At 38.6% G+C, this 72,089-nt stretch overlaps 1 protein-coding gene across 1 annotated transcript; it reads left to right on the top strand.

The window, feature by feature from the left end:
* The first annotated feature begins 41,064 nt into the window (after nucleotides 1-41,064).
* On the top strand, nucleotides 41,065-46,524 carry Gm14743 (predicted gene 14743). Its single transcript, NM_001126321.2, has 7 exons — nucleotides 41,065-41,146; nucleotides 41,596-41,735; nucleotides 42,763-42,836; nucleotides 44,453-44,563; nucleotides 45,250-45,351; nucleotides 45,676-45,706; nucleotides 46,306-46,524. The coding sequence occupies exons 1-6, from the start codon at nucleotides 41,075-41,077 to the stop codon at nucleotides 45,690-45,692; spliced, it is 516 nt and encodes a 171-aa protein (NP_001119793.1). The 5' UTR covers nucleotides 41,065-41,074; the 3' UTR covers nucleotides 45,693-45,706; nucleotides 46,306-46,524.
* The last annotated feature ends 25,565 nt before the right edge of the window (nucleotides 46,525-72,089 follow it).

Here is a 72,089-nt window from a genome sequence, read left to right as displayed (position 1 = left end):
CTGCTGCTGATGCTCATATATCTGTTTCCTGATTTCTTTCCTAGGGTTTCTATCTCCAGACTTGTCTCCCTTTGTGTTTTCTTTATTGTTTCTATTTCCCTTTTTAGATCATGCATGGTTTTGTTCAATTCCATCTCCTATTTGGTATTGTTTTCCTGTAATTCTCTAAGGCATTTTCATGTTTTCTCTTTAAAGGCTTCTAGCTGTTTACCTGTGTTATCCTGTATTTCCTTCTTAAGATCCTCCATCATCATCATAAGAAGTGACTTTAGATACATGTCTTGCTTTTCTGGTGTAATGGTGTATCCAGGACTTGTTATCGTGGGAGAGTTTGGTTCTGATGATGCCAAGTAACCTTGTTTTCTGTTGCTTCTGTTTTTATGCTTGCCTCCTGCCATCTTATTATCTCAAGTATTTGCTGTCCTCAATATATCTTATTGGAGCCTGTCCTTCCTATAATCCCAGTTGATTCCGAACTCCTCAGAGTCCAGCTTTCTCTGTGATCCTTTGCTTCTGCGCTTCTGTAAACCTGAGATTCTGGGTGTGTCAGAGTTCGTGGGAGTCAATTTCCTCTGAGACACTGAAATACTGGTGTGACCAAGCTCCTTTTATCCTGGGATCCTGTTGTCAAAGATCCTGGGCGTGTTACAGTGCCTGGGAGTGGTGTCTCCTTTGAGGAGCGTGGAGCTGTCTAGTCAGTGGTCCTAAGATCCCATGAAGAGTCCTCTAGGTACCGTGGGGGTGTCTGTCAACTCTGCGCACAAGGTGACCAGACACTGGCACCAACCAGAAGGGACTTGTGACCCTGGTCAGGCTTGGTTTTCTGCTTCCCCACTGCTGTCTCAGGTACTGCATGATTGGATTGGAATAGAAGTTGTGTTCCACTCATGAGAGGTCCTAAGATCGCATGGAGAGTCCTCTTGTGACCTTGGGGGTGTCCACTTACTCCACGCCCACGGTGACCTGGTGCTTGTGTAAACCAAAAGAGAGTTGTGACCCTGGTCAGGCTGGGTTTTCTGATTCCCTAATGCTTTCTCAGTTCCCGCACGATTAGAATGGAAGAGAAGTTGTGTTCCACTCACCAGTGGTCCTAAGATCACGTGGAGAGTCCTCTAGGGACCTTGGGGGTGTCCACCTACTCAGCGCCCAAGGTGACCCAGTGCTGATGCTGACAGGAAGGGTGAGAAGCAATCTTAAATACAGAAACAGTTGATGATTTGCCTCATTCTAGCTTGGTCTTGGTAAAGTCAACTTGCTCCAATTTGTTTAGTTTGGGGTAAACTAGTCCTTACAAAGGCCATCATCAGCTCACTGACCTGATCCTAAAGGTTTTAAATGCAAATCTTGCTCTCCCTGAAAATGAAACTGAATCAGATGAGCCACCTGATTTTCAGCAACATATTTGATTCAGAAGAAACAGCCATTAAGTATCATAAAGAGAAATGGTCTCCTCTCTTGACAAGCACTATTTAAAGAATCAAGGTTAGAAAAAGAGGAAAACCTGAAAATCAGTTTCATACAAGTCTGGGAGATGCAACCCAGGAGGCCACCTCTTCTGGGTCACAGCTGGGTGGTTGAGAAATCAAATTCAAAATATTAAGATTAGACTCTCAGTGCAATGATGTTCACTGTTCCATTGGATTTGTGTACCCCCTTGCAATAAAATATCTCTGAACATGACTGGTCTAAATTTAGTCTCATTTAAAGGAGTTTTGGAATAATTTTAGTTTTGCTTTTGATACAGTTTGCCTAAATCATAAGATTATGGATATTAGTAACTATAGAATGGGATCCATTTCTACTGAAGAAGTATCTGCAGCTTTTGCCTCTGGAGTGCTTGAGTTTACTTCATCATCTTCCTGGATAACCTTACTGATAAATGGAGGAATTATAGTTCATTTGTTCTTATTGGTTTTGTTTCTCCTTCCAGTCTACATCAAGCCAGTCTAGCCCTAAATAAATGTACTCAGGATCAACATTAACACTCTAGAATTAAAACAAAAAGCAGGAGATGCTGAATCCTGCATGATTATGGAAGGGATGGTGTGACATGGTTTTCACCCTTGGAACATTTCCAGCAGGGCCTCCACGAGTGTTGATGGTTGCTAAGTTTGTTTGTATATTGTACTTTATGTACCCCCCTTCAGGGTAATGTCTGCTCTGCCAAGGTTAATCACTCCATAATAATCAGAGGCAGCACAAGTCTGGTAAGTGAGGGTGTGTTTATGTCCTTAGCAAAAATGATAAGTGCTGTGACCTTCAGGACAGGCCTTTAGGCTGTGGGAAAGAACTCTGAAAACTTGGATTCAAAAATATATAATTTCTCAACTACACAAGATATAAGGATGCAGCATGAATTATATGAGGGGCTTCACAGCTGTGCTATGAACCATCCTGTCAGAAAGATATTAAGGAAAGAGATAGTGAGATTTTGGGTCGTGAACACAGGGTAAGATCCCACATAGTTAAGTCTATTGTTTGTGCTTACAAAGGCAGCCAGATTCCTGAGTTGAAGGTCAGCCTGGGACAGAGCTAGTTTAGGCCCAAGTGACATAGAAATAGTGATCTCAGAGCCAGATTCCACCCATCTAGTTTGTTGTCTATACTTATTGTCTATAAAAAGGCAGACAAATCTCTGAATTCATTTTCAGTGAACCAAGTACAATCAAGGCATAAAGTTCTAAGCCAATTCTGTTTAAATTTCCAAAGGGCTTAGTCATTCATGATATGGATGATACCTTACTGGCTAATTCAGATACAGACACCTTAAAAATGTTTAATAAAATAACGAGAATTTTGCCGAGTTGGGACTACAAATTGCTACAAAAAAGGAAGAGATTTTATTAATTCTCTTGGATATACTAGATATATGATAAGTGTACAAAATTTAATTGCTGAACTAAGTCATACTATATACTTTAAAGATATGGTGACCTTAGAATGTAAGTCAGGAGAGATGTTGCATTGGGAAACAGGATATGCTCCTGTTTCAGCAGGAAGCAAAAAGCTAAGAATTACTTCTAAGTTAACTCAGATTAGATTTGACCAGGTAAGATCTTCTAAAATTTTTGGCTACTGACATAAAAAGGAAACTCTGTCTCACTTTTTTGAAGGGAGGGTGCTGTGTGTGAGAGGTAATGGGGAGGGGAATAGGGAAGTAAAGGATTGTCGTGGCTGGCCAGCAGCTCACATGTCTGGGTTCTAACCTGGAAAGCATCCTGGAATCTGGAAGAGAAGAGGGGGCTAGGCGAAACGAGAAAGATGAAACCAAGACAACGGTCTGATCAAGGTTCAATTTTACTCTTCCAGACATTGGGTTATGAAGCAGGGGCAAGGGGCCCATTCTCACCAAATCATCCTGGAGTCCAGTTTCAAGTGACCACGTGTTTGGTTCCAGAACAGCCAGGCTGCAGGCAGCAGCAGTGGGAGTGGCAGAACGATAGAGCAGCAGACTCTACCCCGATGCTCTCTTCTTGCTAACAGTGAAACCTGAGCAACCAGGTTTCAGGCTGAGGGGAGGGGGAGTTTATATCTCCTCCCTGTTGTTAATATAAAAAAGAAAAGGCTGGGCTGAGGCATAAAATTTATTTATGCTCTATAGTTCTGCCTGAATTCTTAGGGCCTAATGAAGAAACCTGTCTCAGTGGGATTTCCTAACTTTTCTTTTGCTAAACCGTATCTGGATAAGACTGTCCTTTCTGTCCTAGTAAACATTTTGCAGACTAGCCCTGAGCTGCTGGCTCTGTCTTTTATAATGCTAATTACTACTGAATAGGTAACTTCCTAGTTGAATACCAAGTAGTCAGCTACATGGTCTTTCTAGGGCATTGTAATACTGGTGAGGACTAACTGTACGTTTTTGAAAGCCACCTTATTAACTTATGATAACACTGAAGGAGCATACGTGGATTCTCCTCAACAGCCTTGGATGACAGGTGGGGAACAGAGAGGAGGGGGTGATGACTGGCTCCGTAGCACAAGGCCATTTGGCTTGTTAGGGTGGGAAGCTGTGAAGGGCTTTCTCTTCTCATGATATGGTCTCCAACCTCTCTCCCCCGTAGAATTAAGCTTAATAAGGCCATGCTTAACTGAGGTGATCAAATGATTTCCTCATTTTAATCATGGCTGAGGGAGTATTGACCTGATTCCTCCCACAATCATGGTTCTTGGTATCTTTTGGGGAGGGTAGGCAGAGCCTTAGAAATATATTCTTGGTTGTAACTGGAACTAGATACCAACCTCCATCCAAACTGGGTGTATCTCTCAGGGAACCCAGAAATGGTCAAGTTGGACCTTCCCCTGCAGTGAAATTCCTGCACCCACACTGGTGTCCATACTGTATTCGTAATATAACGAATCAGCATGCACAGTTCTGAGTACTGTGCAGCTCCCAAGGGAGAATTGTCAACCTCAGATTTAGCAAGGCCCCTACAAGAATTCTTTCACTAATAACACCACAGTTTGTGTGGCTCTAGGCTATATTAAGAGCTGGAGGTCACCCTCCTCATCTCTGTTATTTCCACAGCCTGAGGAACTAAGGGGACCTTACAATAACAGCAAGGGTGGAAAACCAGAGACCAGCTAAGGGACTAAACCCATCTATCAGAATAAAAACCAATTTCTTTTAATAATTGAAATTTCTGCCTTTTTAGCCCTCATAGCAAACCTAAATCTCAAATCAGACCGAAAGCCACAATACATGCTGGAATGTCTTTAGAATGAAAAATAGTAGCTGCCACTTGCATGCTCTTGGGGGCGGGGATGCATGCCCACAGCAATCAGGCTGAAGGTGTGGATTGACCTGCTTGAAAGAAAAGATCTAGACAATGAGAAAGTAACAATGCAAAGCTTCTTTTGGGGAAGTCCAGGTACTTTATTCAGTTGCAAATTAGCAAGGCTCAAGCTCAGTCTCAGGCCTCCTTGTAAGGGAGCTGGTTTTTAGAATTAGTAAACTGGCCAGAGATTCTCTGGAAGTGGAGGCTGTGCTTTGAATTAACTTTGCTAGGTAATTAAGAATTTCAGTTATCTACAATAGGAATCTCTAATATTGGACTAAATATTAGACCAGTCTAAGATTGAGTTAGAATAACTGGTCACACTGAAGAAAAGAGAAAAATCATTATGACTCTATTAAATGACTAATATTACTAAGTCAGAATATACAGTCTCTGATGTTCTTTTTGCCATAAAGTTAAAAGGCTTGAAGCTAGTCCAAACTGGAAAGATTGGCAAGCAAGGATGGTTCTAAAACATGTACCCAATTTAGTTTCTTAGTCACTTCAATCAGGTCACTGAGCCAACTCACCTGCCAGCTCGTTGCAGGAATTAACCATCATGCTTTTGCAGCATTCTGTGAAGAGAACCTATGTTTTCCCTTCCCTAATAAGGTATCTGTTTAGGATCAAATTATAAGCCAATAAGTAGATCCTTTTAAGATACTATAAGGCATTTGTTAAATTCTTTGAGATCTAAATTTCAAAATTTGAAAATAAAAGTATGAATTAAATAGTGTGGACAGGAATGCACTAAATAGTATGCACAGGGATATAATTTCTCCCTTCTTTTTCTTTTAAGAAGTTAAAATTTTAAAGTTTCACAATATCTAGTCCTTAGAATCAATAATTTGTTGACAAAACATTTTAAATACTTGACTGTAAAGTGGCAGTGACTAATTACACTTTCAATTGTTTTTCTTAAGGAGTGGTTGTAACTAGAAAGCTTGAAAAGTTAGTAAGAGTCACATGTGCATATTTTTTATTTATTAACTAGAAATAAGAGCATTATTTGTAGCAATTTATTAAGTAAAAGTCCTCAAGAATTAACACTATTATGTGGAAACAAGTAGTAACTGAGGACACTAAACGGAAAGAATTATACATGTACAATTTTTAAGAATACTAAAATATCATCTTAAAACATATCTGTTTTGAATACACAAAGAACAAAGTTATATATCCAATCTATCTCATATGTACAACCTATAGACTGCCTGAGATATAAATCTAGCCTGGCATTGTTTTAAGATGTCCAGGCAATCTAGAACAATTTAATAAATGTCTAAAGACCACCTTTTTAAAAGGACAGCATTTTTTATGAGTTGTATATGCATAAGCAATTGCAATTTGAGAATTAATAGCATCTGAGGAACGAACAATCTTAAGCAATTGTGAGCTCTGAGATAGAGCATTGACTATTAATATACAAATTAAGGTTTGATTGTTCAGCATTTTAAAACACCATCTACAGCACACAACTAGATTATCTGTGCTGAAACAGGGGGAAACTTAAAAGAAGAAGCATGTGATCTAATTTACATGTACTTACTTCTCATGCAGGGGTTGTTCTCAAACACAATAATTGGGATGTGTGCATGCACGAATTTATAGAAGATATAAAAGCATGCATAAAAAGAATTTTTAACTTACCTTTGGGATATTGATTGTTAATCTATTTAAAATGATGGTATGTAATAGGTCAATTATTAATATTTTGCAATAACCAAATAAATTGCTGTATTGAACAAGGGACATACACTTATTCAGGTTTTTAAGACACAATTTTTGTTATAGGTTTTCAAAAAATATAATAATATACTTTAAAATTCTTTATTAGTAACACAGTGGTTCTAATAGGACGTTGAAACTGTGTTTTGAGGTGAAAGCCACCTCAGCCCAGTTTACCCTCGGCCTTGTAGTGGCTCCGAAGCCTTGGGCCTGTCACCCACAGGGTACCTTGGAGGGGTCTATATGTCTTAAGTCCTCCTCGGCCCTGGTTGCCTGCCACCCTGGCATGCGGAGTCACTCTGAAAAGGACTGTAGATTTTAACCCACTGCTGAGCCCCGCATCTCAGAAACGGAGGCGGTGTGCGTGATGTTAAGCAGCAGCTCTGCGGTCTTGTGTGCCCTAAGGCCCCACCCCACAGTAGCCAGCAGCTAGCTGGCTCTGTGTTGGCGAACGATCAGCTGGGAAGATGAGAAAAATGACTTTACAATAATGTTTTTTCTTGCCAAAGAATTGTTTTGGGCACAGCTAATATTTAATTACCATTGATTATAATTAATAACAATTGTAAAAGCTTTCTTTATTTTCTGCAAAGCCTCCTGTAGTAAACTAAACCCCTAAGTAATAAAAGGATGTTGCCTCTGAAACTTTTGGGTGAGAGCAAGGATTTAAAGTAAACTTCCCTTGAGAAGTATTAGCTAATAAAATATTTTTCACTTAGGAAAAAATATACATTGAAAGATTAAAACTCTTGGCTTCTTGTATAGAAGCAGAAATGATAAAAATTTCTCACATAATGTAGATCAATATTTAGCCATACTGGAGGCAAAATATTCTAGTTATTACAAACTCACTAGAAGCAAAGCCTTTACAATCATTAAGATGCAAAGGAGAGAGAAAAAAAGGAAACAAACTTTTGGATCTATAATAACTATATAAAAGGTAGGCAAGCCAGATTATAATGCCTTGATAAATTTTACGGTCTAATTGACTCTTTATAAACTATGAATTTGAACTTTATTAAAACAGCATCTGGCCAGATCTGTAAAGAATTACTAAGTTTCTTTTGTAACATTAACTTTGGGAAAGTAAAACCCAATTTTAAAACAATTTATCACTTATATAATTAATATTAGAAGCATTACTATCATATTACGAAGTTTGGCTGCCAATTAATACCTATGAATACATGCAAGCTTTAATGCTTCATTAAAGAGACATTGCTTTAAATCTTATCTTTAATTCTACTTCCTAGGATAAGAATCAAATTAATTATTATCTCAACTAGAAATATCCTTAGAGACCCAGCCTCTTGGCCTTCCTTATGCCACAGGTTGAAAGGACTTTAAACCTGAGTTATCAATTTTAAGGCTAACCATCTGTTAGCAATGTAACAATTATTTTAAACTTAACCAATAACTTATGAGCTGATTGTGAAAACACGCAGAGCACATTACCAATAAAAAAATGAAGCAGCTACATTTAGACCAATCAGAGAATATTAATTTTTCTAGCTATAATCATAGAATAAAAATCACTTTACCATTTGCCAAACACATTAATCACGATTGCAGAGAACCCTCCAGGAAAAAACCACTTATCAGCTTTTTTACCCCAAAATAAGAGGCTGCTGTCTCTCTTTTTTTCTATAAGGAACAGTTTCTCCAGCAGGGGCCCTCCTGCTGTGTGCCAGTTTCCTGGTTGAAGCATGTGGCCACTCTGGGCTTTGATGAACCACTAGATAAAGTGTGTTTGTTTGTTTGTTTGTTTGTTTGTTTGTTTGTTTGTTTGTTTGTTTGTTTTTTTGCCATCTTTACTATCTAACATAAAACATAGAACATTCATTCATTCAGAAGTGAACAGATTGGTGCACCAGACATTAGACAAAGACACAAAAAGGGCAGAGCACTTCTGCTGTAAAGCCCAGAGAGAACAAAGCAGGGCACCCCTGAAATTTCTTTCTGTTTCTGGGACATTTCCTCCAGCATGATGCAGTTTCTAACTGCGGCCATCCGCCTAATTATTAATTTCCTTTTATTAAACCCTTTCATTTCTCACGCCTAAGAATGTAGCTTCTGGGAGAGATGGCTAACTGCCTGTTATGTTCCTAGCCCCTGATAAACTTCACTGCTGAAACTAAGTCAATTAGTTCGCAGGTTTAACGCTGTTTCAACTTAGCTGTACCAACCTTTTCCTGTACAAATTTCCTTTAATTATTTTCTTCTTCCGTGGAGCTCCAAACCAGCAGTGCTTTTCCAAATGTCCTCTGCCGTTTCACAGTCCCGCATTGGTTCCCCAGATCTGTTGCGGCCGGCCAGCGGCTCATATGTCTGGGTTCTAACCTGGAAGGCATCCTGGAATCTGGAAGAGAAGAGGGGGCTAGGCAACACAAGAAAGATGAAACCAAGACAACAGTCTGATCAAGGTTCAATTTTACTCTTCCAGACACTGAGTTATGAAGCAGGGGCAAGGGGCCCATTCCCACCAAATCATCCTGGAGTCCAGTTTCAGGTGACCATGTGTTTGGCTCTGGAACAGCCAGGCAGCAGGCAGCAGCAGTGGCAGTGGCAGAAATGATAGAGCTGCAGGCTCCACCCCATGCTCTCTTCTTGCTAACAGTGAAACCTGAGCAACCAGGTTTCAGGCTGAGGGGAGGGGGAGGTTACAAAGGATCAAGTGTGGCAGGTGACAGGAAGAATATCCAGATGGCCACGAGACTAAATTGATATCTGCAACTAATGGGGTGGAGAGGTAAGAGGTATCTCCAGGAAGAGAGAAGAGACCTGAGATAAGGGAGGTGCCCAAGAGCGAGCATAACTTGAGACCCATCCCATGGGTAAGCACCAATGCATAACACTATTAATGATACTCTGTTATGCTTGAAGACAGTAGTCTAACATTGCTACCCTCTGAGAGTCTCCACATAGCAGCTGATTCAGGTAGATACAGGCACCCACAGCAAAACACTGGATGGAGGTTGGGGACTCTTATGGAAGAAAGGAACAAAGAATTAAGGCTTCTGAGGGGATAAAAACTCCACAGGAAGACAGAGTCAACTAACCTGGAACCATGGAGCTTCCAGAGACTGAATCATCAACCAAAGAACATGCACAGGCTGGCCCTAGGCCTACCTGCACATATGTAGAAGATGTGCAGCTTGATCTTCATGTGGGTCCTAAACAACTGGAGCTGGGGTGTGATGATTTGTATATGCTCCAGGGAGTAACTGTTAGAAAGAAGGTGTAGCCTTGTTGGGGTAGGTGTGTGACTGTGGGTGTAGACATTAACCTCCTCATTCTAGCTGCCTGGAAGCTAGTACTCTGCCTGTAGTCTTCAGATGAAAATGTAGTGCTCTCAGTTCCTCCTGCACCATGCCTGCCTAGATGCTGCCATGTTCCTGCCTTGATGATAATGGACTGAACTCATGAATCTGTAAGCCAGCCCCAACTAAATGTTGTCCTTATAAGAGGCTGCCTTGGTCATGGTATTTGTTCACAGCAGTAAAACCCTAACTAAGACAGTGGGCTATTCCAAAAGCTGTTACTTGTAAACATTCTTCTAGCGAGACTGCACTGTCTGACCTCAAGGGTAGAAGAAACACCTATCCTCAGAGATTTGATATACAAGGCTAGAAGGATAGCCAGGGGTGTTCCTCCTGCTTAGAGGAGAGAGAAAGGCAGAAGGGAAAAGGATTGCGGGATGCATGACCAGGAGGGGGTCATTGATCAGGATGTAAGGTGAATAAGTAATAAAAAAATTAAAAAGAAATAAAATGAGCTCTAAAAGTATTCCTGATTCTACAACCAGAGACTTCTGTGATGGTTTGGCCCAGGTTGTGGCACTATTAGGAAGTCGAAGTGTGATATTATTGGAGTAGGTATGGCTTTTTTTGAAGAAGTGTGTCACTTTGGGGATGGATTTTGAGAGCCTTGCCCTAGCTGCCTGGAAGCCCAGTCTTCTCATAATTGCCTTCTGAACAAGATGTAGAACTCTCAGCTCCTCCAGTGTCATACCTGCCTTGATGCAGCCATGCTTCTCAGCATGATGATAATGGCTCAATTTCTGAAACTGTAAGCCAGCCTCAATTAAATATTTTCCTTTATAAGATTTGCCTTGTTCATGGTATGTCTTCACAGCAATGGAAACCCTAAGACAACAACCTCCTTAAAAACATCATTTGGGAAGGTAGGACTTCTGAGTGCAGGGTTACCTGTCAAAGCCTGAAAGATAAACACTATGATAGATGGATTGTGGACACTCAGGATTTGGGGACAGCATCCTATAAAGCTGCTTCCATTGCCCAGGCCTTCACAGCAGCAGAAAAAAGAGAAGGGACTTGCTTTAAATGTGCTATAAAGGGGAAACTGAAATAGTGAGTGAAATAAGGGGACTGCCTCCACTAGAAATGCCACCACCTTAAGAGAGTGTGTCTCTGATATCACAGGGCTTCCACTGGAGGAGAGATTGTTGTTCCCATTATGACATGGATGGCAAACCACTGGAGGCTTTAAACTTGAAATATGTCAACCCTCGGCTCACACAGTAAATGTGCAATTGCTCTAATAGAGGCTTTATAGGCTTCCAGCATCTCAGAAGGCTCCCACCAAAAGATCACCTTGAAAATAGATATAAACCTATTCAAATGCTTCATTGATTCCGCAACAGATAAAGCAATTTTAAGACAACAAGACATCACAAAAATCTAGGAATTAATTTGCAGGCCTCAGCTTCTATGCATAATAGGTTGCTTTCATGCCTTTACCACCAAATAAGCCTATACCTTGGGGGACCCTGAGGGGTTTATGGATAAACATTGCCACTAATATTCTTGAAAGATATTCTGAAGGTTTTGGATGTTACTCTCACTAGTCATGCACCCCCAAAATATCATAGAGTAAATTATTATACTTGTAGTAATATTTATACTTTATAACCTTCCTCCAGGCTATCTCCAATTCTAAGGGTTGATGACAAATATAACACTTACTTTCTTGACTACCTCTCCCATGAGCCTATATGGGCTCAACCATGGCCTGTATCAAGGGAGAAACTTAAACTATTCATACAGTTGATTAAAAAAAAAAAAAAACTTCACCATATTTTCCCTCCCAGCAGTCCATGGAATACCCATGTGTTCACTTTATAAAACAACTCAGAGGGATGGAGACTGCTACAAAATTTATGAGCAATTAATAAAGCCAAGTTTGTTTGAAGGTCCCCTTAAAGAAGGCTACACTTTGTTGCCAAGAACCAGCCAAGGCAGTGTTATGTTCATCATTAGCCTTTAGAATTAGCGATAGACTCTGGGACAGTTATAAAAGTATGAGTGTTACTACCAGTATAATCATTTACCCTATGGTATTTGAGGGAGAGGGCAGTTACTGAGAGAAAGGTTATTTGTGAGTGATGAAACAAATAATTCAGTGAAATTATGGGTCCAAGCTAATGGCCTGTGTTCTATTCAAGTCAGCTCTCTCTCTCTCTCTCTCTCTCTCTCTCTCTCTCTCTCTCTCTCTCTCTGTGTGTGTGTGTGTGTGTGTGTGTGTTCTTTTCAGTCTACTTGATACAGCTTTTCAGATTGATCTCTGTGTTCTACTCTGCTTGAGACAGCTTTCTCTTGATATTCTAAAAACTCTCTGGATAGCTTATTGCTTGAATATCAAAAGCCAGTTTTTATTTACATTTAAATTCTGCCATTACCCCAAGTTCCCTCTTAATGATCCCAGGAATCAGCATCCCTTGACCCCAGCCCCTTAATTCTTATAAAGAGATAACAGGCGCAAGCACAGACAATAAGATAGCAAGAAGGGAGCCCGCCCAGAAATTACCATTCCGACCATGTCTAGACCTAAATTAGCTCTGTCCTAGCCTACCTTAAACTGCCTTTGTAAGCACAAACAACAACAACAAAATTAGCTGGGTGGAATTTTGCCTTTGTGATCATCATGCCTTAAATCTATTTATCTCCTTTCTTAGTATCTTTGTGACAAGCAGCCTTATAGTGCAGCCGCATGTGTTCCTTTAGATCTGTGAAGGTCCTTATAGAATTCATATTGCATCCTTATATTTTGCATAGTTGAAAAGTTATACATTTTCAGTAGTCTTCTTATAGCCTTAAGAGCTGTCCTGATGGTCACAGAATTCTACATTTTGCTGAGACATAGATACACCTTCACCTTCTAGACTTATGCTGTCTCTGATTATCATGGAGTAATTAATCTTTTTTTCTCTTTTTTTTAAATTAGGTATTTTCCTCATTTACATTTCCAATGCTACCCCAAAAGTCCCCCATACCCACCCTCCAATCCCCTACCCACCCACTCCCCCTTTTTGGCCCTGGCGTTCCCTGTACTGGGGCATATAAAGTTTGCAAGTCCAAAGGGCCTCTCTTTCCAGTGATGGCTGACTAGGCCATCTTTTGATACATATGTAGCTAGAGTCAAGAGCTCCAGGGTACTAGTTAGTTCATATTGTTGTTCCACCTATAGGGTTGCAGTTCCCTTTAGCTCCTTGAGTACTTTCTCTAGCTCCTCCATTGGGGACATGTGACCCATCCAATAGCTGACTGTGAGCATCCACTTCTGTGTTTGCTAGGCCCCAGCATAGTCTCACAAGAGACAGCTATATCTGGGTCCTTTCAGCAAAATCTTGCTAGTGTATGCAATGGTGTCAGCTTTTGGAAGCTGATTATGGGATGGATCCCTGGATATGGCAATCACTAGATGGTCCATCCTTTCGTCACAGCTCCAAATTTTGTCTCTGTAACTCCATCCATGGGTGTTTTGTTCCCATTTCTAAGAAGGGGCAAAGTGTCCACACTTTGGTCTTCTTTCTTCTTGAGTTTCATGTGTTTAGCTAATTGTATCTTATATCTTGGGTATCCTAAGTTTCTGGGCTAATATCCACTTATCAGTGAGTACATATTGTGTGAGTTCCTTTGTGATTGGGTTACCTCACTCAGGATGATGCCCTCCAGGTCCATCCATTTGCTTAGGAATTTCATAAACTCATTCTTTTTAATAGGTGAGTAGTACTCCATTATGTAAATGTACCACATTTTCTGTATCCATTACTCTGTTGAAGGGCATCTGGGTTCTTTGCAGCTTCTAGTTATTATAAATAAGGCTGCTATGAACATAGTGGAGCATGTGTCCTTCTTAACGGTTGGGACATCTTTTGGATATATGCCCAGGAGAGGTATTGCAGGATCCTCCTGTAGTACTATGTCCAATTTTCTGAGGAACCGCCAGACTGATTTCCAGAGTGGTTGTACAAGGTTGCAATCCCGCCAACAATGGAGGAGTGTTCCTCTTTCTCCACATCCACGCCAGCATCTGCTGTCACCTGAATTTTTTATCTTAGCCATTCTGACTGGTGTGAGATGGAATCTCAGGGTTGTTTTGATTTGCATATCCCTGATGATTAAGGATGTTGAACATTTTTTCAGGTGCTTCTCAGCCATTCGGTATTCCTCAGGTGAGAATTCTTTGTTCAGTACTGAGCCCCATTTTTTAATGGGGTTATTTGATTTTTTGGAGCCCACCTTCTTGAGTTCTTTATATATATTGGATATTAGTCCCCTATCTGATTTAGGATAGGTAAAGATCCTTTCCTAATCTGTTGGTCTTATTGTCTTATTGACAGTGTCTTTTGCCTTGCAGAAGCTTTGCTACTTTATACGGTCCCATTTATTGATTCTCGACCTTACTGAACAAGCCATTGCTGTTCTCTTCAGGAACTTTTCCCCTGTACCTATATCTTCGAGGCTTTTCCCTACTTTCTCTTCTATAAGTTTCAGTATCTCTGGTTTTATGTGGAGTTCCTTAATCCACTTAGATTTGACCTTAGTAGAAGGAGACAGGAATGGATCAATTCGCATTCTTCTACATGATAACTGCCAGTTGTGCCAACACCATTTGTTGAAAATGCTGTCTTTTTTCCACTGGATGGTTTTAGCTCCCTTGTCAAAAATCAAGAGGCCAAAGGTGTGTGGGTTCATTTCTGGGTCTTCAATTCTTTTCCATTGGTCTACTTGTCTGTCGATATACCAGTACCATCCAGGTTTTATCTCAATTTCTCTATAGTACAGCTTTAGGTCAGGCATGGTGATTCCAACAGAGGTTCTTTTATCCTTGAGAAGAGTTTTTGCTATCCTAGGTTTTTTTGTTATTCCAGGTGAATTTGCAGATTGCTCTTTCTAACTCATTGAAGAATTGAGTTGGAATTTTGATGAGGATTGCATTGAATCTGTAGGTTGCTTTTGGCAATATGGACATTTTTACAATGTTGATCCTGCCAATCCATGAGCATGGGAGATTTTTCCATCTTCTGAGATCTTCTTTAATTTCTTTCTTCAGAGACTTGAAGTTCTTGTCATACAGATCTTTCACTTCCTTAGTTAGAGTCACACCAAGGTATTTTATATTATTTGTGACTCTTGAGAAGGGTGTTGTTTCCCTAATTTCTTTCTCAGCCTGTTTATCCTTTGTGTACAGAAAGACCATTGACTTGTTTGAGTTAATTTTATATCCAGCTATTTGATTGAAGCTGTTTATCAGGCTTAGGAGTTCTCTGGTGGAATTTTTAAGGTCACTTATATATACTATCATATCATCTTCAAAAAGTGATATTTTGACTTCTTCCATTCCAATTTGTATCCTCTTGATCTCCTTTTGTTGTCTAATTGCTCTGGCTAGTACTTCAAGTACAATGTTGAATAGGTAGGGCAAGAGTGGACAGACTTGTCTAGTCCTTGATTTTAGTGGGATTGCTTCCAGCTTCTCACCATTTACTTTGATATTGGCTACTGGTTGGCTCTAGTTTGCTTTTATCATGGTTAGGTATGGGCCTTGAATTCCTGATCTTTCCAAGACTTTTATCATGAATGGGTGTTGCATTTTGTCAAATGATTTCTCAGCATCTAAGGAGATGATCATGTGGTTTTTGTCTTTGAGTTTGTTTATGTACTGGATTACGTTGATGGATTTCCGTATATTGAACCATCCCTGCATCCGTGGGATGAAACCTACTTGGTCAGGATGGATGATTGTTTTGATGTGTTCTTGGATTTGGTTAGCGAGAACTTTATTGAGGATTTTTGCATCGATATTCATACGGGAAATTGGTCTGAAGTTCTCTATCTTTGTTGGGTCTTTTTGTGGTTTAGGTATCAGAGTAATTGTGGCTTCAGAGAATGAGTTGGGTAGAGTACCTTTTCTTTCTATTTTGCAGAATAGTTTCTGAAGAACTGGGATTAGATCTTCTTTGAAGGTCTGATAGAACTCTGCACTAAACCCATCTGGTCCTGGGCTTTTTTTTTTTTTTTTTTTTTTTTTTTTTGGTTTAGAGACTATTAATGACTGCTTCTATTTCTTTAGGGGATATAGGACTGTTTAGATCATAAACCTGATCTTGATTTAACGTTAGTACCTGGTATCTGTCTAGAAACATGTCCATTTCATCCGGGTTCTCCAGTTTTGTTGAGTATAGCCTTTTGTAGAAGGATCTGATGGTGTTTTGGATTTCTTCAGGATTTGTTCTTATGTCTCCCTTTTCATTTCTGATTTTGTTAATTAGGATGCTTTCCCTGTGCCCTTTAGTGAGTCTGGCTAAGGGTTTATCTATCTTGTTGATTTTCTAAAGAACCAGCTCCTTGATTGGTTGATTTTTTGAATAGTTCTTCTTGTTTCCACTTGGTTGATTTCGCCCCTGAGTTTGATTATTTCCTGCTGTCTACTCTTCTTGGGTGAATTTGCTTTCTTTTGTTCTAGAGCTTTTAGGTGTGTTGTCAAGCTGCTAATGTGTGTTCTCTCTAGTTTCTTTTTGGAGGCACTCAGGGCTATGAGTTTTCCTCTTAGAAATGCTTTCATTGTGTTCCATAAGTTTAGGTATGTTGAGGCTTCATTTTCATTAAACTCCAAAAAGTCCTTAATTTCTTTCTTTATTCCTTCCTTGACCAAGGTATCATTGAGAAGTGTGTTGTTCAGTTTCCACGTGAATGTTGGCTTTCTATTATTTATTTTGTTATTGAAGATCAGCCTTTGTCCATTGTGATCTGATAGGATGCACAGAACAATTTAAATATTTTTTCGTAAATGTTGAGGCTTGTTATGTGACCAATTATGTGGTCAATTTTGTAGAAGGTACCATGAGGTGCTGAGAAGAAGGTATATTCTTTTGTTTTAGGATAAAATGTTCTGTAGATATCTGTCAGATCCATTTGTTTCATAACTTCTGTTAGTTTCACTGTGTCCCTGTTTAGTTTCTGTTTCCATGATCTGTCCATTGGTGAAAGTGGTGTGTTGAAGTCTCCCACTATTATTGTGTGAGGTGCAATGTGTGCTTTGAGCTTTACTAAAGTTTCTTTAATGAATGTGGCTGCCCTTGTATTTGGAGCATAGATATTCAGAATTGATAGTTCATCTTGGAGGATTTTACCTTTGATGTGTACAAAGTGCCCCTCCTTGTCTTTTTTGATGACTTTGGGTTAGAAGTCGATATTATTAGATATTAGAATGGCTACTCCAGCTTGTTTCTTCATACCATTTGCTTGGAAAATTGTTTTCCAGCCTTTCATTCTGAGGTAGTGTCTGTCTTTTTCTCTGAGATGAGTTTTCTGTAAGCAGCAAAATGTTGGGTCCTGTTTGTGTAGCCAGTCTGTTAGTCTATGTCTTTTTATTGGGGAGTTGAGACCATTGATATTAAGAGATATTTTTTTTCTTTCCATTTTTTATTAGGTATTTAGCTCATTTACATTTCCAATGCTATACCAAAAGTCCCCCATACCCACCCACCCCCACTCCCCTACCCGCCCACTCCCCCTTTTTGGCCCTGGCGTTCCCCTGTTCTGGGGCATATAAAGTTTGTGTGTCCAATGGGCCTCTCTTTCCAGTGATGGCCGACTAGGCCATCTTTTGATACATATGCAGCTAGAGTCAAGAGCTCTGGGGTACTGGTTAGTTCATAATGTTGATCCACCTATAGGGTTGCAGATCCCTTTAGCTCCTTGGGTACTTTCTCTAGCTCCTCCATTGGGAGCCCTGTGATTCATCCATTAGCTGACTGTGGGCATCCACTTCTGTGTTTGCTAGGCCCCAGCATAGTCTCACAAGAGACACCTACATCTGGGTCCTTTCGATAAAATCTTGCTAGTGAATGCAATGGTGTCAGCGTTTGGATGCTGATTATGGGGTGGATCCCTGGATAAGGCAGTCTCTACATGGTCCATCCTTTCATCTCAGCTCCAAACTTTGTCTCTGTAACTCCTTCCAAGGGTGTTTTGTTCCCACTTCTAAGGAGGGGCATAGTGTCCACACTTCAGTCTTCATTTTTCTTGAGTTTCATGTGTTTAGGAAATTGTATCTTATATCTTGGGTATCCTAGGTTTTGGGCTAATATCCACTTATCAGTGAGTACATATTGTGTGAGTTCCTTTGTGAATGTGTTACCTCACTCAGGATGATGTCCTCCAGGTCCATCCATTTGGCTAGGAATTTCATAAATTCATTCTTTTTAATAGCTGAGTAGTACTCCATTGTGTAGATGTACCACATTTTCTGTATCCATTCCTCTGTTGAGGGGCATCTGGGTTCTTTCCAGCTTCTGGCTATTATAAATAAGGCTGCTATGAACATAGTGGAGCATGTGTCCTTCTTACCAGTTGGGGCATCTTCTGGATATATGCCCAGGAGAGGTATTGCTGGATCCTCCGGTAGTACTATGTCCAATTTTCTGAGGAACCGCCAGACTGATTTCCAGAGTGGTTGTACAAGCCTGCAATCCCACCAACAATGGAGGAGTGTTCCTCTTTCTCCACATCCTCGCCAGCATCTGCTGTCACCTGAATTTTTGATCTTAGACATTCTGACTGGTGTGAGGTGGAATCTCAGGGTTGTTTTGATTTGCATTTCCCTGATGATTAATGATGTTGAACATTTTTTCAGGTGCTTCTCTGCCATTTGGTATTCCTCAGGTGAGAATTCTTTGTTCAGTTCTGAGCCCCATTTTTTAATGGGGTTATTTGATTTTCTGAAGTCCACCTTCTTTAGTTCTTTATATATGTTGGATATTAGTCCCCTATATGATTTAGGATACGTAAAGATCCTTTCCCAATCTGTTGGTGGTCTCTTTGTCTTATTGACGGTGTCTTTTGCCTTGCAGAAACTTTGGAGTTTCATTAGGTCCCATTTGTCAATTCTCGATCTTACAGCACATGCCATTGCTGTTCTGTTCAGGAATTTTTCCCCTGTGCCCATATCTTCAAGGCTTTTCCCCACTTTCTCCTCTATAAGTTTCAGTGTCTCTGGTTTTATGTGAAGTTCTTTGATCCATTTAGATTTGACCTTAGTACAAGGAGATAAGTATGGATCGATTCGCATTCTTCTACATGATAACAACCAGTTGTGCCAGCACCAATTGTTGAAAATGCTGTCTTTCTTCCACTGGATGGTTTTAGCTCCCTTGTCGAAGATCAAGTGACCATAGGTGTGTGGGTTCATTTCTGGGTCTTCAATTCTATTCCATTGGTCTACTTGTCTGTCTCTATACCAGTACCATGCAGTTAAGAGATATTAAGGAAAGGTAATTGTTTCTTCCCGTTATTTTTGTTGTTAAAGTTAGCGTTTTGTTCTTGTGGCTGTCTTCTTTTAGGTTTGTTGAGGGATTACCTTCTTGCTTTTTCTAGTATGTGGTTTTCGTCCTTCTATTGTTTTTTTTTTTTCTGTTATTATCCTTTGAAGGGCTGGATTCTTGGAAAGATATGTGTAAATTTTGTTTTGTCATGGAATACTTTGGTTTCTCCATCTATGGTAATTGAGAGTTTGGCCGGCTATAGTAGCCTGGGCTGGCATTTGTGTTCTCTTAGTTTCTGTATAACATCTGTCCAGGCTCTTCTGGCTTTCTTTGTCTCTGGTGAAAAGTCTGGTGTAATTCTGATAGGCTTGCCTTTATATGTTACTTGACCTTTCTCCCTTACTGCTTTTAGTATTCTATCTTTATTTAGTGCATTTGTTGTTCTGATTATTATGTTTCGGGAGGAATTTCTTTTCTGGTCCAGTCTATTTGGAGTTCTGTAGGCTTCTTGTATGTTCATGGGCATCTCTTTCTTTAGATTTGGGAAGTTTTCTTCTATAATTTTGTTGAATATATTTGCAGGTTCTTTGAGTTGAAAATCTTCATTCTCATCAACTCCTATTATCTGTAGGTTTGGTCTTCTCATTTTGTCCTGAGTTTTCTGGATGTTTTGAGTTAGGATCTTTTTGCGTTTTGTATTCTCTTTGATTCTTGTGCCAATATTCTCTATGGAATCTTCTGAACCTGAGATTCTCTCTTTCATCTCTTGTATTCTTTTGCTGATGCTCACATCTATGGTTCCAGATTTCTTTCCTAGGTTTTCTATCTCCAGCATTGCCTCACTTTGGGTTTTCTTTATTGTGTCTACTTCCCTTTTTAGGTCTTGGATGGTTTTATTCAATTCCATCACCTGTTTGTTTGTGTTTTCCTGCAATTCTTTAAGGGATTTTTGTGCTTCCTCTTTAATGTCTTCTACCTGTTTAGCAGTGTTCTCCTGTATTTCTTTAAGTGAGTTATTAAATTTCTTCTTGATGTTCTCTACCATCATCATGAGATATGCTTTTAAATCTGGGTCTAGATTTTCGGGTGTGTTGGGGTGCCCTGGACTGGGCAAAGTGGGAGTGCTGGGTTCTGATGATGGTGAGTGGTCTTGGTTTCTGTTAGTAAGATTCTTACGTTTACCTTTTTCCATCTATTAATCTCTGGATTTGCTATTATAGTTGTCTCTGTTTAGAGATTTTTCCTCTGGTGATTCTGTTACCCTCTATCAGCAGACCTGGGAGACTAGCTCTCTCCTCTGAGTTTCAGTGGTCAGAGCACCCTCTGCAGCCAAGGGAAGGTGCACAGATATCTGGCGTTCGGACCTCCCTTCTGGCCGAAGATGAAGGCTCAAAACAGGATCTTTCCCAGAAGCTGTGTTGCTTTGTCCTGTTACAGAAGCCCTTAGCTTCTGTGTGTACACTCTCACCTGTGCAGACTACTTTTCAGCGGAGTCCCAGAACCAAGATGGCTCCTGCCGTTCCTGAGGCAAAAGCCTTCCGGGCTGGGTGGACATATGTCCTCTGGCCAGGAAGGTGGTTGGATGTCTGGAGCCCGAAAAGGGTATTGCCTCAGAAGCTCTGTGGCTCCTGCCTGTCCCAGAAGCTGCCAGCTTCTGTGTGCACACTCTCACCTGTGCAGACTACTTTTTCTCATTTTTAAAAAAATTTTCTCATGTGAGTCAATAATTTTAACCTATTATTAGAATATAGACAGTTTTAGAAACAACAATGGAACCTTATATGCTTCATCAAATGCTACAAAAATGAAAACAATGTGTCTACCTACAGAAAACAATCACTTAAATGCCAGAATGGAAGGGTAAATTCACATGAGAAAGTTCTTCATGCAGAATTTCCAACATATGGACAAAATCTATTAAGGACTAAAGGCATACAAACATCTAATGTGTTAATTAAGTCCAAAAGTGTATATTCTGGCCTTCACATAGAGAAAATCAATAAAGAGAGAAAATGGCTCAGAATATCACATAAAATGTGCATCTGTACTTTTGAGATGTAAAACCATGCCAGGATGTTTGGTAAGGTAGAGTAGGTCCAGACCCAGAGACTTGGTGGGCACATACCTGAGGCTTATGTGACTCTTAGATCCCTGCTAGACTGTTGACTTGAAACATGTGCAATGCATCTCACATAAAAGAAATGTGTCCTATGGTCACGTAGGCCCGAAACAGAGTTCATCATGCTAATGTGATACCTAGACATTCTTCCCTGAATAAGGTATTTAATCTCAGGCCCACCCTGAGAAAGGGGTAGAGTTTTATGCATCTGTTTTCTGGCTTGGCAATAAACAGCTCAGAACAATGGACTGCCTCTTTTCATCAAGATCCACTGTGGGGAGCCATGAAGAAGGTGTTCTCCCACAGAACCACCATGAAGGCCTTCACTCACAGAGTCACAGCTGAATCTCCTATAGAAGGCCTCTTTGCACTCCCAGCCACAACTGCCACCAAGCCTGCATCCACCAAGCTTAGGACAATCATCTCCACTTGGACAAGCCAGAGCTCCCTTTTCCCCTCTTCCACAACTGTTGGTGTCACCTGGATTTCCAAGAGATTGAGAACCCTACAGCCCCAGCCATGCTGCAAGCACAGGACCCACCAAACCAGATCAGGCTTTCCCACATCTCAGACTGCGTTCCATCCTCTGGAACAGAACCTCAGAGCTTCCCTATAGCCCAGCACTGGTCCTAGTGAGGGAGCCCACACAGATGCAGGCACAGGCTAATAACCCTACATGTACGAATCATTTGGGTAAAGCAAATCTAAGCACTGCTAAGATTGCTTTTTGTGTGTTGTTGTTATTCTTTTTTCATTTTCTCTTTTTATTAAATTATTTTATTTAATTACATTCCAAATGTTGGCACCCTTATTGGCTCCCTCTCCTTGAATTCTTCACACCATTCCCCCATCCCTCATCCCCTATTCTTCTAAGAAGGTGCTCCCCCTCCCACCCACTCATCCCCACCTTACCACCTCCAGCATTCCTTTTCCCAGGGCCATCAAGTTTTTAGAGGATTAACTACATTCTCTCTCACTGAGACTAGAAAGGGCAATCCTCTGCTATATATGTGCCAGATGTCATGAGCCATGCAATGTATGTTTTTGGTTGGTGGCTTAGTCTCTGGGTGCTCTGAGATGTCTGGGTTAGATGATATTGTTGTTCTTCCTATGGGGTTGCAATCCCCTTCAGTTCCTGCAGTCCTTCCCCTAAGTCTTCTAACTTCAGTCCAATAGATAGCTGTAAGTATCTGCATCTGTCTCAGCTGCTGGTAGAGTCTCAGAGAACAGACATTCTAGGCTCCTGTCTACAAACACAACATGGCATCAGTAATAGTGTCAGGGTTTGGTGCCTGTGCATATGATGAATCCCAGATTGGGTTGGTCACTTGATGGTCTTTCATTTAATCTCTGATCCATTTTTGTCCCTGCATTTTCCTGTAGACCAGAACAATTCTGTGTCAAAACTTTGAAGATGATTGGGTGGCACCGTGTCTCAACCATGTCTGTCTATTAGAGGTGTTCTGACCAGGTTCCATCTCACCACTATTGGACATTTTTCTAATGTCATCCCCACTGAGTGCTGGGAGCCTCTTACATCCCAGGTTCTCCGTACCCCCAGTTAAACTGCTGCTTATTTCCATTCATTCTCCTGGCCCTCCAGGCTCCTCTCCTGTTTTCCCAGGTACCTAGTCCTGCCACCCTTTTCCCTACACCCTCCCCTCTCCCACTCAGATCCCTCCTTCCCTCTGCCTTCTATAACTATTTTGTCCCCCTTTCTAGAGTGTGTTTGAAATATCCACACTTAGGCCTTCTTTCTTCTTCCTTCCCTCTGTGAGTTCTATCATGGGTATTCTGTACTTTTTGGCTAATATCCACTTACCAGTGAATACATACCATGCATGACATTTTGGATCTGGGTTCCTTCACTCAGGATATTTTCTAGCTTCATCCATTTGCCTGCAAAATTCATGATGCCCTCATTTTTTAATTGCTGAATAATATTGCATTGTGTAAATGAACCACATTTTCTGTATCCATTCTTTGGTTGAGGTACATCTGGGTTGTTTCCAGCTTCTGGCTATTACAAATAAAGCTGGTATGAATATAGTACAGCATGTACCCTTGTGGTATGGTAGAGAATCTTTGGGGTATATGCCCAGAAGTGATATAACTAGTTCTTCAGGTAGAAATATTTCAACTTTTCTGAGTAATTGCCAGATTGATTTCCAGAGTGGTTGCACCAATTTCCAATCCCACCAGGAATAGAGGGATTTTCCATTACACCCTCGCCAGCATGTATTGTCATTTGAGTTTTTGATCTTAGCCTTTCTGATTGGTGTAAGGTGCAATCTCAGGCTAGTCTTGATTTGCATTTCTCTCAAGACTAAGGATGTTGAACATTTGAGTGCTTCTCAGCCACTTGAGAGTCTTCTATTGAGAATACATTTTATATTTATATAAAATTATACACAATACAGATGAATATATATGTTTGTACAGTGTATAAATATTAATATCTTAAAAGAAATTTAGCCACTTAAGCTGATAAACTCCCCACAGGAATAGTAGACTAAATATGCAGTATCAGAAATGAAGTTTAACAACATTTTTATATGGGTTATTTGTTTTTGGAGTATAACTTCTTGAGTTCTTTATACATTTTGGATGTTAGCTCTCTATCAGATATAGGGTTCGTGAAGATCTTTTCCCAATATGTAGGTTGCCATTTTCTCCTATTGACAGTGTCCTTTGCCTTACAGAAACTTTTCAGCTTGTCAATGAATTTCCCCTATGCCAGTGCATTTGAAGCTCTTTCTCACGTCTATTAGATTCAGTGTATCTGGTTATATGTGGAGGCCCTTGATCCACTTGGACTTGAGCTTTGTACAAGGAGATAAGAGTAGTTCTTTTTGCATTCTTCTACATGCAAACCACAAGTTAGCCCAGCACCATTTTTTGAGGATTTCTTCTTTTTTCCACTGTATGTTAGTGACTTCTTTGTTAAAGATCTAGTGTGCACAGGTGTGTGGGTTTATTACTGGGTCTTCAATTCTAGTCCATTGATCATCAACCTGTCTGTTTATGTACCAATACCATGCACTTTAAGTCACTACTGCTCTATAGTACAGCATGAGATCAGGTATAGTGATTCCCTCAGAAGGTATATTACAGTCAAGAATTGTTTTCTGTATCCTAAGTTATTTTCTTTTCTATATGAAATTGAGAATTGCTCTTTCCATGCCTGTGAGGTATTGATTGGGAATTTTGACGGGGATTGCACTGAATCTGTAGATTGATTTTTGTAGGATGGCCATCTTTACTGTTATTTCTACCAATCCATGAGCATGGGAGATCTTTCCATATTCTGAGGTCTTTGATTTCTTTCTTGAGAGACATGAAGTCCTTATCATGTAGATCTTTCACTTGCTTGGTTAGAGTTATAACAAGATACTTTATATTATTTGTAATTACTCTGAAGTTTGTTGTTTCCCTAATTTCCTTCTCAGCCTGTTTATCAGTTGTCTAAAGAAAGGCTACTTATTTGTTTGATTTAATTTTATATCCAGCCACTTTGCTGAAGTTGTTTATCAGATGTAGGAAACCACTGGTAGAAGTTTTGGGGTCGCTTATGTATACTATCATATCATCTGCAAATGATACCATGACTTCTTTATTTCTGATATGGATCCACTTGATCTACATTTATGGTCTAATTAATCTAGCTATAACTTCGAGTACTATATTGAATAAACAGTGAAAGAGTGATCAGTTTTGTCCCTGATTTAAGTAGAATTGCTTTAAGGTTCTCTCCATTTAATTTGATATTGGCTGTAGGTTTGCTGGATATTGGTTTTATTATATTTAGGTATGTACCTTGAATTCCTGAATTCTCTAAGACTTTAGATTAATTCTTAACCCAGTCAGAAGAGCAAAGATCAAAAACTTGATGAACAAGGAACCTAGGGAAGATGGCAGAAAAGGGGATTGCTCATTCATTCACAGTGGGATTGCAAAATCATACAAGTTTGAAAATCAGTATAAATTGTTTTCTAGATGCTGACTGTAGAACTACCATATGAAACAACTTACCACTTTTGTGATATTACAAAAGAACTTCACATTCTATACTATGGACATTTTGTCAGTCATGTTTATGGCTACCCTATTCAAAATTACTACAATATAGCATAAACCTACATACTTTTCAACTAATGAATGGATAATGAAAATACGTTTCATGTACACTGTTCAAAATTATTTAGCTATAAGTAAAAATGGAATCATGAATTTTGCAGTTAAATGAAAGGAACACCATAATATATCAAGTGAGATAACCCAGACAAAGAAACACAAATATCACATTTTTTTTCCACATCAGTAATTTAATCCCCAGGTACAAATCCATAGATATGAGCATGAAACATTGAGTGAATAAAGGTACCAGGAATGAGTAAAGGGACTATACTAAGGGTAAGGCTGATTAAAGCAGAATTGATGTGCTCTAAAGATGAAAATATAATTATATGGCCAACAGTCCAATTGGGGATGAAGGAAAAATTTAATACAATAGTGAAGGGAGGGCAAGAGTGATAAAAGAGTCATTTGATTAATCCTCAAGGGTATATCCTTTGTTTATATTTCTATTTTATATTTACCTATGTATTCTAATATTGTCATTTTGTATATATATATATAAAACTATACACGATACATAAGAATATACATGTTTATATAGCATATAGATGTTTTTATCTTAAAAGAAATTTAGCCATTTTAGCTGATACTCTCATTGTGGTGACAGTAGACTAACAAGTATGTAGTATCAGAAATAAGAAAACTCCTTTGGAATGACTTGTCAGGTTTTCAGTGTAAATACCAAAACAATGTAAATTATCTTTTTTGAGTTTGGTTGCATCGTATGGCTTGTATGGGAGCTGTGGTGGCTAAAGACAATGCAGAGTTGTCTTTAGGAAACTGACCTCAGATAATTCTAACTGGATCTCTGATTCTAAGTCTTGTTTCCTTTCATTTCACCTCCCTAGCTCCAGAATATTTTATTTAAGCTTCTCTGGAAGACAAGTAAATGATCTGCCAAGATGAAACATCTAAGAACAATGACAATTAGAAGCATGGCAAGATAAGCAAAAAGGCATAAAAAAGTGACACTTAGAAGGTGATGGCAACCAACAGCTGTCTGTTAAGAACCAATGACCATTCAATGGGAGAGCAATCATTCTTGGAACTGACAAACTTGGCACGTACCCAGGGTCATTGGTCATGAATTTTAGAAAAGAACCTACTACTGAAACATTACTAAACCATGATAATGCATTCCAAAATTCAAAATTTATTCTTCCTACCACAGATAAATATAGGTAAAACCCCCAGTTAAAATAAAAAAAGCTTCCATTGTAACAAATGGAATCTACTACAGAAAGCCATGATTGGAAATAAGACAGAGAACAAATGATGGTGGCACCACTTCACAGTGGCTACATCTATATCAGCTTCTGCAACTAGGGACAAGGGGAATATTTCTGAAGAGGATGTAGAAAGATACTAAAAGCCCAAATAACAGGAACTCTGCTGTAAAATGTTCTCTCCTAGAAGTGGTTGAATTAACCAGATGGGAAAATAGAAATATCAATAGACAATGTTAACATGGAAGTAAATGAGTTTTGTAAAGTCAAATCAAGGAACACTGTAAAATAATGAGTGCTAAAAAAAGAAAATTAAACTCATTCAGAGAAGAGTGACTTTGTAATTGGTTGTTGAATGCAATATTGTCATCCCTGAAACCATATATATACAAACAAGGAAATGTTATTCATTTGGTAGTGTTTATGTGTGTCCAGTATGAGGAGGTGAATGGAAGAAATGAGAAAATGTTAATGTGCTTTGTTGATTCTCAAGAGCATATATTAAATCAGCCTTTGTTGTATACAGAATAGAGTTAATATCTGACTTTTGAGTTGTGATTTTCTTTCTAAAATCAGAGAGCACTGGACTTCATACAATTTACATTCAAGACCATATGCTACTTGACTCTAATCCATTTGAATCTTTCTCAATAATAATTATGTTGCTTTTCTTACTTGATGACTATGTATTATTATTTCTGTTACATGTTTTAAGGATTGTTTAATACATAATTGTTTAATGTCTAACTGATTAACTGATTAACTCCCAACTGCTCCTTTTCCATATTATATGGCTCTTGAAAATAATGTCTACCAAATTTATGCTCTGAAAAGGAAAAAAAAAAAGCAAAGAGAAGGGGAAACAAGAAAATAGGGAGAATCAGTTATTTTTAAGTGTTTTATTAGATATTTTCTTTATTTACATTTCAAATGTTATCCCCTTTCCTAGTTTCCCCTCCAAAATTCCCCTATCACCTCCCCCTTTCACTGCTCCACAACTGACCCACACCCATTCCTCTGATATCTATATGTATATCTATATCTATATCTATATCTGTATATGTATATATATATGTATATATATGAGGATATATATAGCAGAGGATATATATATGTATATATATATATATATCAGAGGATTAATAAATTCATTGTTTTTAATAGCTGAGTAGTACCCCATTGTGTGAATAGGGGAGTATGTGTCCTTATTATTTCCAGTTTACATTTCCCTGATGATTAATGATGTTGAAATTTTTTTCAGGTGATTTTAATTTATATATATATATATATATATATATATATATATATATATATATACACATAGATAGATAGATTAGATATAGATATAGATATAGATATAGATATAGATATAGATATAGATATAGATATAGATATATATCTAGAGTCACAAGTTCCACCATGTGTTTTCTTTGATTGGTGGTAGAGTTCCAAGGAGCTCTGGGGTATTGCTTAGTTCATATTGAAGTTCCTCCTATGGGGCTCCCCTTAAGCTCCCTGAGTACTTTCTCTGGCTCCATCATTGGGAACCTTGTGTTCCATCCAATTGATGACTGTGAACATTAACTTCTATATTTGCCAGGTACTGGCAGAGCCTCACAGGGGACAGCTATATCAGGTTCCGGTAGCAAGCTCTTGTTGGCAAGTATCTGGGTTTGGTGGTTGTTTATGGGATAGATCCCCAACTGGAGAAGTCTCTGGATGGTTGATCCTTCAGGCTATGTTCCAAAATTTGTCTCTATAACTCCATCCATGGGTATTTTGTTCCCTATTCTAAGAAAAAATGAAGTATCCACACTTTGGTCTTCCTTCTTATTAAATTTCATGTGTTTTGCACATTGTATCTTGGGTATTCTAAGATTGTGGACTAATATCCACTTATCAGTGAGTGCATATCATATGTGTTCTTCTATGGTTGGGTAACCTCACTCAGGATGATAACCTCCAGATCCATCCATTTGCCTAAGAATTTAATAAATTCATTGCTTTAATACCTGAGTAGTACCCCATTGTGTGAATAGGGGAGTATGTGTCCTTATTATTTCCAGTTTACATTTCCCTGATGATTAATGATGTTGAAATTTTTTCAGGTGATTTTAATACATGTGGTATTCCTCAGTTGAGAATTCTTTGTTGAGCACTGTGCCCCATTTTTTAATAGGTTTATTTGATTTTCTGGAGTCCATCTTCTTGAGTTCTTTGTATATATTGGATATTAGTCCCCTAATCAGATTTAGGATTAGTAAAGATCCTTTCCCAATCTGTTGGTGGCCTTTTTGTCTTGTTGACAGAGTGTCTTTTGCCTTACAGAAGCTTTGCAATTTTATGAGGTCCTATTTGTCCATTCTTGGTCTTACAGCGCAAACCATTGCTGTTCAGTTCATGAATTCTATCCCTATGCCCATATCTTTGAAGCTTTTCCCCACTTTCTCTTCTTTAAGTTTCAGAGTCTCAAGTTTTATGTGGAGTTTCTTGATCCACGTAGACTTAACCTTAGTACAAGGAGATAAGAATGGATCAATTTGCATTCTTCTATATGATAACCACCAGTTGTTCCAGCACAATTTGTTGAAAATGCTGTCATTTTTCCACTGGATGATTTTAGCTCCCTTGTCAAAGATCAAGTGACCATATATGTGTGGGTTCATTTCTGGGTCTTCAATTCTATTCCATTGATCTACCTGTCTGTCACTGTACCAGTACCATGCAGTTTTTATTACAATTGCTCTTGTAGTACAGCTTGAGGTCAGGTAAAGTGATTCCAGCAGAGGTTCTTTTATTGTTGAGAATAGTTTTTGCTATCCTAGGTTTTTTGTTTTTCCAGATGAATTTGCAAATTGCCCTTTTTAACTTTGTGAAGAATTGAGTTGGAATTTTGATGGGGATTGCTTTTAATCTGTAGATTGCTCTCAGAAAGATTGCCATTTTTACTACATTAATCCTGCAAATTCATGAGTATGGGAGATCTTTCCATCTTCTGAGATCTTCTTTAATTTCTTTCTTCAGAGATTTGAAGTTCTTATCATACAGATCTTTCACTTCCTTAGAGTGGCACCAGTGTATTTTATATTATTTGCGACTATTATGAAGAATGTTGTTCCCCAAATTTCTTTCTCATCCTGTTTATCCTTTGTGTAGTGAAAGGCCACTGATTTATTTGAGTTAATTTTATATCCAGCTACTGCACTGAAGCTGTTTATCACTTTTAGGAGTTCCCTGGTGGAATTTATATATATATATATATATATATATATATATATATATATATATATAATCATATCATCTGCAAATAGTGATATATTGACCTCTTCCTTTCCTAACTTTAATGTGAGTGCTTTAAATTTCTCTTCATTTAGTTTGATGTTGGCTAGTAGTTTGCTGTATATTACTTTTATTATGGTTAGGTATGGGCCTTGAATTCCTGACCTTACTAAGACTTTTATCATTAAAGGGTGTTGGATTTTGACAAATGCTTTCACAGCATCTTATGAAATGATCATGTGTTTTTTATCTTTGAATTTGTTTACATACTGGATTACTATGATTGATTTCTGTATATTAAACCAACCCTGCATCCCTGGGATGAAGCCTACTGGATCATAATGGATGATTGGTTTGATGTGTTCTTGGATACAGTTTGAAAGAATTCTATTGAGTTTTTGAGCTTCAATATTCAGAACAAAAATTGGTCTGAAGTTCTCTTTCTTTATTAGATCATTGTGTGGTTTAGGTATCAGAGTAATTGTGGCTTCATAGAATGAGTTGGGTAGAGTATCGTCTGTTTCTATTTTGTGACATAGTTTGAGTAGAATTGGAATTAGGTCTTCTCTGAAGGTCTGATAGAACTCTGCGCTAAACCCATCTGGTCCTGGGACATATTTTGGTTGGGAGATTATTAATGAATGCTTCTGTTTCTTTAGGGGACTTTGGACTGTTTAGATTATTAATCTGATCCTGATTTTACTTTGTTGCCAGGTATTTGTCTAGAAAATTGTCCATTTCATCCAGGATTTCCAATTTTGTTGAATTGGAAATTCAAAATTTCGAATTTTGTTGCCTTTTGTAGTAGTATCTGATGATGCTTTGGATTTCCTCAGGTTCTGTTGTCATGTTACCCTTTTCATTTCTGATTTTGGTAATGAGGATACTGTCCCTGTGCCCTCTAGTTATTCTGGGTAAAGCTTTATCTATCTTGTTGATTTTTCTCAAAAAAAAATAGCTCCTGTTTTGGTTGATTCTTTGAATAGTTCTTTTTTGTTTCTAATTGGTTGATTTTAGCCCTGAGTTTGATTATTTCCTGCCCTTTACTCCTCTTGGGTGAATTTGCTTCCTTTAGTTCTACAGCTTTTCGGTGTGCTGTCAAGATGCTAGTGTGTGCTCTCTATAGTTTCTCTATGGCAGCACACAGAGCTATGTGTTTTCCTTCAGGACTACTTTCATTGTGTCCCATGAGTTTGTGTTGTCCCATGAGTTTGTATATGTTGTGGCTTCACTTTAATTAAATTCAAAAAAGTTTTTAGTTTCTTTCTTTATTTCTTCCTTGCCCAAGTTACCATTGAGTAGAGTGTTGTTCTGATTCCATGTCTACGTTGACTTTCTATTATTTATGTTGTTATTGAAGGTCAGCCTTAGTCCATGGTCATCAGATAGGATGTATGGGATAATTTCAATATTTTTGTATGTGTTGACACCTGTTTTGTGACCAAATATATGGTCAATTTTGGAGAAGGTACCATGAGGTACTGAGAAGAAGGTATATCCGTTTGTTTTAGGATAAAATGTTCTGTAGATATCTATTAAATCCATTTGTTTCATAACTTCTGTTAGTTTCAATGTGTCTCTGTTTAGTTTCTGTTTCCAGTAACTGTCCATTGATGAAAGTGGTATGTTGAAGTCTCCCACTATTATTTTGTGAGGTGTAATGTATGCTTTGAGCTTTACTCGTTTCCTTAGGGAATATGGCTGCCCTTGCATTTGGAGCCTAGATATTCAGAACTGAGAGTTCATCTTGGAAGTTTTTAACCTTTGATGAGTATGAAGTGATTCTCCTTGTCTTTTTTGATAACTTTGGGTTGGAATTTGATTTTATTTGATATTAGAATGGCTTCTCCAGCTTGCTTCTTTGAACTAACTGCTTAGAAAATTGATTTCCAGCCTTTCACTCTGAGGTAGTGTCTTTGTCCCTGAGGTGGGTTTCTCTATGCAGCAAAATGTTGGTTCCTGTTAATGTAGCCAGTCTGCTGGTCTTTCTTTTTATTGGGGAATTGAGTCCATTGATATTAAGAGGTGTTAAGGAAAAGTAATTGTTGCTTAGTGTTAATCTTGTTGTTGGAGTTGGGATTCTGTTCTTGAGACTAACTTCTTTAGCTTTCCTGAAGAATTCAGTTCTTGCTTTTTCTAAGGCATCATTTCCCTCCTTGTGTTTGAGTTTACTCTTTATTATCCCTTGAAGGGCTCGATTCATGGAAAGATACTGTGTGAATTTGGTTTTGCCATGGAACACTTTGGTATCTCCATCTATGGTAATTGAGTGTTTAGCTGGGTATAGTAGCCTGGGCTGGCATTTGTGTTCTCTTAGAGTCTGTACAACATCTGTTCAGGATCTTCTGGCTTTCATAGTCTCTGGTGAGATGTCTGGTTTAATTATGATATGTCTGTCTTTTATGTCACTTGACCTTTTCCCCCTACTGCTTTTAATAATCTTTGTTTTTTGCATGTGGTGTTTTGATTATTATGAGACAAGAGGAATTTCTTTTCTAGCTCAAACTATTTGGAGTTCTGTAGGCTTCTTGTATGTTCATGGGCATCTCTTTCTTTAGGTTAGGGAAGTTTTCTCCTATAACTTTGTTGAAGATATTTACTGGCCCCTTAATTTTTATCTATACCAATTATCTTTAGGTTTGTTCTTCTCATTGTGTCCTGGATTTCCTAGATGTTTTGAGTTAGGATCTTTGTGCATTTTACATTTCTTTTGATTGTTGTGTCCATGTTTTATATGGAATCTTCTGCACCTGAGGTTCTCTCTTCCATCTCTTGTATTCTGTTGTTGATTCTCATATCTATGGTTCCTGATTTCTTCTCTAGGATTTCTATCTCCAGAGTTGTATCCCTTTGAGATTTCTTTATTTTTTCTACTCCCATTTTTAGATTCTGGATGTTTTTGTTCAATTCTTTTACCTGTTCGGTAGTGTTTTTCTATAACTCTTTACGGGATTTTTGTGTTTCTTCTTAAAGACCTTCTAGCAGTTTACCTGTATTCTTTTGTATTTCTTTAGCGAGCTATTTATTTCCTTCTTAAAGTCCTCCATCATCAACATGAGTTGTGACTTTAGATCCATATCTTCCTTTTCTTGTGTGATGGTGTATCCAGGACTTACTATAGTGGGAGAGTTTGGTTCTGATGATGCCAAGTACCCTTCTGTTGCTTCTACTGATTCTTTTGCTTCTGCTCTTATGCTTGCCTCCTGCCATCTTATTATCTCAAGTGCTTGCTGCCTTCAATATATGGTTGGAGCCTGTCCTTTCTATAATCCCAGTTGATTCAGAACTCCTCAGAATCCAGATTTCTCTGTGATCCTGTGATTCTGGGATCCTGTGAACCTGAGATTCTGAGTGTATCAGAGTTCTTGGCAGTCAAGCTTCCTCTGAGATCCTGGTGTGACCAAGCTTCTGGTATCCTGGGATCCTGAAATTCTAAGATCCTGGGCGTGTTAAAGCACCTGGAAGTGGTGTCTCCTCTGGGGACTGTGGGGCTATCTTGTGTGTTTAAATCCAAGGTATACCAGTACTGATCAGAAGGAACCCTGTTCAGGCAGGGCTCCTGTGTCCTTGCTCTTGTTGTCACAGGCCCATTACAATTGGTTTGGAAGATATGTCCACCACACACTAGTGATCCTGAGATCCTGAGCGTGCTAGTGCTCCTGAGATGTGGAGAGTCCTCTGGGGACTGTGGGACCATCCACCAAGTTCGTGCACAAGGTGGCTGGGAGCTGGTGCTAACCCGAAGGGACCTGCATCCCTAGTCAGGCGTGTTTCCCGCATCCCTGCTGCAGTCAAATCCCCATCATAGTTGTTTTGGAACAGATGTTATGTTCCACTTACCAGTGATCCTAAGATCCTTGATGTACTAGGGTGCCTGCAGTGTAGAGAGTCCTCTGGGGACCATGGAATCATCTGCCGAGTTCGTTTCCAAGGTGGCCTGCTGCTTGCACCAACCAGAAGGTGAGAATTAGTTATTTTATGTTGAAGATGCTTGAATCTAAGAATGAAACATGCAATGTAAAGAACAAATAGTTTACTTGCACAAAGTTGTACTTGAGTTGTAAAATGGTGCCTGGAGTATTATTATTATTCTGGATAAATCTTATTTCAAGGTCACACATCAGTGTGAGAGTAGGCTCTGACCATTCAATATATTGTGAGATAAAGATGTCATGGTTTAATATCTTGGGAATTTTACTCAGTTAACACTGAATTTGTGGTTAACACTCTTGAATGAATCCTCAATAGAAACAGAAATGTGTCCTTAAAGCTCATCATTTTTAGAGTGCCAGAAAATAAAAACAAAGAGACTGCAAGAAATGCAAAAACAACAACAACAACAACAACAACAACAAAAAACAAAACAAACAAACCAGACCGAACCAAACCAAAAAAAAAAAAAAAAACCCAAAAAACAAAAAACAAAACAAAACAAAAAAACAAGAATTTTATGGTTTTTCAATATAATCAGATATAGATTGTATTTATAGCAGACATAAAGTGAAAAATTAAAACTTTTTCATTTAATTTTTTATGATACTATATTATAAAGCATATCTTTTGCTCCTTAAATTCCCCTCTCTGAACCATCTAATACACCAGAACTTTCTCTGTTGTAATTCATAGTTTCTACATATATACTTGTTTTTACATTCAAAATTTTGAAAATTTGAAGAAATAATATAACTGATTTGTTTTTACACATGGAAACAACAAAATTGGAATGAATAAATATATTTTCTATAAAGCTTTTGTGATTATAAAATCATTAATAATTTTTCTGCATGTTCATATACACAAACTTATACTCAAGAGACATGGGATTTCATAGAACATTAATGCCATAGAGAAGAATAAGTAGAAGAAAGAAGGTAATACTTAAAAGCCTATCCTGATTTGACCTCAGTGTGAATGGGTGAGGCAAATTGCCTAGGATTTGACATGAATCCAATGCCACAGGGAAGTGTTGAGATTGAGGATTCTGGGGTGACGGTCACTCAACTAAAACTAAATAATGTTTACTTTTGATACTTTCATGGTTGACGCAACTTGGTACAGTTTTAACCTCAGAGTTTCTTTTAAAAAACAATTTATTTCTTTACTTACAATGTAGAGAAGTTAAATGTAGATATTAATTAATGTGGGAATAATAAAAATAATCTGAATGAAGAAAAATGTAAAGGAGACTGTTAGTGGATATTCAGAAAGAAGTTTTTAGAAGCATGAGAGAAACATGTTATTAATCATAAACTTACTTGCTGATGCATATGAATGTATGCAATCAAAAAATTAGAGTCGTATCTGCCTATATAGAATAGCTATATCCAGATGAAGTATGGATCTCTGTATGAAAGAGACAAAAGTGAAGAAACTTTAGAAGAACTGATCATGTTTAAAGATGAAATCTTGGACATTGGACATATCAAATGTTCTTTAGGAAAATGTGTAATGATGGAAAGCTTTACTCTAGGATTTACAGTGAAGTGGATAGGAAAGCTAAACCTTATTAATCTTCAGATATTTGGGACTCAGCAACGTCGTGGTGAAGTAGTACATATAAAAATGTATATGCCCCTTTCTCTAGCTCCTTCATTGGGGATTCTATGCTCAGTCCAATAGGTGGATATGAGCCTCTCAGGGGAGAGCTATACCAGGCTCCTGACAGATCCCCAATGAAGGAGCTAGAGAAAGGACCCAAGGAGCTGAAGGGAGTTTGAAGCCCCATAGAAGGAACAATAATTTGAACTAGCCAGTATCACCAACCAAAGAGCACATATGGTGGGACTCATAGCTCCAGTTTCATATGCAGCAGATGATGGTCTAGTGCGACATCAATGGGAGGAGAGGCGCTCTGTGCTATTAAGGCTCAATGTCCCAGTGTGGGGGAATGCCTGGGCCAGGAAGCAGAGTTTGTGGGTTGGTAAGCAGGGGAAGGGGGAGGGGGAGGGGTTAGTGGGAGGGTGTTTTTAGGAGGGGAAACCAGGAAAGGGGATGACATTTGAAATGCAAATAAAGAAAATATCCAATTTAAAAAAAAGAAAATACCTGGAAAATATAATGAAACAAAACAAAAGAAAAAATGCATATGCACCCCAGAGCTCCCAGGGACTAAACCACCAACCAAAAATTACACATGGAGGGACCAATGGCTCCAGCTGCATATGTAGCAGAAGAGGGCCTTATCTGTCATCAATGGCAGGAGAGGTGCTTGGTCATGTGAAGGCACAATTCTCCAGTGTAGGAGAATGTGAGGGTGGTGGGCATAGGTGGATGGGTGGGGAAGAACACTCAGAGGAGCAGGAGGGATGAGATAGGAAATTTTCGGAGGGGAAAACAGGAAAAAGAGAAATATTTGAAATGTAAATAAATAAAATATCCAATTAAAAACATAAAAAATGATAGATAAATAAAAATATGTGTATGCTTTTACTACAGCTAGGGTATCAAGAAGGTCTAGGGTTAAAGAACAGATTTGCCCAATGACAAAGTACAGATTTCTTAAGGATATTCTATGAAGAAGGATTTTGATAAACATTTAAATTAAAAAATCACTCCTAACAATATATTTGTCTTTTGGGAAAAAATGCATAACTGTAAGGAGAAACTCCTGAATCATTTGCTAAAGTTCTTAGGGTCACATCCAGGAACATCAGATGCCAATATATTTAAGAAGTAAAACTTGAAAAGATTTAGGATAACTGATCATTTGAAGCTTTAAAATATTGGATATAGGAGAGAAGAAAAATTTTTAGACAATCATCACTGAAAAATCTGCATTTTTAAGAAAAAAAGAGATAGAAATAGGGTTAGTGGGAGAGGTGGAGGGAGAAAGAGGGAGAGAGAGAGGAGAGCAGAGGTTAAAATGTATAATTTATGGAAATTTAGATATTTGAGACTTGGAGTTACAATAAATAAATAAATGATAAAATTCATGTATTTGAGAAGACATATAAATATACTTCATATTATAGCACAAGTATTCAGATGATATGAAGAAATTTAAATAAAAATTAACACACTATAAATGAGGAATGACAGACAGTATAGAAAATAATGAAGTTGAACAAGAATTTAATAAGTCATTTCATATTTTCTGAAAACATAAAACAATACTCAAGTTGAAATCATAATACACATGATACACAGAGTCTATGTGCATTATGTGATTATCAGCAAGTGTTTGGGAACTGTGAAAACATACAGGCACCTTCCTTTGTTCATATTGATCCTGAACATCAAGTCAAGAAGTAAAGCAGCCGACTTTTTGAGAAACAGACATAGTCAATGAACCATCCATTTGTTTTGAAAAGGTCACCAAACACAGAAGCATATCATCAGTCTGTAATTGGATTATACCATGGATTATCCTCTCATTCTTATTAGCAGGGAACAGAAAACAAATACACATGAAGAAAGAATGAAAACCAGTGTTACTTCAAATGTTATGTTTAGATTTCTAGAATTAGGGAGAACATATTCCATAAGTGTCACAGATCCATAGATTGGTTTGGGGGACAGAGTGGAGGGATTGCATTAGAAAGACTATATGGGAATTAGGGCCCAGGGCTATAAACCTAAATGCACAGAATGTCTCAGAATTTCAAATTGGATTCTGTATTCTACAACCACCTATTAAAAGTATTCAAATATGTAGCTTGTCATCGATATCTTCATCAATATGCTTAAATATTAATATATGATATCTTAAATATCTTTTTTGTTGACAATTTAATGAATTTAAAGTTTTCTGATAATTCTCTCTTCTGTATATAAAATTGTAATCTCAAGATTGTTAAAACTCTTGAATCCAACAGGTTCCATTCATAGTATCAGTTTTTTAGTTCTATCTGTAGCCATATGAGTTCAATCAGGGTAATGTGTGTTATCTTGGCTTTGGAACTAACTCTTGGTTCCTCTTAACTTTACAAGTGGGAAATATAGGAAAAACCAGTGTTCTTCTAACTCCTAAACCTATCAGTAGCTTCCAGTTCAGTAAAGAATTGTGAAGTCCCATGATATAGGCCCTAATCATTGCCATCTAGCAGAAAGGAAAAGTCTAGTGTAGGCCCTGCATGCAAACACACTAGCTTTGAACAAACATCCAGAATATACAAAAAAATTAAAACACAAGGTATCAAAAAACATGCAGAACATTTTTTGTGGGACTATGACTAGAATATAGTCTTTTTAAAAAGAAGAGAGAATAGGGGGCACAGAGAATGACAGAGAGAAACAGAGGATGGAGGTAATAAAAGACAGCATTTAATTGGGAATGCTAAATTACACACCAACTCTGGAAAACAGTGTGCAGAATCCCTACTGGGTAAATATAAAAGTACCATTTGACTTACTTGTAAACCTTCTTGGATTTTGCTCTAAAGACTTTACATGCTTTTTCTCAGATACTTGCTTATCCACATTCATTGCTACTCAGTTCACATCAGCAAGGAAATGGAAATAAACTAAAGGCCCTGATACTGTCTAATTGCTAATGAAAAAATTGTACAGAGATATTATGGAATACTATTCAATGATAAAGAATATCATAAACATGACATTTTCAGAAAAATGACAGGTGTTATATACAATCCTGTTGAGTAAGTTAACCTAGAAGTAGAAAGACACATGTGCCATATTCTGTCTCTTGTGTAATCTTCCTAGCTACATACTTCAGATAATGGTTTGGAAATCACTTGAGTCCTTGAAACAGGCCTTAAACTAGATATCTCCATTAAATCCATTCCTTCAGTGCTCAAGAAACCCAGCGTATACAGAAGGTGAAGAACACCAAACTGCAAGGCACTCTAAGTCAATATGATGGTGCTTATGAACACAAAGAAACTAAAACAAAATGTAGAGGACCTGGTACACAACAGATGGAGTTATATATATATATATAAGGAGAAGTAGACACATTCCCCATTCCTAATTGAAAAACAATCTCCAATTAATAATCATTTTCATATAATAAATTACATTCACCTATGGGACTCTCAGGGTTGAAACCATGTATACTTAACGACAGCTACAAGCCTAGTAGTCAATGCCCAACAGAACATAAACTCAACATCTTTGCAGGTTCCTTGGCTGGTAATGTTGTTAGTGTTTCCTTTCCTGAAAAGTAAAAACTTAATGTTCCAATTTTTGTTTATTTTGTTGATATATAGTTATTCCATTCTTTCTCTGTATGGTTTTACACACACACACACACACACACACACACACACACACACATATACGCTCGTGAATGTACACATGCACACACATATGCAAATGTATCTAAATATAGGCTTTCAATTTAGTGGGTTTTTAATGGATTCCTGTATATGTATCTCTTTCTTGTGCCTCCAATTGGTCTCTTTTCTTTCTTTTTGTTTGTCTTGTCTAATTTGGATGTGTTAATGTGTTTGTCTTCTTATATTATGCTTTTTTTATTTATATCCTCTAGAACCCTTATGTTTCTAATGGGAGATAGAATACAAATGAGAGGGGAGGTCTAGAATGAACTGGGAGAAATAGAGAGATGGAAAACCATAAAAAGTATATATAGTGTGAGAAAAAACTATTTTCCGTAAAAGAAAAAAAAAAAAGAGTTTCAGATACACTCAACATAGGATCTTCTCATTGTAGAATGTCAAATGGAGTCCATTACAGAAGATTAGAACAAAACAAGATACAGAGCTGATGAAACCAGTACAACATATAATCAAACGTCTGTATGCAACATCTAGTCTTCCTTGCACATGAAGTAATTAAAGATTATAAAATACAGAGGAGGAGAGAGTTGAATGTAAGTTCATGCCTCCTAATAATCTGAAAAGATACACAAATAAGTATCAAATTGGTTATCCAACACTAGATTGTGAGCCCTGAAAACATATGTATAGGTGAAATGATAGAGACTGAGCAGTTACTAATTAGTGTAAGTTGTGAATGTTTGTGTGTGTGTACATACACGTACATACACATATACCTATTTAAACACACTCATGAATATAATGACAATTATTTTAAAAAAGTAGTAACAAAAATGAGAAAGATCAAAGGGGTAAATATGGGAGTTTACAGGAATAAAAGGGATGTTAGAAATGATATAGATAAATAATAATGTCAAAATGAGAGAAATAGAGATAAAATAGAAAGATAATTTAAAGAAAGTATCATGAAAGACAGACATTTAACACTTTATAATGCTGTAGCTAGGTGTCATGTGTTATCAAGCAAAAATTTCCCATTGCTAACTATAGGTAATTCTACATGTTCCAAGTGAAGACCTAGAGGATAAATAAGTACTGTAGATTTCTGAAATATTTGATTGTTACTGAAAATTGAGGACAAGATCTTACTGATATACACAACACCAATCTCTGTTGTAGTGTATAGAAATTCAAAATGTAACTGGGCAAAAATAGTCTTTCCTTTAGGAATTGTAAAGCACGATTTTCATATTGTATAGAGTCCATCTGCACAAGTGTAGACTTTTTGGAAGGTCGTTTTTCAATAGATTATTTACACTTACATAGGCTTCTTTTCATCAATGATACTTGTATTTATTCCCAGTGGATATCTCACCACATTTTCTATTATATATTTGATTAATTTTCAAAGATTTCTCTTCTAGTTCTGTACTCACAATAGTAGAATAGAGTACACTGGATGAAGAAAGAAGTTAATATATGGAAAGGCTTAAAAGTAGTAAAAGACTTATGACTGGATGCTTATCTGAGGCCCTCCTCATTTTTTCAATGTTTTGTCTTCTGAGAATGTTGTTACTGTGGCTCATATTGCTCAGGTCACAGTTTTAAATTGATTTAACTGCACAGTATTAGGCTAAGATTAAAAACATATCTTAAAATGCATGTCACATTGGTTAAATGGGTCATATAGGGTATATGTGTATGCCTTCTGACTTTATCTACTAGTACTATGGTACTAGGCCAAAATCATTACTTATAAATGATAGTATAGAGTGACTTCTCTCACTCTGAAAGTAATGCTCAATTAATAAACATAGCATATCCTGACCTTAAGAGTAAGCTTATTAGTTTAGGAACGTGAAGTCTTACATTATCCATCAGGGCCAAATGGGAAGTACTGGACAGACGTGTGCTTTCTGATGGTGAATCATTGGTTGAGATGATGCTCCTCCTTCAAACTAACTGTATAAAAAGCTTTGTAAATTCAGATCCTTCACAACCACTGTCCTCGGTTGAACATCTCCAGAGGAGCAAATTTAGGAATCATGATGGTGAAGTTTCTGCTGCTGGCATTGGTATTTGGACTGGCCCATGTCCATGCTCATGATCATCCTGAGGTAAATGCATGTCTGTGTTTAAACGCAAGCTTTCCCAATAACATATTTCTATAGATGTGATATATCATCCAATCAATCAATGCAATTGATCATCTGCATGAGATAACCTTTATGCCTTTCTCTCAGGTACACTTTTACAATCAGATTTTCTCTAGGAAGAAACCAGTGAAATAAAGAAAATAAGGGTTTTTATTTTCAGAGTGCATGAGAAAAAAGATGAGCAGTTTCAGGTCCATGATTCTACATTATTCATGTCATCATATTGCTCCAGGTTGTGCTGCTTTTGAAGAAACATAATATCTAACTAATAAATGAAATATTATTGATTGATATTTCACGTCAGTTTAAGTATTTCATGTATTAATGTCAGAGATGAGTAACCAACACACATTTTAATGATCTGTTGTGTTTTTTTAAAAAAGTTTTTGCCATTGTTATTGCTTTTTCAGTTACAAGGACAATGGAAAACCACTGCCATCATGGCTGATAATATTGACAAGATAGAGACGAGTGGTCCCCTGGAGCTCTTTGTTCGTGAAATTACTTGTGATGAGGGATGTCAAAAAATGAAAGTCACATTTTATGTCAAGTAAGTATATTATCAAGAATGTAAACTGAGCAAACTGTGTACTTTTCTATCTCTTTAATGTTGTGAAATTCACAGATGGATGTTCTGTTACTGGTCATGAAACCGAATCCCCCAATTTTAGCATGCAATTATATCATTCTGGGATGGGACAGCTTTGGACACCACACAAAGAGACAATCACTCTTTCTAATTCAATAAGTACTTCCTGAGGGAACTGCGTGCTTTAAGGGCTGCCACTGAATATCATCATCTGTGTTAGATATACAACACACTAAAGAACTCCTCTGTAGTATGGTGATGGTGTGACCATTTAATTAAAGTCTTACATATTATGTGATGTTACTCAGTTAGTGATGTAATAAAAAAATCTTCCACAAATTGATCAAATAAATCTATTTTTGAACTCCCTTTCCTTAAGCTCTTTGTACAAAAAATTTTCACTGTGATATGTGGAAGAGTATGTTCAATTCAGGAGTCCATAACACCTAAAAACTGAAAATGCTTAGAACCACTTTTCTCTTATAGCCAAAATTTGAAGATTGAGGTCAGAAATGAAAGCACTTACAATTAAGACATTATAAAACTGTTCATATATTATGGCTGGAGTAGAACAAGCAAATTAAGATGTTGAAATGTATGGAATTAAGAGTGAATTTTGGATAAGAAATTCACCAGAGTAGAGCATGAGGCATAATTATCACAATGAATATATATGTGTATATATGTGTATATATATGCATATTATATATACATATACATACATATATATGTATACATACATACACACACACACACACACACATATATATATATACACACACATATATATGGATAAACAGTATGATGTTTTCTAAATAGGAATTAGCAAACTTAAGGGAGGAATAAGTAATTGGGTCCTATCTCTTTACACTGATAACTTCATTGATATCAGTACTTTCTCAAATGCATTATAATACTAGAAGATATTTGATATGATTTCAATAGTAATGAAGAAGAAACCATGGTTTTTCTCTTCAATTTATTTTAGGCAAAATGGACAATGCTCATTGACCACAGTCACTGGGTATAAGCAAGAAGATGGCAAGACTTTTAAAAACCAGTGTAAGCAAAATGCATGTCACTTTGATTATATACATTTATCCTGATACTAAGCTTAAAGGTACATGAAACTAGAGCAATTTGGGCTCCTTGATTAATTATTAATCCTTTCACCCCAGTGAGATATGCTGCCTAGTCTGAATATATTGTAAGTTACCCAAGGGTTACTTAGAAAAGAAAACTATTACATAAAGATGTGGATAGATCTAAGAACATATTTTCCAAGCAGTTTTCCATTAGAAAAAGTTATTTCTAGAAAAATTTTACTATTTTTCCTTTCATACAGTATCTCACTTTGTTATTTGCCATTCCTGTTACTCCATGGTAGGGCTGCACGGCTTCCAACATCTTTGCCAACTTGATGCTTTCAGCTCCCATGTACTTACAACACAGAGTGATCTATCACACTTGAATGATAAATGTTTTCCTTAACAATGTTAATTCATAAAACTTTTTCTTGGTAAAAATCATATCATTCAGACCACTTTATTAAAAATTTCAATTTTGAAATGCAGTTGGGGCAAACTCTGTTTAAGGATTTCAGACAGATTATTTCAATTTTGTAAGAATTTTTAAAAATTAATGCAACATTATTCAACTAAGTTATATACAATTTGAATTTTGGTTTGATCTTAGAAAATCAGAGCTCCCAGTCACCTAGTGAGTAAATGTTTTCCATATCCTTACATGGATGTTTTAAATTAGTCTTGTAATAAGTAATAAGAGAAGAGTTCCTAAAAACTTCTCCGTTTCCTTTGACCAATTTTTTTTTTCATATATTAAGTGTTGGTAAGTAGAAGTCTTCTCTCTCTCTCTCTCTCTCTCTCTCTCTCTCTCTCTCTCTCTCTCTCACACACACACACACACACACACACACAAACACACACACATCTGCACACAGAGGCATTCCCATGCACACATACATAAGCAGAGCCACATACATTCACATGCACTTCTTAATATACAAGCTTATGCACACAAGCATGAGCACATACAAGCACAGGCAAACAGAAGCACAAGCCGAAGCATACTCACAGGCATATGTACACTTCCCTGTACAGGAGCACCCAGCCCACTTTCCACACACACAAAGTCATTGTGCGGCAATCTCTAAAAATTTCATCTTTACAAAATTTTCTCCTATAATTGTACAAAGTGAAAACTTTTGTGTATATTAGGCATCAGTACTCTGTAATTTCAACATGTGCACATTTACCCACCAACTATTACCATGGTGGGAAATGAAGTTTTTATTTATTTATTTATTTATTTTCATGAAATTGACTTGTGTCCCCTGAGATCTTGTGGAAAAATTTCAGTAACACACAGCCAATTGTGCAACATTCTAGACACATGGAATTCAGAGAAAAGCAAAGTTGTCTGTACTTAGGATTCATAATCAGTTTTCACGTTGTGCAAGTGTTTTGTCACTGTAATCTGACAGAATATGCAAGAAAAAAATGCCACAGGAATAGCTGTACACATGGTTCATATGTTAGTGAACACAGAAAATATTGCTAGAGTCAGGGCGAATCTGAATATTTAGCAGAAGACAATACATCAACTGTGTGGAAACATGAATGATACTGTGTATTGAAGTACTTCCATTACTATTACAGATGAAGGTGAAAATAACTATAAACTGTTGAAAGCAACATCAGAGAATTTAGTCTTTTATGATGAGAATGTGGACAGAGCCAGCCGGAAAACAAAATTGTTGTATATTCTTGGTAAGAATGGCATTAGATCTCTGAAATAGTAAGAAAATTGTTACTCTGCAGATAAGGACAAAGTCTGATCTCCCCCAAATTCAGTGTTATAGATTTTCTAAAGTACTTTGTACTAACTGATAACTAGATTGTGTGTAGACAACTTGTACGTTCTATTGCAGTTTCAGCACCTTGGACACTGAAGACTGAGGATAATGGAAGAAGTGATTGGAAAAGTTCATGTTCATGTTTCCTCCCTAGACAACAAGGAGGAAATGTGACTTTCCCTAGTTTCAGACCATTTTCAGTGTTAATTGAATAAATGTATAGAAAAATCAAAGCATGAACTCTATAGTATAGACTCAGAAAAATGTGAAAGCTACATTGACACTACTTGATGATTCTGTTGTGTTCTAGAAAGTGTATAGGATGAAGATTAGTGAGTTCTCTGGACAAATACTTATTATTTTTATTTTTGTGCATTTTGAAATACTGAAACATGATGTCATATTGCCATTTAGATTTTAGTGATTGTGTACATGACACTTGGAATAATTCTTATTGATAAGATTGACTGATCCAGGGTAGATTAATATGGAGAAGTTGAGATTTTCTATTGCATATTATGTTGGGATACAAAGGAAGCAATATACATTATGCAGGATTCTCATGAAGAGATATCTGACACTGTCATTAATGTGATGCAGGAAAGGGTGAAGCTCTAACTCATGAGCAAAAGGAAAGACTTACTGAGTTAGCTACTCAAAAAGGCATTCCAGCTGGAAACCTTAAAGAACTCGCACATGAAGGTAACCTTCTATGCATGTTAATTTTTATATCATATACAGATATATATGTATATATATATGATATAAAATAACTTATATATGTATACATATATTTGAGTATCTGTGTATATATGTTTGTATATATGTATGTATGTATGCATGCATCTATCTATCTATCTATCTATCTATCTATCTATCTATCAAAGCAATGTCCCTGATTTAGATGAAATCAAATTATATCTAACAATTACATTGTCACAACCAAGAATAATCATTGTGGAACCATCCTTACCTTTTAATGATATCAGTTCTGTCACTTCTAACCCATCTCAATTTCTTTCACAGATACCTGTCCAGAGTAAAGTACCATCTACATGTGAGTAGAAACAAAAGCCTTTCTTTCTTATCTAGATATGTGAGTTGGCCCAGGCTTATGGTATAAAGTATGTGATATCAAAATTGAGTTCAAATAACTTGAATTCAAAATGAGGAAAAATGAGCACAGACTATTACTTGTCCTTTAAAGTTGAAAATTCCTATAGTGACAAGAATGAATTAGGGAATGTTTTAATTTATAGAACAATACTAAGGAATTTTATCTCATTCAGAATTGGTAATATTTTTATATTTATGATGAGTCCATCAAGAAATTGTGTCTTGTCATTTGAAAACTTTACATATGATTTGTGGAATATTATTTGCCATAGGTAAGGTATAAGTTTGTTGATTTCATCAATATATACTTTGAATACTCTGTCTACATTTTCATGCAGGAATATACAATGCCATTATTTTCTTTAGAAACTGTTCCTATAGAATCCAAAGTACAAGATACATTCTAGGACAGAAACTGCCTCTGTACAATTTTTTTTCTTTATCATCTATGCTCTTAGATTCAATTTTGTTCTCCAGAAAACCCACAAATGAAATCTCAACTTAATCATATGTTAATATTTCTCTTTCATATTTGTACAGAAAACAACAAGATGAGAATTATACATCATAACCTCTTAACCATGGAATCAGTACCATCTATAATTCACCTTTCCTAACAGAATACATTTTCCTTCTCCTGTGAAGTGAGGATACAGCATAAGAAATTCCTAACATGCCTTTATTTCCTCATTGCCTAATCTATAAACTCTTCTTCCTTTTTTGATTGATTGAATAAAATGATTCAAGTTGCAATAATGACCTTGTGACAAGATTCTTATCCAAAGGGCAGATAAATATCTACTAAACATAGTTTCCAAAATCACTCTGGTGTAACAAATGATATTCTTATTACTGAAACTCTTGTAATATTTGAAAATGTCTCACTTACTTGAATGCCATTGGCAAGAAAACCACAGAAGTGAATTTTATGTTTTGCTTCACATTTACTTTCATTTGTAAAACATGATATGAGTTTGGATTCTCCTAACACACTGGAATATTTCGCATAGTAAACTATTTATGTTTGCCCACACTATTTAAAATAGAAGATAAAATCTCTTATCCAAAACCTAAGGAGATTACATTTTGATTAATGACTTGAGTAAGAAGAAGGGCCTGGATATACTTAAATAATATACGTATTGAGAAACTAGAAACCTAAGCGAAGGTCCAGAAACAGAGGTTCAGGTCCCAAGGTGAGACATATACAGCCAGCTGCAGCTGCTGGAAATTACTGGTCCTAAGACATTGACATCCTTTTCTCCCTCAGAAGATTGTGTTCCCTAGCAACTCTAGCAACACCTCTGGGCCTGAAGGATACTAATCAGTCCTCTTCCATAGCAGCTATTAATTAATGGCTAGTGACTGAGCAAGATCTCTTAGTGTCCTTTGAGCCTAAAACGGGACAATCACTAAAAAAAAAAAAAAAAAAAAAAAAATCAACTTGTTTATAAACCTCTTACCCCAACATACAGGGCCAAGACTTAGAAAACCTCCCTCCCCTGCTTGAAGTATTTTTTTTTTCCTTTAAGAACCCCTTCCCTGAAGACCTCATGGGTGTTTTCCTAGCCTGCTGCATCATGGAAGTTTTACAGATAGAGCTTGAATAAAAACTCATGTGAATTGCATCAGAGTCAAGTCCTGGTGGTCTTTGTGGTTTTGCACTCTGGGCATAACAATAGGAGACAATCAGTTTTGAATAGTATAGGAAATTCACTGGCATGATATTCCCTGATACTGAGCCCTGCAAATATGCATGTATATATTACATTTTCCTCTATGAATTGCAATGATTCCTTAGGCTATAGTTAGCTATCAAAGTAGAAAATGCCTATGAAGCCTTCTTTGAGGCCTTGGAACAAGTTGAAACAGATGAAAAATAACATCCATAAGTCGCAGATATGATTAAGAAATAATGACATAGTCTACTTGTTCTTGAAAGAAAGCTGTTATTTAACATTTCTGTCCGTGTTTTGTGAAATAATGTTACTTTAGAAAATTATTGTGGGACAGTAAACCATGCCAGGAATCTTGGTAGGTAAAACTGGTTAAGACCCCAGAAACTAATACTTGAGATATTAATTGCCAACCCGCTTCCCTCCCAAATTCTGGCCTGGAACATGTGCCACACTTGCCACATAAGGAAATGTGACTTGTGTTCATGTGGTCTCCGAAAAGAGTTCTCCATCCTAATGAGGTACTCAGAGGCCCTGAGGGTTTAGCCAAAACCTTCTCTCCCCAGACTTTCCTCTCTGCAAAAAGTATTTAATCTCACTCTGGTCCATCACTAGAGGTTCATATGCATCCATTTTCCATGATGAACAGTTAAGAAACAGTTTAGAACCATGGACTGTCTCTTTCATCAAGAATCATCATGGGGAGCAAAGAGGGGGCATTCAATTACTGAGCTGCAGCCTAAAGCCTCTAGAAGAAGTCCTCTCTGTACTTAGAGCAACAACCACAGACAAACTAAGGATAATCACTGTTTATCTAAATTAGTGCTCTCCTTACCTCCACTCCTCTAGGCTAGATGCCATCCTCAGCCTGCAGGCCATCGACTCTGCTCTCCACTCTTCTTGTCTCAGAGATGCCTAGTTGTCCAGATGTTTGGGATCCATGTGTCCAGGACAACTCTCAGGCTTGTGGACCCCTGATCCATCATTTATGACACCTCTGTTCAGCACTCCAGGGATGGTTGTGTACCCCTGGATCTGAGAACCCAAACTATGACTTTCCCATATCTCATACTTCATTTTCCACTCTTGGAGCATTGCCTTTGTGATGCCCTGAAGTCCAGGTGCTGTGGTGTGGTATAATCAAAGTCAAGCTCCCCACATTTAGTTTCAACAGCAGCCATGCCCTGTGGTGGGGCTGAACCCAGACCTACAAATTACTTGCATTTTCTTGAAAATTTTGTAAATTCCATGTACATTTACCTTATTTTCAACCTCATTCTCCAACTAATTTCTACTATCACATTGTCTACAAACTCTTTCTAATTCAGATCTTCTTTATTAATGTAGATATTTATTTGAATTGATGGCTAATTGTCATGTGATGTGATGTGTGTGTATGTCTGTATATGTGTGCATGTGTGCACACATTCAAGTTCTTGTGTGCTTTGGGACTTTATGATGCTGTGTCTGAAAACAAAATCATTAAAATAGAATTGCTTAAACACATTCTACAGTGTGTTGGATGCAGGAAGTTTCTCTTTGAGTATACTACCAACTGTGGCTGGTGTTTAAATCTTACCAGCCTCTAATTGTTTTGATTAAGAAATTCACACTTTGGGATGACAATAGCTGAAATACCCCACATACAGGAGGGAGAACCTGTGGAGACCATATCCAGATGTTTGACATGCCCCGTCCTCCAGTTGAGGGATGGGGCCACCCACCCATCTTTAAAATTTTAACCCAGAATTGCTCATGTCTAATGAAAATACAGGGACAAATAGTGGAGCAGAGACTGAAGAAAAGGCTATACAGAGACTGCCCCACCTGGGGATCCATCTCATATGCACACACTAAACCCAAAAACTATTGTGGTTGCCAAGAATTACTTGCTAACAGGAGGAGCCTGATACAGCTGTCTTCTTCTTCTTTCTTCCTTCCTTCCTTTCTTTCTTTCTTTCTTTCTTTCTTTTTTTTTTTTTTTTTTTTTAATTTTTTTTTTATTAGGTATTTAGCTCATTTACATTTCCAATGCTATACCAAAAGTCCCCCTTACCCACCCACCCCCACTCCCCTACCCACCCACTCCCCCCCTTTGGCCCTGGCGTTCCCCTGTACCGGGGCACACAAAGTCTGCGTGTCCAATGGGCCTCTCTTTCCAGTGATGGCCGACTAGGCCATCTTTTGATACATATGCAGCTAGAGTCAAGAGCTCAGGGGTACTGGTTAGTTCATAATGTTGTTCCACCTATAGGGTTGAAGATCCCTTTAGCTCCTTGGGTACTTTCTCTAGCTCCTCCATTGGGAGCCCTGTGATCCATCCATTAGCTGACTGTGAGCATCCACTTCTGTGTTTGCTAGGCCCCGGCATAGTCTCACAAGAGACAGCTACATCTGGGTCCTTTCAGTAAAATCTTGCTAGTGTATGCAATGGTGTCAGCATTTGGAAGCTGATTATGGGGTGGATCCCTGGATATGGCAGTCTCTACATGGTCCATCCTTTCATCTCAGCTCTATACTTTGTTTCTGTAACTCCTTCCATGGGTGTTTTGTTCCCACTTCTAAGGAGGGGCATAGTGTCCACACTTCAGTCTTCATTTTTCTTGAGTTTCATGTGTTTAGGAAATTGTATCTTATATCGTGGGTATCCTAGGTTTTGGGCTAGTATCCACTTATCAGTGAGTACATATTGTGTGAGTTCCTTTGTGATTGTGTTACCTCACTCAGGATGATGCTCTCCAGGTCCATCCATTTGGCTAGGAATTTCATAAATTCATTCTTTTTAATAGCTGAGTAGTACTCCATTGTGTAGATGTACCACATTTTCTGTATCCATTCCTCTGTTGAGGGGCATCTGGGTTCTTTCCAGTTTCTGGCTATTATAAATAAGGCTGCTATGAACATAGTGGAGCATGTGTCCTTCTTACCAGTTGGGGCTTCTTCTGGATATATGCCCAGGAGAGGTATTGCTGGATCCTCCGGTAGTACTATGTCCAATTTTCTGAGGAACCGCCAGACTGATTTCCAGAGTGGTTGTACAAGCCTGCAATCCCACCAACAATGGAGGAGTGTTCCTCTTTCTCCACATCCTCGCCAGCATCTGCTGTCACCTGAATTTTTGATCTTAGCCATTCTGACTGGTGTGAGGTGGAATCTCAGGGTTGTTTTGATTTGCATTTCCCTGATGATTAAGGATGTTGAACATTTTTTCAGGTGCTTCTCTGCCATTCGGTATTCCTCAGGTGAGAATTCTTTGTTCAGTTCTGAGCCCCATTTTTTAAGGGGGTTATTTGATTTTCTGAGGTCCACCTTCTTGAGTTCTTTATATATGTTGGATATTAGTCCCCTATCTGATTTAGGATAGGTAAAGATCCTTTCCCAGTCTGTTGGTGGTCTTTTTGTCTTATAGACAGTGTCTTTTGCCTTGCAGAAACATTGGAGTTTCATTAGGTCCCATTTGTCAATTCTCGATCTTACAGCACAAGCCATTGCTGTTCTGTTCAGGAATTTTTCCCCTGTGCCCATATCTTCAAGGCTTTTCCCCACTTTCTCCTCTATAAGTTTCAGTGTCTCTGGTTTTATGTGAAGTTCCTTGATCCACTTAGATTTGACCTTAGTACAAGGAGATAAGTATGGATCGATTCGCATTCTTCTACATGATAACAACCAGTTGTGCCAGCACCAATTGTTGAAAATGCTGTCTTTCTTCCACTGGATGGTTTTGGCTCCCTTGTCGAAGATCAAGTGACCATAGGTGTGTGGGTTCATTTCTGGGTCTTCAATTCTATTCCATTGGTCCACTTGTCTGTCTCTATACCAGTACCATGCAGTTTTTATCACAATTGCTCTGTAGTAAAGCTTTAGGTCAGGCATGGTGATTCCACCAGAGGTTCTTTTATCCTTGAGAAGAGTTTTTGCTATCCTCGGTTTTTTGTTATTCCAGATGAATTTGCAAATTGCTCCTTCTAATTCGTTGAAGAATTGAGTTGGAATTTTAATGGGGATTGCATTGAATCTGTAGATTGCTTTTGGCAAGATAGCCATTTTTACAATGTTGGTCCTGCCAATCCATGAGCATGGGAGATCTTTCCATCTTCTGAGATCTTCTTTAATTTCTTTCTTCAGGGACTTGAAGTTTTTATCATACAGATCTTTCACTTCCTTCGTTAGAGTCACGCCGAGATATTTTATATTATTTGTGGCTATTGAGAAGGGTGTTGTTTCCCTAATTTCTTTCTCAGCCTGTTTATTCTTTGTGTAGAGAAAGGCCATTGACTTGTTTGAGCTAATTTTATATCCAGCTACTTCACCGAAGCTGTTTATCAGGTTTAGGAGTTCTCTGTTGGAATTTTTAGGGTCACTTATATATACTATCATATCATCTGCAAAAAGTGATATTTTGACTTCCTCTTTTCCAATTTGTATCCCCTTGATCTCCTTTTGTTGTCGAATTGCTCTGGCTAATACTTCAAGTACTATGTTGAAAAGGTAGGGAGAAAGTGGGCAGCCTTGTCTAGTCCCTGATTTTAGTGGGATTGCTTCCAGCTTCTCTCCATTTACTTTGATGTTGGCTACTGGTTTGCTGTAGATTCCTTTTATCATGTTTAGGTATTGGCCTTGAATTCCTGATCTTTCCAGAACTTTTATCATGAATGGGTGTTGGATCTTGTCAAATGCTTTTTCTGCATCTAACGAGATGATCTTGTGGTTTTTGTCTTTGAGTTTGTTTATATAATGGATTACATTGATGGATTTTCGTATATTAAACCATCCCTGCATCCCTGGAATAAAACCTACTTGGTCAGGATGGATGATTGCTTTAATGTGTTCTTGGATTCGGTTAGCGAGAATTTTATTAAGAATTTTTGCATCGATGTTCATAAGAGAAATTGGTCTGAAGTTCTCTATCTTTGTTGGATCTTTCTGTGGTTTAGGTATCAGAGTAATAGTGGCTTCATAAAATGAGTTGGGTAGAATACCTTCTACTTCTATCTTGTGAAAAAGTTTGTGCAGAACTGGAGTTAGATCTTCTTTGAAGGTCTGATAGAACTCTGCACTAAACCCGTCTGGTCCTGGGCTTTTTTTGGCTGGGAGACTATTAAGAACTGCTTCTATTTCTTTAGGGGATATGGGACTGTTTAGAAGGTCAACTTGATCCTGATTCAACTTTGGTACCTGGTATCTGTCCAGAAATTTGTCCATTCCAGGTTTTCCAGTTTTGTTGAGTATAGCCTTTTGTAGAAGGATCTGATTGTGTTTTGGATTTCTTCAGGATCTGTTGTTATGTCTCCCTTTTCATTTCTGATTTTGTTAATTAGGATTTTGTCCCTGTGCCCTTTAGTGAGTCTAGCTAAGGGTTTATCTATCTTGTTGATTTTCTCAAAGAACCAACTCCTCGTTTGGTTAATTCTTTGAATAGTTCTTCTTGTTTCCACTTGGTTGATTTCACCCCTGAGTTTGATTATTTCCTGCCGTCTACTCCTCTTGGGTGAATTTGCTTCCTTTTTTTCTAGAGCTTTTAGATGTGTTGTCAAGCTGCTAGTATGTGCTCTCTCCCGTTTTTTCTTGAAGGCACTCATAGCTATGAGTTTCCCTCTTAGAAATGCTTTCATTGTGTCCCAAAGGTTTGGGTACGTTGTGGCTTCATTTTCATTAAACTCTAAAAAGTCTTTAATTTCTTTCTTTATTCCTTCCTTGACCAAGGTATCATTGAGAAGAGTGTTGTTCAGTTTCCATGTGAATGTTGGCTTTCTGTTATTTATTTTGTTATTGAAGATCAGCCTTAGTGCATGGTGATCTGATAGGATACATGGGACAATTTCAATATTTTTGAATCTGTTGAGGCCTGATTTGTGACCTATTATGTGGTCAATTTTGGAGAAGGTACCATGAGGTGCTGAGAAGAAGGTATATCCTTTTGTTTTAGGATAAAATGTTCTGTAGATATCTGTCAGATCCATTTGTTTCATCACTTCTGTTAGTTTCAGTGTGTCCCTGTTTAGTTTCTGTTTCCATGATCTGTCCATTGGTGAAAGTGGTGTGTTGAAGTCTCCCACTATTATTGTGTGAGGCGCAATGTGTGCTTTGAGCTTTACTAAAGTTTCTTTAGTGAATGTGGCTGCTCTTGTATTTGGAGCATAGATATTCAGAATTGAGAGTTCCTCTTGGAGGATTTTACCTTTGATGAGAATGTAGTGTCCCTCCTTGTCTTTTTTGATGACTTTGGGTTGGAAGTCAATCTTATCAGATATTAGGATGGCTACTCCTGCTTGTTTCTTCATACCATTTGCTTGGAAAATTGTTTTCCAGCCTTTCATTCTGAGGTAGTGTCTATCTTTTTCTCTGAGATGAGTTTCCTGTAAGCAGCAAAATGTTGGGTCTTGTTTGTGTAGCCAGTTTGTTAGTCTATGTCTTTTTATTGGCGAGTTGAGACCATTGATGTTAAGAGATATTAAGGAAAAGTAATTGTTGCTTCCTGTTATTTTAGTTGTTAAAGGTGGCATTCTGTTCTTGTGGCTGTCTTCTTTTAGGTTTGCTGAGGGATTACCTTCTTGTTTTTTCTAGGGCGTTGTTCCCGTTCTTGTATTGGTTTTTTTCTGTTATTATCCTTTGAAGGGCTGGATTCGTGGAGAGATAATGCGTGAATTTGGTTTTGTCGTGGAATACTTTGGTTTCTCCCTCTATGATAATTGAGAGTTTGGCTGGGTATAGTAGCCTGGGCTGCAGTTTGTGTTCTCTTAGTGTCTGTATAACATCTGTCCAGGCTCTTCTGGCTTTCATAGTCTCTGGTGAAAAATCTGGTGTAATTCTGATAGGCTTGCCTTTATATGTTACTTGACCTTTTTCCCTTACTGCTTTTAGTATTCTATCTTTATTTAGTGCATTTGATGTTCTGATTATTATGTGTCGGGAGGAATTTCTTTTCTGGTCCAGTCTATTTGGAGTTCTGTAGGCTTCTTGTATGTTCATATGCATCTCATTCTTTAGATTTGGGAAGTTTTCTTCAATAATTTTGTTGAAGATGTTTGCTGGACCTTTGAGTTGAAAATCTTCATTCTCCTCCACTCCTATTATCCGTACGTTTGGTCTTCTTATTGTGTCCTGGATTTCCTGGATATTTTGAGTTAGGATCTTTTTGCATTTTCCATTTTCTTTGATTGTTGTGCCGATGTTCTCTATGGAATCTTCTGCACCTGAGATTCTCTCTTCCATCTCTTGTATTCTGTTGCTGATGCTCAAATCTATGGTTCCAGATTTCTTTCCTAGGGTTTCTATCTCTAGTGTTGCCTCGCTTTGAGTTTTCTTTATTGTGTCTACTTCCCTTTTTAGGTCTAGTATGGTTTTGTTCATTTCCATCACCTGTTTGTATGTTTTTTCCTCTTTTTCTGTAAGGACTTCTACCTGTTTGATTGTGTTTTCCTGTTTTTCTTTAAGGACTTGTAACTCTTTAGCAGTGTTCTCCTGTATTTCTTTAAGTGATTTATTAAAGTCCTTCTTGATGTCCTCTACCATCATCATGAGATATGCTTTTAAATCTAGGTCTAGGTTCTCAGGTGTGTTGGGGTTCCCTGGACTGGGCGAAGTGGGTGTGCTGGGTTCTGGTGATGGTGAGTGGTCTTGGTTCCTGTTAGTAAGATTCCTCCATTTACCTTTCGCCATCTGGCAATCTCTGGAGTTAGTAGTTATAGTTGACTCTGTTTAGAGATTGTTCTTCTGGTGATTCTGTTACCGTCTATCAGCAGACCTGGGAGACAGATTCTCTCCTCTGAGTTTCAGTGCTCAGAGCACTCTCTGCTGGCAAGCTCTCTTACAGGGAAGGTGCGCAGATATCTTGTATTTGGACCTCCTCCTGGCCGAAGAAGAAGGCCCAAAACAGGACCTTTCTCAGACAGTGTGTTGCTTTGGCAGTTCCCAGGTGGTACAGACTCTCACCTAAGCAGACTAAATTCCTAAGTTCCTTGGAGTCCCGGGACCAAGATGGCGACCGCTGCTGCTGTGGCTTAGGCCGCCTCCCCAGCCGGGTGGGCACCTGTCCTCCGGTCCGGAAGGTGGCCGGCTGTCCCCGGCCCACACAGGGTGCTGCCTCAGCGCCTCTGTGCTTCTGCCTGTTCCAGAAGCTGTCAGGTTCTCTGGCGCACCCTCTCACCTGTTCAGACTAATTTCCTAAGTTCGGCGGGTCTCGGACCAAGATGGCGACCGCTGCTGCTGTGGCTTAGGCCGCCTCCCCAGCCGGGCGGGCACCTGTCCTCCGGTCCGGACGGTGGCTGGCTGTCCCCGGCCCACAAAGGGTGCTGCCTCAGCGCCTCTGTGCTTCCGCCTGTTCCAGAAGCTGTCAGGTTCTCTGGCGCACCCTCTCACCTGTTCAGACTAATTTCCTAAGTTCGGCGGGTCCCAGACCAAGATGGCGACCGCTGCTGCTGTGGCTTAGGTCGCCTCCCCAGCCGGGCGGGCACCTGTCCTCCGGTCCGGAAGGTGGCCGGCTGTCCCCGGCCCACACAGGGTGCTGCCTCCGCGCCTCTGTGCTTCTGCCTGTTCCAGAAGCTGTCAGGTTCTCTGGCGCACCCTCTCACCTGTTCAGACTAATTTCCTAAGTTCGGCGGGTCTCGGACCAAGATGGCGACCGCTGCTGCTGTGGCTTAGGCCGCCTCCCCAGCCGGGCGGGCACCTGTCCTCCGGTCCGGACGGTCTCTTTCTTTCTTTCTTTCTTTCTTTCTTTCTTTCTTTCTTTCTTTCTTCTTCTTCTTCTTCCTCCTCCTCCTCCTCCTCCTCCTCCTTCTTCTTCTTCTTCTTCTTCTTCTTCTTCTTCTTCTTCTTCTCCTTCTCTGTAGTTTGTAATTTATTTACAAAATATATTTACAAAGTTTCTCCCATCTCTAACCATCCTACAGACCCTTTTATGTACACCCCCTTTCTTTTTAAAAAATTCATGGCTTTTACCTTAATTTTTGTTACATGCTCATATATATATATATATATATATATTCCCCTAAATATATCCTTTCATACACCTGTATCTTGTAGGATACTGCCTGTATTTTTCTTTAGCACTTTCAGTGTTTTAGATTTCACATCTGAGTATATGGAACTACAAAATTCCTCACATAATCAAAATAATCCTGAGCAAACAGAGTAATATTTAATGGGTTACCATTTCAGATCTTAAGGTATCACCAAGTTATAGTAATAACAATCATATGCCATTGGCACAAAACAGTTTTCTAGTTCAATGGAACAAAATTGATACAGCCATCTTCTAAGAGGCTCTGTTATATCTTGACCAATAAAGATGCACATGCTCACGGGGAACCATCAGACTGGGCACAGGGACAGCAATGGAAGAGTTAGGGGAAGGAATGAAAGAACTGAAGGGGCCTTATCTGGCATCAATGGGAGGGGAGGCCCTTGGTCCTATGAAGACTTGATGTCCCAGTGTAGAGGAATCCTAGGGTGGTGAGATGGGAGTAGGTAGGTGGGAGGGGGAGGACCCTCATAGTAGCAGGGTAAGGGGGGATGGGATAGGAGAGTTGCAGAGGGGAAACCAGGATAGCGGATAACATTTGAAATTTAAATAATAAAATATCCAATGAAAAAGAAAGAAATTTACACACACACACACACACAAACTTACCTAATGATCAAAGGTGCAACAGTACTTAAGAAAATACTAGAAGAGTGAATGCATGCCAATAACAAGATCATCCACTAGGAAGAAGATGTCTCTATTTTAGAGGTAAAGGTGTAAGGTCAAATATTTTAGGTCCAAACTTCATTTTAGAGAACCTGACCTAAGTTTGAACTCAGGTAAACAGGCTGGCACTTAGCAGTAGTTTCCACATTGCCCCCCAACCAAATCCTAGCCTATCTCCAGTCTCTATGCTAATTCCCAACAAGACCAGTGTCTCCAGGTTATACCCTCAACAAGACCAGTGTCTTCAGTTTATTCTCCCAACAAATCTGCACCCCCAGGTTACAAGCCTACCCCCTGCCTAATGACCACCAATACAGAGGAGAGCACAACTTATGTTTATGATATGACTCCCAGCACCAGCCAGTTGTGGTAAAGGCCAGTAACTTTCCAACTAGATGCATGCACTCCTACCTCATGCTTGCTGCTGATTATAAAGCCTTGCCCTGATAGACATTCAGGGCTCCCACCACCATCAAATCCATCCTGCATAACTGTGGTGCATTGGAGAGATCTGAGCTAGCTTAGATGGAACAAAGACCCTGTTGCTAGTTGCATCAGATTGGTTCCTGTCTGGTTTTTTTTGGGGGTGGGGGTGGTGAGCAACATTTCCCTAGCACTACAAAGGTGTGGTTAAACATCAACCATTTTATACTCATAATAAACCACAGAAATGGAAATAATGATACAAACTGCATATTTAACTCAATAGATGAAAAAAAAAGACTGGGAAAATACACCATGCTTTCATAATAAAACTCCCAAAGAGTAAGGCTTGAGGAAACATGGTTTAAGATACTAAAACCTATCTCTGACAAATCTGTAGCTAACATCATCCCCCACGGAGTCCCAGAGCTGCTGTTGGGAGCCTGATGGACCTAGGTCCCATCACCCACCAAAACCCCTGCCCTCCTGAATAGCACTCTACTTCCTCCCCTTCCACCCCTTCCACCAGGTCCTTTCTGTTGGGGCAGGCTCATAGTTTGCTCCCATGAAGACACTAGATCCAGACTCATCCTAGAGTACCTGCTGCACTCAAAACAGTTGAGGGTCAGTTGCACTCAGAGAAGTTGGACAAGAGCTTGACTGCTCGACCAAAGACAAAACAGTCTGAAGACCTCCCAGGAGAACTACTAAAGCCAGGGCAACAAATTAGCAGCGTCTCTGTCCCTATGAAGAGCCCCAAATTGGAAGGACCCACAGGTGGTCTGCTACATCCAGGGCCACAGGATTACCAGGAGACTTGAAGCAACCCAGGGACAAAAGAGGAAGACTCCTGACAGTCACCCAGACTAACAAATACCAGGGATATGCAGATGGCAAAAGACAAGCACAAAACCATAAGCAACAGAAGCCAAAATACGTGGGCATCAGTAGAACCCAGTTATTCCATCACAGCAAGCCCTGAACACACCAACACACCTGAAAATCAGAAAGCAGCCCTAAAATGTTATTTCATGAAGGTAATAGAGTCCTTTTAAGGAGGATAGCAATAACTCATTCAAAGAAATACAGGAAAACACAGGTAAACATTTGAAGGGATTGAATAACGTGATCAAGATCTAAAAGTGGATGAAGAAACAATAAAGAAAACACAAATGGAGGCAAACCTAGAAATGAAAAAACTAGGAAAGAGGTCAGAAATTACAGGTGTAAGTATTACCAACAGAATACAAGAGATAGAAGAGAGAATCAGGTGTAGAAGATACCATAAAAGAAACTGACACAGCTGTCAAAAAATTCAAAACATAAAAACATCCTAACCCAAAGTATCCAGGAAATTCATGACACAATGAAACGACCAAATCTAAGAATAACTGAAATAGAGGAGAACAAAGATTCCCAGCTCAAAGGATCTGAAAATGTCTTCAACAAAATCATAGAGGATAATTTCCCCAACCTAAAGAAAGAAATAGCCATGAAGTTACAAGAAGCCTACAGAACACCAAATAAATGGAACCAAAGAAGAAAATCCTCTCATCACATAATTGTAAAACACTAAATGCACAGGACAAAGAAAGAATATTAAAAACTGCAAGAGAAACGGGCCAAGTAACATACTAAGGTAGACCTATCAGAGTTGCACAAGACTTCTCAACAGAGACTATAAAAGTCAGAAGAGCCTGGTCAGAGGTCATGCAAACTCTATGAGAACACAAAGGCCATTCCAGGCTACTATACCCAGAAAAGCTCTCAATCAACATAGATGGAGAAACCAAAATATTCCCGGACAAAACCAAATTGAAATAGTATCTATCTACCAATCCAGCCCTACAGAGGATCCTGGAAGGAAAATTCCAACACAAGGAAGGTACCTGCACCAGAGAAAGAACAAGATATTAATCACCTTAAAACATAGCCAAAAGCAGAGAACCACAAGCACATAAAGTTACCTACAAAACCAAACATATCAGGAACCAACAGGTAGAGTGTCCATATATCAAGATTTCATCCATATAATAACTGTGTAGACCTTTGTCAAAACAGTGCCTTAATGCTGTGGCAATATTCTCGTGGAAGATGGTGGTACTATGCAACTCCTCATGTGAGGACTCTCCACTCCTATCATAAGGACAGACCAGAGTTGCTAATGGGGTTGTTGAGAATGCAAAATATTGGCAATCCAACAAGTTGGGAAGGATAGAGGAAAAGCATTCTTGAATGTCTACTGCTAAGAGAGAGACTTTGGTGGGAATGGCATAGACAAGGTACGGAGTTTGACTTGGCCATGTAAGGGACAGTATGACATCGTTTTCTGCTCCTGCAACAGAGCCAGCAGGTTTAGACATCCACAAGTGTTGATGAGTTCTATGGGAGTAAGGTTTGTTTGTATAATAGTATACATACTTTCATGTTCCTCCTTCAAAAAAATTGTCTCTGCTAAGATTAATTACTCTGGGGACTCCGCGGCGGGCAGTCTGCACAGGTGAGAGTGTGGACTACAGAAGCTAGCAGCTTCTGGGACAGGCGAGAGCCACAGAGCTTCTGAGGCGGCGCCATTCTCAGCTCTGGACACCCGACCACCTTCAGGGCCAGAGGACAGGTGTCCACCCAGCGCAGAGGCTTCTGCCTCAGGTTGCGTGGAGGCCACCTTGGTTCTGGGACTCTGTGGCAGGCAGTCTGCACAGGTGAGAGTGTGGACTACAGAGGCTAGCAGCTTCTGGGACAGGTGAGAGCCACAGAGCTTCTGAGGCGGTGCCATTTTCGGCTCCAGACATCCGACCACCTTCGGGGCCAGAGGACAGGTGTCTACCCGGCCCGGGAGGCTTCTGCCTCAGGTTCTGCGGAAGCCATCTTGGTTCCAGGACTCCGCGGAGGGCAGTCTGCACAGGTGAGAGTGTGGACTACAGAGGCTAGCAGCTTCTGGGACAGGGGAGAGCCACAGAGCTTCGGGGGCAGCACCGTTTTCGGGCTCCAGACATCCGGCCACCTTCCTGGTCAGAGGACAGGTGTCCACCCATCCTGGGAGGCCTTTGCCCCAGGATCCGTGGGGGCCATCTTGGTTCCAGGACTCCGGGGAAGGTAGTCTACAGAGGAGAGAGTGTGGACTACTGAAACAACCGCTTCTGTGACAGGCCAAAGCAACACAGCTTCTGGGAAAGATCCTGTTTTGGGCCTTCATCTTCGGCCAGAAGGAGGTCCAAACACCAGATAACTGTGCACCTTCCCTGAAAGAGGAGAGCTTGCCTGCAGAGACTGCTCTGACCACTGAAACTCAGAGCAGAGAGCTAGTCTCCCAGGTCTGCTGATAGAGGGTAACAAAATTACCAGAGGAACAATCTCTAAACAGAGACAACTATAACAATTAACGCCAGAGACTACCAGATGGCGAAAGGTAACAGTAAGAATCTTACCAACAGAAACCAAGACCACTCACCATCATCAGAACCCAGCACTCGCACTTCGCCCAGTCCAGGGCACCCCAACACACCCGAAAAGCTAGACCTGGATTTAAAAGTATATCTCATGATGATGGTAGAGGACATCAAGAAGGACTTATATAACTTACTTAAAGAAATACAGGAGAACACTGCTAAACAGGTAGAAGACATTAAAGAGGAAGTACAAAAATCCCTTAAAGAATTGCAGGAAAAAACAACCAAACAGGGAGAAGACATTAAAGAGGAAGCAAAAAAAAAAACCACTTAAAGAAATGCAGGAAAACACAACCAAACAGGTAATAGAATTGAATAAAACCATCCAAGACCTAAAAAGGAAGTAGACACAATAAAGAAAACCCAAAGTGAGGCAACACTGGAGATAGAAACCCTAGGAAAGAAATCTGGAACCATAGATGCAAGCATCAGCAATAGAATACAAGAGATGGAAGAGAGAATCTCAGGTGCAGAAGATTCCATAGAGAACATCGGGACAACAATCAAAAAAAATGGAAAATGCAAAAAGATCCTAACTCAAAACAACCAGGAAATCCAGGACACAATGAGAAGACCAAACCTACAGATAATAGGAGTGGATGAGAATGAAGATTTTCAACTCAAAGGACCAGCAAATATCTTCAACAAAATTATTGAAGAAAACTTCCCAAATCTAAAGAAAGAGATGCCCATGAACATACAAGAAGCCTACAGAATTCCAAATAGACTGGACCAGAAAAGAAATTCCTCCCGACACATAATAATTAGAACAACAAATGCACTAAATAAACATAGAATACTAAAAGCAGTAAGGGAAAAAGGTCAAGTAACATACAAAGGCAAACCTATCAGAATTACACCGGATTTTTCACCAGAGACTATGAAAGCCAGAAGAGCTTGGACAGATGTTATACAGACACTAAGAGAACACAAATTCCAGCCCTGGCTACTATACCCAGCGAAACTCTCAATTACCATAGATGGAGAAACCAAAGTATTCCACGACAAAACCAAATTCACATATTATCTTTCCACAAATCCAGCCCTTCAAAGGATAATAACAGAAAAAAACCAATACAAGGACGGAAACAACGCCCTAGAAGAAGCAAGAAGATAATCCCTCAACAAACCTAAAAGAAGACAGCCACAAGAACAGAATGCCAATTTTAACGAGAAAAATAACGGGAAGCAACAATTACTTTTCCTTGATATCTCTTAATATCAATGGACTCAACTCCCCAATAAAAAGATATAGACTAACAAACTGGCTACACAAACAAGAACCAACATTTTGCTGCCTACAACAAACTCATCTCACAGAAAAAGATAGACACTACCTCGGAATGAAAGGCTGGAAAACAATTTTCCAAGCAAATGGCCTGAAGAAACAAGCTGGAGTAGCCATTCTAATATCTAACAAAATCGACTTCCAACCCAAAGTAATCAAAAAAGACAAGTAGGGGCGTTTCATACTCATCAAAGGTAAAATCTTCCAAGAGGAACTCTCAATTCTGAATATCTATGCTCCAAATACAAGGGCAGCCACATTCATTAAAGAAACTTTAGTAAATCTCAAAGCACACATTGCACCTCACACAATAATAGTGGGAGACTTCAACACACCACTTTCACCAATGCACAGATCATGGAAACAGAAACTAAACAGGGACACAGTGAAACTAACAGAAGTTATGAAACAAATGGATCTGACAGATATCTACAGAACATTTTATCCTAAAACAAAAGGATATAACTTCTTCTCAGCACCTCATGGTACCTTTTCCAAAATTGACCACATAATTGGTCACATAACAAGCCTCAACAGATACAAAAATATTGAAATTGTCCCATGCATCCTATCAGATCACCATGCACTAAGGCTGATCTTCAATAACAAAATAAATATTCGAAAGCCAACATTCACGTGGAAACTGAACAACACTCTTCTAAATGATACCTAGGTCAAGGAAGGAATAAAGAAAGAAATTAAGGACTTTTTGGAGTTTAATGAAGCCGCAACATACCCAAACTTATGGAACACAATGAAAGCATTTCTAAGAGGAAAACTCATAGCTCTGAGTGCCTCCAAAAAGAAACTAGAGAGGGCACACATTAGCAGCTTGACAACACACCTAAAAGGTCTAGAACAAAAGGAAGTAAATTCACCCAAGATTGGTAGAAGGTAGGAAATAATGAAACTCAGGGGCAAAATCAACCAAGTGCAAACAAGAAGAACTATTCAAAAAATAAACCAATCAAGGAGCTGGTTCTTTAGAAAATCAACAAGATAGATAAACCCTTAGCCAGACTCACTAAAGGGCACAGGGAAAGCATCCTAATTAACAAAATCAGAAATGAAAAGGGAAACATAACAACAGACCCTGAAGAAATCCATAACACCATCAGATCCTTCTACAAAAGTCTATACGCAACAAAATTGGAAAACCTGGATGAAATGGACAAGTTTCTAGACAGATACCAGGTGCCAAAGTTAATTCAAGATCAGGTTAATAATCTAAACAGTCCTATATCCCCTAAAGATATAGAAGCAGTCATTAATTGTCTCCCAGCCAAGAAAAGCACAGGACCAGATGGGTTTAGTGCAGAGTTCTACCAGACCTTCAAAGACGATCTAATTCCAGTTCTGCATAAACTATTCCACAAAATAGAAGTAGATGGAACTCTGCCCAACTCATTCTATGAAGCCACAATTACTCTGATACCTAAACCACAAAAAGACCCAACAAATATAGAGAACTTCAGACCAATTTCCCTTATGGATATCTATGCAAAGATTCTCAATAAAGTTCTTGCTAACCAAATCCAAGAACACATCAAAAAAATCATCCATCCTGACCAAGTAGGTTTCATCCCAGAGATGCAGGGATGGTTCAATATACGGAAATCCATCAACGTAATCCAGTACATAAACAAACTCAAAGACAAAAATCACATGATCATCTTGTTAGATGCTGAGAAAGCATTTGAGAAAATCCAACACCCATTCATGATAAAAGTCTTGGAAAGATCAGGAATTCAAGGCCCATACCTAAACATGACAAAAGCAATCTACAGCCAACCAGTAGCCAACATCAAAGTAAATGGTGAGAAGCTGGAAGCAATCCCACTAAAATCAGGGACTAAACAAGGCTGTCCACTTTCTCCCTACCTCTTCAACATAGTACTTGAAGTCCTAGCCAGAGCAATTCAACAACAAAAGGAGACCAAGGGGATACAAATTGGAAAGGAAGAAGTGAAAATATCACTTTTTGCAGATGATATGATAGTATATATAAGTGACCCTAAAAATTCCACCAGAGAACTCCTAAGTCTGATAAACAACTTCAATGAAGTAGCTGAATATGAAATTAACTCAAACAAGTCAATGGCCTTTCTCTACACAAAGAATATACAGGCTAAGAAAGAAATTAGGAAACAACACCCTTCTCAATAGTAACAAATAATATAAAATACCTTGGCGTGACTCTAACTAAGAAAGTGAAAGATCTGTATGATAAGAACTTCAAGTCTCTGAAGAAAGAAAGAAAAGAAGATCTCAGAAGATGGAAAGATCTCCCATGCTCATGGATTGGCAGGATCAACATTGTAAAACTGGCTATCTTGACAAAAGCAATCTACAGATTCAATGCAATCCCCATCAAATCCCCATGGAATCACCATGCCGGACCTCAAACTGTACTACAGAGCAATTGTGATAAAAACTGCATGGTACTGCATGGTACTGGTATAGTGACAGACAAGTAGACCAATGGAACAGAATTGAAGACCCAGAGATGAACCCACACTCCTATGGTCACTTGATCTTTGACAAGGGAGCTAAAGCAATCCAGTGGAAAAAGGACAGCATTTTCAACAAATGTTGCTGGCACAACTGGCGGTTATCATGTAGAAAAATGCGAATTGATCCATTTCTATCATTTTGTACTAAGGTCAAATGTAAGTGGATTAAGGAACTCCACATAAAACCAGAGACACTGAACCTTATAGAGAAAAAAATACGGAAAAGCCTCGAAGATATGGGTACAGGGGAAAAATTCCTGAATAGAACTGCAATGGCTTGTGCTGTAAGATCAAGAATCGATAAATAGGACCTCATGAAACTGCAAAGCTTCTGCAAGGCAAAAGACACCATCAATAAGACAAAACGACCACCAACAGATTGGGAAAGGATCTTTACCTATCCCAAATCGGATATGGGACTAATATCCAATATATATAAACAACTCAAGAAGATGGACTCCGGAAAATCAAATAACCCCATTAAAAAATGGGGCTCAGAGCTGAACAAAGAATTCTCACCTGAGGAATACCGAATGGCTGAGAAGCACCTGAAAAAATGTTCAACATCCTTAATCATCAGGGAAATGCAAATCAAAACAACCCTGAGATTCCACCTCACACCAGTCAGAATGGCTAAGATGAAAAATTCAGGTGACAGCAGATGCTGGCGTGGATGTGGAGAAAGAGGAACACTCCTCCATTGTTGGTGGGATTGCAGGCTTGTACAACCACTCTGGAAATCAGTCTGGCGGTTCCTCAGAAAATTGGATATAGTACTACTGGAGGATCCAGCAATACCTCTTCTGGGTATATATCCAGAAGAGTTCCCAACCGGTAAGAAGGACACATGCTCCACTATGTTCATAGCAGCCTTATTTATAATAGCCAGAAGCTGGAAAGAACCCAGATGCCCCTCAACAGAGGAATGGATACAGAAAATTTACTCAATGGAATACTACTCAGCTATTAAAAAGAATGAATTTATTAAATTCCTGGGCAAATGGATGGACCTGGAGGGCATCATCCTGGGTGAGGTAACCCAATCACAAAGGAACTCACACAATATGTACTCACTTATAAGTTGATATTAACCCAGAAACTTAGGATACTGAAGATATAAGATACAATTTGCTAAACGCATGAAACTCAAGAAGAACGAAGACCAAAATGTGGACACTTTGTCCCTTCTTAGAATTGGGAACAAAACACCCATGGAAGGAGTTACAGAGCCAAAGTTTGGAGCTGAGACAAAAAGATGGACCATCTAGAGACTGCCATATCCAGTGATCCTTTCCATAATCAGCCACCAAACCCTGACACCTTTGCACACACTAGTAAGATTTTGCTGAAAGGAACCAGATAGATCTCTCTCTTGTGACACTATGCCGGGGCCTAGCAAACACAGAAGTGGATGCTCACAGTCAGCTATTGGATGGATCACTGGGCCCCCAATTGAGGAGCTAGAGAAAGTACCCAAGAAGCTAAATGGATCTGCAATCCTATAGGTGGAACAACATTATGAACTAACCAGTACCCCTGAGCTCTTGACTCTAGCTGCATATATATCAAAAGATGGCCTAGTCGGCCATCACTGGAAACAGAGGCCCATTGGACTTGCAAACTTTATATGCCCCAATATAGGGGAATACCAGGGCCAAAAAGTTGTAGTGGGTGGGTAGGGGAGTGTGGGGGAGGGTATGGGGGACTTTTGGGATAGCAGTGGAAATGTAAATGAGGAAAATACCTAATAAAAATATTTTAAAAGATGGATCTAGAAAACGTATATTTTTGTTGGGGAAATTTTGATGACCTCATCATGAACATATGAGAAGTATGAAATGAGTAAACAGAGTATCTTATAGATCTGTAAATTGTCAATTACTTTATTGAAGCAGTACATGCTACTGAGATATATCTGACAAACTACCTATTTTTGCAATTAAGAAAATAGTCACAGAACCCTGTATAAACTAAGCAAAACTGTGATGCCCTATGCTTTCAATTTCATGGACATGACACATGACTCATATATGGTCTATGACATTCCACCCTACATTTTAAAAAATTTATGCTAAAGTTTGTGACACTCTTTATAGATGTGTGCCCTATAAAATTCTAGAACTCCTAGTGAAGAATATTTTCAGTATTTGATCCTGTAGGCCAGTTTTCTGTATTTTGTCTCTGATAGCCTTTGTTTTACTGATTTTCATGTAGGTGACTAATAGAGACACCATGGTGATGGTATGATCAGATTAAAAATTGGTATGGTAGTCTGGACTGGCATTTGTGTTCTCTTGTGGTCTGTATTACAAATGCCCAGGATATTCTGGCTTTTAGAATCTATGTTGAGAAGTCTGGTGTAATTCTCACAGATCTGCCTTTATATATTACTTACCCTTTTTCTCTTATTGCTTTTAATATTTTCTTTGTTTTGTGCATTTAGTGTTTTGATTATTATGTGATGGGAGAAAATTCTTTTCTAGTCCCATCTATTTGGGATTATGTAGGCTTCCTGTTTGTGAGAATCTCTTTCTTTAGGTTAGGGAAGTTTTTTTGTATAATTTTGTTGAAGATATTAACCTGCCTTCTAAGTTGGGAATCTTTGCTCTCCTCGATACCTATTATTCTTCGATTTGGTCTTCTCATTATGTTCTGGATTTCCTGGATGTTTTGGGTTAGCAGCTTTTTGCATTTCACGTTTTCTTTGAATGTTGTGTCTGTGTTTTGTATGGTATCTTTTGCCCCTGAGATTCTTTCTTCTTTCTCTTGTGCTCTGTTTGTGATGCTTGTAGCTATGACTCATGATCTCTTTCCTAGGTTTTCTGTCTCCAGGGTTATCTCCCTTTGTGACTTTATTGTTTCTATTTCCATTTTTAGATCCTGGATGGTTTTGCTCAATTCCTTCACCTGCTCGGTTGTGTTTTCCTGGAATTCTTTAAGGGATTTTTGTGTTTCACAAAAGAACACACATGGTGTGCGCTTACTGATAAGTGGCTGTTAGTCCAAATTTTCAGAAAACCCAAAATACAACTCACAGACTACATAAAGATCAAGAAAAACGTAGAAAAAAGTGTGGATGTTTCAGTCCTTAGAAGGTGGAACAAAATACTCAAGGGAGTAAATACAGAGACTAAGTGTGGAGCAGAGCCTGAAGGAAAGGCCAACTAGAGACTGCCCCACCTGGGAATCCATCACATATAGACACCAAACCCAGACATTATTGCTGATGCCAAGAAGTGCTTGCTGACAGGAGCCTGACCCAGCTGTCTTCTGAGAGGCTCTGTCTGAGCCTAACAAATACAGAGGCAGATGCTCACAGCCAACCATTGGACTGAGAACTGGATCCCCAATGGAGAAATTAGAGAAAGGACTGAAGGAGATGAAGAGTTTTGCAACCCATCGGAAGAACAACAAAATCAACCAACCAGATCTCCCCCCAAGATCCTAGGAACTAAATCACCAACCAAAGAGTACACATGGATGGACCCATGGCTCCAGCTGCATATGTTGCAGAGGATGGCCTTGCCATACATCAATGGGAGGAGAGTCTTTTGGTCCTAGGAAAGTTCAATGCCCCAGTATAGGGAAATGCCAGGGTGAGGAAGCAGGTGTGGGTAGGAGGGTAAGGGAGCACCCTCATAGAACCAGGGAAAGGGAGGATGGGATAGGGGTTTTCCAGAGAAGAAACCAGGAAAGGGGATAACATTTGAAATGCAAATAAATAAAATATCCAATAAAAATTGATGAGTATATTTGTATGAGTCTTGGCATTTTCAAAGTAAAAGGAAGATTCACTCACTACATTTACTTAACTTTGCTGGTGTATTTCTTGGCTTCTTACTCAGTAGTGTCATAAGACAATAGCATTATAAGTTCAAATAATGTGATAATAAAATTGCCTTCACTTTTTTCCCAATTCTCATCAGTTTTGCACATATCATTGTAATGAGTATGTGATACCTAATTTGAGTCTTGTTTTACTATGTGATACCTAATTTGAGTGTTGTTTTACACTTTCAACATAAAAGGGCAAGTTTATAGATTAGTGTTTCATTTCCTTTTTCCATGTGCATCTATATGAATCATTTACACATTAAATTAGATGTGTAAACTTTAATTAAAATTGAGCCCTATAGGAGGAACAATGATAAGAACTAACAGTACCCCCACCCCAGAGCTGTGTCTCTAGTTGCATATGTAGCAGAGGATGGCCTAGTCATCCATCAATGGGAGGAGAGGCCCTTGGTATTGCGAATATCATATGCCCCAGTACAGGGGAACACCGGGGCCAGGAAGCAGGAATGAATGGGTTGGAGAGCAGGGGAAGGGGAGGGTTTAGGGACTTTGGGGATAGCATTTGAAATGTAAATGAAGAAAATATCTAATAAAAAAGATTTCTTTGTGCAGTTGACAGATATGTCCTATTATATAAAAAGTTTTCAGGTATCTTATTAAAGTGTATAAATATTCCCCTATCTGATTTAGGATAGGTAAAGATCCTTTCCCAATCTGTTGGTGGCCTTTTTGTCTTCTTGATGATGTTTATTGCCTTGCAGAACCTTTGCAATTTTATGAGGTCCATTTGTCGATTCTCGATCTTACAGCACAAGCCATTGAGGTTCTATTGGACTAATATCCAATATATAAAGAACTCAAGAAGGTGGACTCCAGAAAATCAAATAACCCCATTAAAAATGGGGCTCAGAGCTGAACAAAGAATTCTCACCTGAGGAATACCGAATGGCTGAGAAGCACCTGAAAAAATATTCAACATCCTTAATCATCAGGGAAATGCAAATCAAAACAACCCTGAGATTCCACCTCCCACCAGTCAGAATGGCTAAGATCAAAAACTCAGGTGACAGCAGATGCTGGCGAGGATGTGGAGAAAGAGGAATACTCCTCCATTGTTGGTGGGATTGCAAGCTTGTACAACCACTCTGGAAATCTGTCTGAGGGTTCCTCAGAAAATTGGACATAGTACTACTAGAGGATCCCGCAATACCGCTCCTGGGCATATATCCAGAAGATGTTCCAACCAGTAAGAAGGACACATGCTCCACTATGTTCATAGCAGCCTTATTTATAATAACCAGAAGCTAGAAAGAACCCAGATGCCCCTCAACAGAGGAATGGATACACAAAATGTGGTACATTTACACAATGGAGTACTACTCAGCTATTAAAAAGAATAAATTTATGAAATTCCTAGGCAAATGGATGGACCTGTAGGGCATTATCCTGAGTGAGGTAACCCAATCACAAAAGAACTCACACAATATGTACTCACTGATAAGTGGATATTAGCCCAGAAACTTAGAATACCCAAGATATAAGATACACTTTGCTAAACACATGAAACTGAAGAAGAACAAAGACCAAAGTGTGGACACTCTGCCCCTTCTTAGAATTGAGAACAAAACAACCATGGAAGGAGTTACAGAGACATAGTTTGGAGCTGAGATGAAAGGATGGACCATCTAGAGACTGCCATGTCCGGGGATCCATCCCATAATCAGCCTCCAAATGCTGACAGCATTGCATACACTAGCAAGGTTTTGCTGAAAGGACCCTGATATAACTGTCTCTTGTGAGACTATGCTGAGGCCTAGCAAACACAGAAGTGGATGCTCACAGTCAACTATTGGATGGATCACAGGGCCCCCAATGGAGGATCTAGAGAAAGTACCCAAGGAGCTAAAGGGATCTGCAACCCTATAGGTGGAACAACAATATGAACTACCCAGTACCCCCCAGAACTCATGTCTCTAGCTGCATACGTATCAGAAGTTGGCCTAGTTGGCCATCAGTGGAAAGAGGCCCACTGGTCGTGGAAACTTTATCTTTCTCAGTACAGGGGAACGCCAGGGCCAAGAAGTGGGAGTGAGTGGGTGGGGGAGCGGATGGGGCCTTTTGGGATAGCATTGGACATGTAAATGAAATAAATACCTAATTAAAAATAATAATTTCAATCAAAAATAAGTGTATAAATATTCCATTTACAATTCATTTACTATCTCTCAAGCACTTTAATAAAAACATTTATGATGTTTACATCTCCATATCTGTATCTCCCAACTTCATAAGATTATGCATTAATTCATTGGCATTTTCCCTCAACTTTTTTCCTCTTTTAATTCTGTGATGGTTTTGTTTATGCTTGCACAGAGCGTGGCACTACTAGAGGGTGTAGCCCTGTTGGAGTAAGTGTGATCTTGTAGGGGTAGGTGTGTTACTGTGGATGTAAGCTTAAGATCCTCATCCTAGCTGCCTGGAAGTGAGTATTATGCTAGCATCCTTCAGATGAAGATATAGAAAGTTCAGCATCTCCTGCACCATGTCTGCCTGAATGGTCTGTGTTCCCACCTTGATGACACTGAACTGAACCTCTGAACCTGTAAGCCAGCCCCAATTAAATTCTGGTTTTTATATGACTTGCCTTGGTCATGGTATCTATTCACAGCAGTAAAACCCTAACTAAGACACTTTCCATGTTCTTAATGTATCATGTGATCATGTATTCTAAAGCTTGTGCAGTTTTGTTTCTTGATTTTTAAACTCCATTGATGTGGTTCTGCCCTACTCTGATCAATGCAGTAGAATTGCTTTCTTATAAATCTTCAGTATACCAGAGAAACAACAAAAAAGAAAAAGAAAAGGAAACCAAGCTTGTGATGAAGGGTAAATTTTTTGAGCTCATGTTTACAAAAGGTTTCTTCATAGAATATACACTGACAACATGCTTTTGTACATTTCTATTAAAGCAGAGTGTTTTGGCTACTCACAAATGTATATCTACATTTTGCCTGCTATTTCATTATTAAAGAGTTACGAACACTGGTTTAAGTCTAATCAAAACAGATTTATAATTTCCATCTTTCTAATTCTTACTCTGCTTTAGGACAGGAATATTTCATGGACATTACCTGTGTCCATACTGAAGTAAATGAATAGACATAAACTAACGGCAAATTTTAATTGCTGGAAAGATTGTTAGAACACTACACTAAGTCTTTCATACATTACCCCCCCTTCTATCTCTATGCTTCAAAAATCAGTGACAACTGTTCACCAAGTGTTCCCAACTTATAAATGAAAACAAAGTCTGTACTATACCTCTACATCTGTTTACTTGAAAAAGAAAATTTTAATTTACTTCACTATTTCCAAATTTACTTCTACTTTATTTCATTTTATACTAATCTTAACAGAAGGGAGTATTAGAGGCTTATTTAGATTCTGATTGCAGCATTTAACTAGCAAGGCACCTATAATTTCCAAGTTGAC

The sequence above is a fragment of the Mus musculus genome, chromosome X, assembly GCF_000001635.26.
Source record: "Mus musculus strain C57BL/6J chromosome X, GRCm38.p6 C57BL/6J".
NCBI classification, from domain to species: Eukaryota; Metazoa; Chordata; class Mammalia; order Rodentia; family Muridae; genus Mus; species Mus musculus.
This window is presented reverse-complemented; position numbering and strand designations above follow the sequence as displayed.

Coding starts and splice junctions, on each gene's coding strand:
- Gm14743 (NM_001126321.2), top strand. CDS start 41,075: ATGATGGTGAAGTTTCTGCTGCTGGCATTGGTATTTGGACTGGCCCAT. Junction 41,147..41,595: donor ATGCTCATGATCATCCTGAG/GTAAATGCATGT, acceptor TTGCTTTTTCAG/TTACAAGGACAATGGAAAAC. Junction 41,736..42,762: donor AAAGTCACATTTTATGTCAA/GTAAGTATATTA, acceptor AATTTATTTTAG/GCAAAATGGACAATGCTCAT.